This window comes from Mauremys reevesii, linkage group 1 (genome assembly GCF_016161935.1).
Source record: "Mauremys reevesii isolate NIE-2019 linkage group 1, ASM1616193v1, whole genome shotgun sequence".
Classification (NCBI taxonomy): Eukaryota; Metazoa; Chordata; order Testudines; family Geoemydidae; genus Mauremys; species Mauremys reevesii.
Window position 1 is genome coordinate 255,789,329 of NC_052623.1, and position 72,089 is coordinate 255,861,417.

The following is a 72,089-nucleotide window of genomic DNA, read 5'->3' on the forward strand; positions in this document are numbered from 1 at the left end:
ACTGCGTTGGATACACCGGTTTCACAATTTGATTGCCTCTGAGCATAAAGAGTGGGACCTCACTCCACCCTGCCTGTTGATGTGATACATGCAGGCGAGATTGTCTGGTGTGTCTGTGATGGTACGATGTTTGAGTAGAGGGAAGAAATGGCAGGTGTTGTGGACCGCACGTAATTCTAGGGGATTGAGGTGGAGAGTGGATTCGGTTAATGATCATCTGCCATGTATCGTGTGATCATGGAGATGCGCTCCCCAACCGATTAGAGAAGCGTTGGTTGTTAGGATCATGGTCAGTGTTGGTTGGAGGAAAGGAACTCCGATACAGATCTTGTTGGGCTGTGTCCACCAAAGTACTGAATCCTTGACTTTCACTCGCATGGATAAGAGCTTGAAGAGGCTGTGTTTGTGAGGGAGCTATAACTGCACAGAGCCATGCCTGAAGACATTGCATGTGTAGTCTTACATGCCTGACCATGAAAGTGGCTGCTGCCATGCGGCCTAAAAGTTGGAGGCACATTCTAGCAGAGAGCTGGGGGTAGATCCATACATTGGATACCAAATCTACTATAACTGAGAATCTGTGAGGTGGTAGGAAGGCTCTGGCTTGTATAGCATCCAACTGTGAGCCAATGAATTCCAGTTGTACTGGCATTGAAGTAGACTTTTCTATGTTCACAAGGAGACCTAGCTTTGTGAACAGGTCTATTGTTATGTGGACAGCTTGGAAAGCGTCAGTCTTGGATGAGGCCTACTGGAAACAGTTGTCCAAGTATGGAAAAATGATGACTCCTTTTTTCCTAAGGTAGGCAGCGACTACCGCAAGGATCTTGGAGAACACCTGAGGCGCAGTGGATAGTCCGAAAGGCAGTACCTTGTACTGCTAATAGTTGTTGCTCATGACAAATTGGAGAAATCGCCTGTGGGCAGGGTGTATTTTAATATGAAAATATGCTTCCTGTGCTGGGATACTAGCGGAGAGGGTGACCTTCTTGAAGCATTTCAGTTTGACAAACTTGTTTAAATTGCAAACGTCCAGGATGTCACCAGCCACCAGAATTCTTATGGACCAAGAAATAGTGGCAGTAGAAGGCCTGTCCCATGTGCTGGGAAGGGACCAATTCTATAGCTCCCAGTTGCAGATGATTTATTTCTCCTATAGAATGGAAATGTAATAGGGGTCCCTGAAAAGGGATGGGGGGGGTGGCAGGGCAGGATGGATTATCCTTCCTTAATTATCTCTAGAACCCACTTGTCCCAGGTGATTAGTCTCCAAGATGGGAAAAACTGAGCTAGTCAATCACCAAACTGGTGGAATGTTTAAAATGGAGGGAATGACTGGAATAGGGGGAGGCTTCTCGGGGCTTCCACCACACCTTCAAAATTGTTGCTTTGGTGGGGGTGCATAAGAGGTAGCGAGCTGTCTACATTTGGTAGGAGGCCTTTGCCTTCAGCCCTTGTACCCGTGGGGGTTCAACCCTGATGGAGAAGGGACAAGTGTAGGTCTCTGTCTTTCCTCCCTGGGAGGGTTCCCAAACTATGCCCTGTACATGGCTCAAGAGTCCCAGTATGGCCAGTGTAGAGGGAATGGAACATGTGATTGCATCCATGGTGGCTCATGCCAAGATTATGGACCAAATGTGGAGTGTGAGGATGAGGTGGTGTGATTTGCCTGGTAGATGAGGGAGCAATAGAGCCCCTCCTCTTCCTCCTCATTGCTAGGTAAGGAAGGTGCCATCCTTGGTGGAGAAAAGGAGGAGTGGTGAGAGTCCAGAGAGGAGGGGTGAAAGCATGGGGAGGTCATGTCAAAGAAGTGGAGACTCAGGAGTGTCAGATACCAGCCAGTCTTTAGGGTATCTATGGTCTTGTGGAGGGGAAAAAGCATTATCAGTGCCAGGGTATGACTCAGTGTTGAAGGGAGGGTGTATTTCCCTGAAGTGTCTATAGATGGCACCAGAGACTTGCAGATAACGGCCAGTAATGACAGTTTCATCAGTTTTGGAAAAGGCGCCAGTGCTCGCATCTTTATCGGTGCCATAGTTCCTGAAGTAAGCCTGTCTCATTTCCCAGAGCTGGGAAACAGTGCCGATGGTGACTAGTTAGGATCACTAATTTCTTCATGTTGGTACCAGAGGTACTCAGACCCTAGAGCTGTAGTCCACTGGCAGACAATGCAACAGACCAACTCAGGGATAGTGTTCTGGTGGGCTGTGCCTCACAGTGTGAGGAAGGAGCCTGTTTCTTTTCATCCGAGTGAGAAAGAGAAGACTCTCTCTCTTTGAGGGATGTTGGGACTGAGGATTGGCAGATGACCCGCAGAGTGTGAGGGCCTCTCTTAGAAGTTTTAATCTCTGTGTCTTTTCTGGCTTTGGGTTTCAGGCCAAGGCAGTGGGAACACTTTTGTGGGACATATCCCTCTTCCAGGCAGCAAATGCACTGTGGGTGGCCTCTGTTACTGGAAGAGGGCCCTGTCAGAAACACACCTCTTAAACCCAGGAGATCCAGGCATAAATGTGAAGGAAAAAGCTTCCTAAACAGGAATGGTGGGAAATGGAAACCAAACCTATGAAATAACTGAAAGTGAAAAAAAAAAATATATAAAAAAATTATATACATATATACACACATATATAGATGTGTGTTCTTTGTTATCTAACTACACTATACTAACAGGTAAGGCACTATTTAGTAAAGGAATAGGAGAAGTGGGCTCTGCTGCAGATTCTGTCCCAGACCAAAGGCAGTAGAGAAGGAACTGGGGGTGGTCAGACCGCACAGCATTTTTTATATGTCCCACTCACAATGTGGGGCGGGGAGATAGGGGGGAGAGTTCACATGTGCCAACCGATGGGCATTGCTGATGAAGATCTCCTGTCCCCGGTGCAAGGGGCGCTGCCACACCTACAAGTGGAGCACTCAGGGACATTGCTCTAAGAAGAGCTACGGTACTTTTCTTCTTAATAAAATATTTTGTTCTTAAATCCACATGACCACCATGGGGCTTCTTTTTTAACTCAAGTTCTGAGGTAAATTTAGCTATTAAAGTGAGTAATATACCCCTTTATAAGCAATCCACATATGCTGCAGATGAATTATAAGAATTTGCTTGGCACCACTGGAAGGCCACTGAGGCTAAAAGTTAGATGTGGATTATGTACAAAACTAACTCCTCTCTGCCCTCAACTCCATGCCAGACACTTTTTATCCACCCATCTGCATATACCGTACCCAATACTTTGTTCAAGGAAAAAAAGCTGTTGGTGAAGGAAAAGTGATATTAATCTGAAATATTCTACTATTAGTGCAACAGTATTGAGGGAAAGTGTTTTTAGAAGTTAAAAATGCCATTGTACAAATTCTCTCCTTCCTCACATTGTGCCATAAAGGTGGTTCTCAACCAGGGATTCAGGGCACATGTGCGTGTGTGTGAGAGAGAGAGAGAGCGCGAGCAGGTTTCGGGGGGCTGACAAGCAGGGCCAGTGTTAGACTAACTGGGGCCCAGGGCAGAAAGCCAAAGCTGTACCACATGGGGATGAAACCCCCAGGGCTGCAGTTGAAATCTGAGCAATGTAGCTTCGTAGTGCCCCCTGGGGCATGATGCCCCAGGCAATTCCCTACTTGCTATCCCCTAACACTGGCCCTGGCTTTTATATACAGAAAGACAGTTGTGACACAGCTGGGCCATGGAGTTTTTATAGCATGTTGGGGGGGGGGGGGCGCCCTCAAGAAAAAGGTTGAGAAACACTGCCGTATAATGAACACGAGTACTTGTGGCACCTTAGAGACTAACAAATAAATAAATAAATTTGTTAGTCTCTAAGGTGCCACAAGTACGCCTGTTCGTTATACAGATACAGACTAACACAGCTGTTACTCTGAAACCTGCCGTATAATATGGGCCAGTAACTTGGCTGCTGTCCTCCCGAAAGGTGATTGTATTTTGCTGGTGTAGAGTAGAAAAGCACTTTGGGTTGACCAGCACTATACGTTAAAATTAACTTCCACTAACAGTGCCCTTTCAAGATATTAGTTACTAGCATAAAAATACCCTGTGTGTTATCCTCTTTGGATGTACTCTATGTATGTTTATTCAGAAAATGAGGTTCTGTCTTCCTTAGCCAAGTGGAAATAGGCTGACGTGAGTTAAGCTTCTGCAAGTTATCTTATAAACATCATCTGAATGTCAAATGACTGCATACATACCCATACAATTATGAATTGTCACTGGCAGTGGCACCATTTGAACTTCTTTGGAACGCTAACAATGTGTGGTGAATGGGTCCCACGTGCATTTAGCACTTTTTAAGAAGTAGGCTGTGCATACAGAATTAGCAGATAAGTTTATGATTTAAAAATTGAAAACTACAAAAAAAAATCCAAATCTAAGTGAAGCTTCTCATTTTGGAATACTAGTCTGTCCCTTATACTGTAATGAAATACAATATTGTTATAAAAAATATAAGAAATACCACTTTGTACCATAAGTTATTTCTTTTAAAATATGTGCATTTAAAAACTGAATTTGCTTTGGACAAAATTTAAATGAGACCTAGATTTCTCCTACTACAAGGAACAGTATTAACTACTAAAGTTATTTGTGTTATCAGTGCTTTTTTATAAAGATAAAGAAATCAATACTAAATGTGAAGTTATACACAACATCTACAGCTATACCTAAATGAGGTCTTCACTCAAATGTTCCAGACAGTAAAGTTGAGGAAGGAAGGAAGGAAGGAAGGAAGGAAGGAACTGCATTACTCTTGAAGGACAATTGAGGCAGGAAAAGTTTGTTTTTCTCCAAGGTCCTTTTAATCCACTCTAGAAGGCAATCTACAGTAAATGGATTTCAGGGACAGCAAGCCTTTAGCACCATGCATTACTATCTAACAGGGAAAGTACAGGCTCTGGGAGCAAAGGATTAATAAAACAACATTTCTTTCAAAGTGGGCATTGATCTAGTTTGGAAAGTACACTTGCACTTTGTTTCCATATCAGTCTCCCGTTCCATGTATTTATTAATATTCATTTTAATCTCTTAAATTCTGAGTTGTCACAAAACGTGAAGTGGAATCTATTTGCCTTTCAGGCAAATAAGAGTTGAAGCCAGTACAAATGCAAGCATTCTATTAAAGCAGCAAATTTCAATATGACAAATTGTTTATTGACCAGTCAAAGTCTATGGGAGTCTCCATGTTCATTCAGTCCCAAGTTTTTTTTTGGGGGGGGGGGAGGGGGAGGGGGATGGTGATTTGGGGAGAGAAAGAGAAGGGGTAGGAGAAGAGACAGCATTTATGTGCTCTAAATGATACGTAGCTAATATTAAGACTAGTGGTCAGTCAAGAGCAAAACTGGTTTCTCAGGCCATGTCTACACTACCAGCTAAATTGGCACTGCTGTGATCAATGCAGTGGTGTCCATTTAGCAGATCTGGTGAAAACGCTAAGTTGATGGGAGAGCACTCTCCTGTGGATGTCTGCACTCCATATCCTTGAGAGGCGGAAGCTGTGTTGATGGGAGAGAATCTCCCATTGACATAGTGCAGTGTAGACACCGCTGTAAATAGACCTATGTTACATCAACTAGCGTAATTTAGATCGATTTACAGCATTCACGTAAACCAGCCTTCAGATTTGCCCACATTATTATATTAATATAGCTTAAGTTACTCTGCACAGTGCCAGTTAAACTGAACTACTAGAGCTAAACAGCTTTGTAGGTATGAGCAGAGATTAACAGAAAATACAGACAGGAAGAGAGTGTAGGGAAATAAAGTTGCAGATTCTTCTGTAGCACAATTCAAGTTTATTTCATTCATTCATTCTTGCAACAAACTTAAAAATACAGTATCATTTAGCATTCTGATGTCTATGAACCATGATAACGATAAACCCAACTGTGTCAAAATAACTACACTGGTGAAAAGAGGAAGTTAAATATCAAAATGCACAAAGCATTAATTTTCTTCCATCACTGCGTAGAAAGATATGATTGTTTCTTCATTTACAAAATATAATTAAGACAGTTCATTTTGAAATTTTGCATGCAACACTGCAATTGCTCGAACTAGGACACTCCACTCTTACCAGCCTCTTCTACAGACAAACTAATGCATTCAATATTGTATTAAAGGAGGAGGAAGCTCCATTTAAGTCTCAACAATTTATTTTAAATAAGGAAGAGGAGCAGAGGATGTAAAATCCAAGATACATTTTAGTTTTAAAACATTCAAGCCAAATTTGAAAGGGAGAGCAATAAAAACTATGTGGATTTCCAAATGTATGCATTTCCAGTTGGCTTTGACAAGATATTTAAGCCTTTGTGTTTGACTGTTCTACAGTTTCCTGTGCGTAAAAGAATTTACAGTTTGACAATTTCACCCATTGAAGGGCTAGTGAGAGAAACAGGTAGCCAGGCAATTTCTCACATAATGTGATGAAAAGGAAGTGAATGAACAAACCTATTGTCCAAGCACAAAACAGAAAGATTGAAGTATTTAATATTTCTTAAAACCTGGACAAAAATGACAACCCTTTATGTAGTGCAAAAAGCAAACAAGTTTTTCTTCTTTAGTAAAAACATACATTTAAATATCATCCTTTAACTATTCTGGCAAGTGGCTTGGATTCATATTATAATCAAATTAAACACACTCTTGTCTTGTTAGAGTGTTTGCAGGTTTTTTGTTTTTAATGTGAAAGGTCAAGAAAAATTCAAGTGTTTACATAATTGTAGGAAATGAAGGCTAAATAGCCTCCACTGTACCACCAGAAGAAGTAGTACAAAGAAGGTTCAAATGATCCAGTGCTACAATTATGATCACTTAGTAGGAGGCGGAGAGGCTAAGGCAAAGAGAAAAGGACAATAGGAGCGTATCTTATGGCCAGATAGACAATTTGTTGACACTACTCACTACAAACTTGAAATATTTAAAAAAAAGATTTCAAATTGCAGTTTTCTGGACTAGTTTATTTCAATATAATAAATAGAGACTAGTTTATGCCAACATAGAACTAATTACTTCAGTGATATCTTACAGAAAGTCAGAATTTGTATTCAGAGTCCACACTATCATAATGAGATGATAGTCCAGCACTGACTAGAGACAGATTACAGAGTTCTTTATTTAAAGACTTAATAAAAAAAGTTAGTCAAATGTGCTCATTCATTTACCACTTTCTTGGTGATTGATTACAGTTTTAAAAACATATTTAATCTTTCCACTCTTCATTGCCATCCATACCTCCCATAAATCCAAGAAACCCATCAATAAATTTCTCAGTTTCTCATTGGCCAGAATGACACTGTTCCTGATTTTTTTTTATCCTGTGGGGATGCTGCATATAACTCGGTTTGTTCTCATTTTACATTCTAAATACAGGGTTGTTTATAATTGAAGTACATTCAATTTTATGCAACATGGTTAAAATATGAACCCAAAAGGTCTCAGTATATATTTATCCGGATGGCAATCACCAAATACTGTATTGCTCACCCTCCTGATATCACGTCAATTCCAGACATGAGAAATCAAAATAAGATTTGCTTGTTTTGTTTAAACAGACTCTGCATTAAACATGATGCACCTTTTTTGCATGTTACCATAATGCCTGAAAGCTGCATATACTGACATCCCAAAGGTAAATATATTTTTATATAATGTCTGCCTTTTAAAAAAAAAAGGTACTAATTGTTTGAGTGAGCTGGTATGTGTCTAATGCAAATTAAAGATGAAAATCAAAAGCTCAGACTTTCATGGGAGGAATGGGGTGGGAATCCTTTGTTACAATCTTAAATCTGCTTCCATTAGTTATCAGTTCTACTGCTGTAATATTTACTGGTATGTTAACTTCCAGATTAAATTTAAATATATTTGCAGGATCATACATGCTTTAGGAATGTAGCAGGAGCTTCAGAAGCAACCTATTGCTCTCCATGAACTCATGACATTAAAAAAGCGCCTTTTCAGCCAGTTGATGAGGAATCTTGGGAAATTCATCGGGGGAAAAAAAAAAATCTTACCTTTTCTCTGGTGGTAGTTACAGATTTCAGTGAAACTGTATTTAAGTCTTCCTTTTCCTGACAGTAGACTATAGAAAGCTCTTCATATAACTATTTTTTGAAACTATAGCAAAAAACATTTAGCAACTTTGATATTTGTTTCTAATGAGAACATCTAAATAGTTACCAGCAGCACTAAGTTTAAATCATTTAAGGTAGCAGAGAAATTCTTCTTGCGTACCAGAGGGCCTGGAGCTTTCACCATATGTGTCTATATCGTTTACATTGACATGGTAAATGAGGAAATTCCAACTGACAACCCAAAAGGGTAAACTGCAGAGACATTTCTTGTAATATTTTTGGGTCTGATAAGTCAGATTGGTCAGCTCTGGACTAGAACACATTGGGGGAGGTTGGGGGGAGAGAGAGGGAAATCTCAAAGTTCAATCCTCCCAAGGTACCTTGGCAGGTCTTTTGGAATAGAACAAGGTCTTGCCTAAACTGATCTTTCCTGATTTACAAGGAGTCAAAAAAGGTTAGTGTGGCATCTGATTAGTCAAGGTGGAGATAGCTCCTTTAACTAGTATCAGAAGTCTTCAGAATTTCAACATATGCTTTAAAGCAGAAGGATATAGCTCTCAAGAGATAAGCAATCCAACTACCTCAATTACTACATTTTAGATCATGGCAGACACTAAGAGCATTGGACTACTGCCTCTTAGTTAGCGTTTTAGAGTACTTAATACAGTACTTTTGTCTAAACTGATCTTTCAACACAAAACTTAACAGAACTAACCAGGGAGGCATACAACCAAATTTTTAAGTGCATGTTCTTTCTCCCTCCTGCAGAAGTTTGTTTTCGCTAGAAATGGAAAAAAGACTGTGCATGAAACAAATCCTGAAGGGCACTGATTATATAGATTTCCATTCTCTCCAAACAGATTATCTTTTTGATAGAGACCCTTAGTTAGTTTGATTCATTGAGAATTCCCCTCCCCCCAAAGTATTTAGCTGAAGAAGCTGGAAGATAGAGTGACAGACAGGCAGCAGTGTGAGGCCACAGAAAAGACATTAGTTATATCAGTCCATCTGTCACTGAAGAAGAGCTTTGATTGCCTGGTTGTCAGTGGCTTCAAAGGCAGTTAGTCCATCTGGGCCTTTCACAGTCTTATCAGCACCCTGTAAAAACATGAGAAAATTTGTCACTTAATAAAGGAGTTTGCATCTTGGTATCGGCAGTTTCTTGTGAAGGGGTTCTGGCATACTAGTAATTACTCACACTGGAGAACTATTTTGAACAACTCACTAAAAATTGCTCACAAATTTCCTTTACATGCTGTATATTTCTCAGTTAGAAACCACAAGCCACTGAGTTTCATAGCTAAATATAGTCAATCTTTTCATTTTGAAGTACACTGAATTTGAGCTAGTACACAAAAATGGTTGCCACTCCACTTTGAATGATACAGAGTGCTGCAGAAAGGTCACATTACAACTATTTTATGAATTACAGTACATACTATTTACTAACATAGCCCATTAGATATCAGAAATTGGATGAAAAACAGTGTATTTCATTATGCATTCGCTTTTTGTTTGTTCACATACTTGCTATGATGCAAAGTTCAATAAGTCACTATAGTTCCCCAATTTCTATGAATTAGTAATGTTCTCCTATATTCTAAAAAATGATACAAACACCTTCAAAAAGCCTACTAAGATACAATGAAGGGGAATTAATTAAACAAGATAAAAGTGAGTAAGAAATACCGTCCACCATCATATCAAAATTCTCAAGAAGCCTGCTCACCAGTATGTTGCCCTAATTTCGATATATTAGGTCATTAATGATGGCCAAATGAGCTTTACAAGACCCAATGCAGCTTACTATTTAAATAATGTAAAATTAAGTACGTACTGAAATTTGGATGACAGAGGTTTTACTACCCAGCCTTACACAATGTTCTAGGAAATGGAAACAAAGCTAATGAATGGCACTACATGGTTTTGATGTATAAGACCCAAACATATCACAGTACAGAGTTTTCATCTGGTCAGTCCTAAACTACAGGAATATGAATAGGCTGTTCCACACTGCAATTCAGTGTTATTACTCGTCTCACTCCCCCCTCTCTTTTCTTTTCAAGATTGTCCAATTTTCCTTCCCCTATGCCATGTCATGGCAGTAGGTGTTCATTCTATAGTTTGGCAGAGGAGGCAGCGGGGGGGGGGAGGGCGGTGAGGTTAGGACAGTATGGAATACATGTTTGTTTCTAGACTTTTTAAAATGGCATTCTAAAAGAATGAAGCCATAAAAATTGGTAGAATAAAATGGAATAACCAAAAGCAACATGTTTCCAAGAAGGGAAGCAACAACACCTTTTCTTAACATATCAGGTTCAACTACACTTGCAATACTGTGTACATCTAGCCACATTAGGACCAAAAAGAAATTAGAGGAAACTCAAAAGAGAACAAAAATCTCAGATCTGGAAGTAGAGATATCAGAAAAATTAGAAATGGAATGGACCCATCTCCCTTGCCTTGCACCTTGTGTAGTTAATTATACTGTACTCATTTTGCATTTTGTTTAGTCACATTGCATATGAGAGTGGAGACTAAGGACAAATTACGGATAGCTTAGCTAAAATACTAAGATGACATGGTAAGTGAGCAGATTAATGGTGGAAATCCAAAAGGAAATGGAGGTGGAGTGAAAGAACTAATGGTATGAAAAGAAAAGTTATTCAGGAAAGATGTTTCCTAAAAATGAGATATGAGACTGTGAAAAAGACTCCCTTGGGAAGAGGAGGAAGACCCATTGGTAGTGACAAAGTTAGATTGGACAAGGTGCCAGGAAGTATGCTGAGTGAATAGAATTACTCTGGAAATAAAAGGATTTCAGAGACTAACAGACCTTTTCCATCTTTAATTCTATTTATTAGCCCCATCTTTAAAATTAAAGACTATACTTTTTAAAATTTCATACTAAAACTATACTGATGGAAGAAAAATACAGAATTATTGCTTCAGCTGTATCCTAGAGCAGCTATTATGCACTTGGAAACATTTAGTTGTTTCTATTTTTTAACAGACAAAATCCATACATAAAACCTAAAATTCTAAGTTCCACACTTTATTGGTATTGATGAATACAAAGACAAGTCCCAGGGCCTCATTAAGATCCTTTGTCATTAGACCACCTGTGATAATTTGGGAATTTGTACGATTTATTAATGATATGTAAGATTATGAACTCTGCATATATTTCCACCGCTCCCCTCATGTCACTGGTCACTCGAACCCTAACCTGCCACCTGCACACTGGAATTTCCCCTCACCCCCCCACCCAAGCCCTGCCTCCCTACCCTGTGTGGGGCTGGCATCTCCACTTGCCCCCTGCATGTTCCTCCATACCACACTTTTTTTTTTTTTTTTGGACAAAAGTGGGCACTTGTCCCTCTTGCTCTTGTCAGCTAATCAAGCTGGCTGGGACAGGGCTTAAAAAGGGACTGTCCTGGCCAAAACGGGACATATGGTCACCCTGCCCTTAAGTAAACTTGGATAATGGCACTCTTACTTTTGCTCTCAAATTATAGTTGAAAATGTTGCATTATAACACTGGCATTGTTCTGTTGATATGTTATATTTAATTGAAATTTACACAAATTTTATCTCTATACTTCATAGCTCTCACTGAAGTAATTTAGTTATGTGCTAATATTTTTTCCTTGTAACCCTCAATTGAATAGAATCATAAGTACAGTATTAATAGTTTGTTTTTATTTTGTTTTACATTCAGCAGGTTTGTGAAATTCATATAAAATACTCTATTACTTAAGACTAGTAGTGTTTTAAACAGCATTTTCAATTTAGCTCATACATTTCAATCTAAAACTGCAATAGCACACAATTTGCAAGACTGATTTAAATCAATCTCACACCAAGGATATGAATATATCCGAGTGAGAACATAAAATAAGGCCCTTGCTAAAATGAAACCATGTTATAAGTTTCACACAAGCCCACACCTAGATGATTAAGAATAAGGAACATATGGTACTTGGAAGCAAACTCCTGAAGGCCTTCAATATAAATTGTACATGTTTCTTTAAACTACCCCCAATAAATGGTAACCTCTTTCCCCCCCACAAAAAAACCCCAACAAGTCTAATCTCAAGATACGAAGATAACCTCTCACATATTACTTAGTGGTCTACAATGTAGGATTTCTCCTAAAAAGGCACTTATTAGCCCTATTCCCAGTATCATCAACTTGATGCAAAATGCCAAATAGAGAGATGAGTGCTAGATAAATGTCTCTCTTTTGGAAATTCAACACTTATTTCCAGTAGAAGAGGAACTGTTTAAAAGGTTTAGCCTGTGGATAGGGGCCAAGAACTCGAGTTCTAACTCTGATTCTGACACTAAATTGCTATGTGACTTTCAGCAAACTACATTTGGTGGAACCTGAGTCTGAGGTTTAGTACTATGTCTCCAGGACAGGCAGCATAGTTAACATTTGTACATTCTTGCACTTCATTTTTAAAGCAATGTAAACTTTCCCTACCAATTGTAATTTGTGTACTGAAACAGCATGAACAGGCCCCTTCTTCTGAGATGTACACATTCCCTAGTAAGCTGGAGTTTAAAGGCTTTTTTTTTTTTTTTTTAATTTTAAATTACCACCACCACCTGGTCATGAAAGCTTAATGAGAAGTCTGGGTCCTCTCTGACATTTTGCACCAGTTTGATAAATGGTGTTGCATGCCTTCAATGGAAGATAGGGACAATATTTGCTAGTTCTTCAGATCATTTTCCCCTCTAACCTGCATCAATGCTGTTGCCTTGGTGCAACTTGAACCAGCTACTTTTCATTCACACAGTGATCCCTAGTAGACCCTGTGACATCTTAGCTGTGGCAGTGGCTGCGTGAGTGGTGAATGAAGCACAGTTGAGTGTCATGTTGTTGGCAGCTGACTTCGTAGCATCTCATATACGATATGAAACAATGAGGGATGGCATGAATCCTTCTGAGACTCCATAAGTAAGTGCATCTGAAGTTCTCCTGGAAAGGAACTACTGGAGCCACTGCATTGCTATGCCTACATCAGGTAGCTGGATTAGCAACACCTTGCTGTTCACTGTCAGAGGTCCAGTAGTATGAGCATGGAAATTCTGCCTATGTCCATAGCCATAAGGTCATCTTTTAGTGCCATTAGGACAGGCTGTCGTGACTGAGTCAACCCTGATTATGTTCCCAAGATATTGGCAGATGACATGCCATAAGAGCTGACTGTTAATTAGGTAAAGGATTAACCAGAGATATCCTCATTAAAAAAAAAAAAAAAAAAGGTCCAAGTACTGGTGTGTTCAAACAATTGAGAGAATCTGACCAGTGTTTACATACATTCTAAACAAGTTATTAAAATGGTTAGTAAATATAAGCATCATTTAGCAAAATTAGTTTTGCATTTGCTATAGTACACTACTTCAATACTAAAAAAGCAAACATTTACTGTATACAGAATAGATAAGAAACGTATCTAAGGTGTGAGTTATAAAATTGTTTAAATCACATGCAAGATAAAACCAACTGCGAATTACTTATGATACTACAGTCTAACAAAGGACTAGGTTGCCTAAAACAAATGCTCTGGTTTTAGGAATGGTCTCCCCACTTGAAGGAAAGATTCCTGTTGTGCATTTCTGCACAATGCAAAACAGTCATAAGTTTAGGTCAAAATGCCTAAAGAAGCCAAGTTTTCAATTTTCAAAAGCACAAGACTTTTTGAAAATGAGGGCAAGGTGATTCTACTGTTTTCATTTCTTTCCCCATCTGAAGCAAACAGGTTAAAAATTTTAAGCCAGCTTTTCTGCCCTTTGGTCTATTTCACTTTTCCCTCTTTTTGAGGAAGACATTCATTTCTCACCTTCCTACTCTAACATGCTAGCAACATTAATCAAGGAGAGCATCTGTGTGCTTATGCCCCCCAAAGATGTGCACCGCATGCCCCTTAGAGCAACAAAATGCATCTGCTGTGTACCACAGAAGTGTTGGGGTTCCTCAAGACCTTTTCCACTCAGCTCCCCATGAACTCAGTTGGACTCCAGTCTCGCAATTCAAGTTAATTTATTTGGCATACAGCACTGCGACGCTGAGTTGATCAAACTCAAGCAGAGGGGGTGGTTGTAGGGTGTACCAGACACCCAAAATTACAGAGCAAATCTCTTTCTTTATATACACACTTACACATTACACTGAATGTACTATATACATTGTAGTACATGTTATGGGATTGGCTTAGTTACTTGGTAGAAACCAATCCCTAAACAGCATGCTCTGTCCACAACACTGTCCATATATAACTTACTCTTTACCTCATCTTTATGTTCCAAACTTATTTCAATCGTTACCAGATTGTCCCACTGGGTGTTCCCTTCATCTTAGCTAGTTCAGATGTGTCCCTTAGCTCACTTACCCATTTACCTATCATAGTTAGCACAAACATTCTGTTTTCAGCCTGCTGATCTATTTACCTTCCTAATCCTGTCTTCTAAGAAACGAAGCCTCCCCCATACTTACTCACCTTAACCCAGCCTATAAGAAGTTATCTTTAGCTTGCAGCACTCAGAGATCCCAGTGGTCTAGGTGCAACACAATGGGCAGAGTTAATGTCATTTTGAAAGATTCTAGTTTCTAGTGAAAAGTTGTGTCATTACTAGGGAACTCCACTATAAACATTCAGAATGGCAAAAATTTAAGTGTACCCAATGTAGTGAGACATACTGAATGATAAGTTAGAGAGGTGTCAAGCCCAAATGGTAACTAAGGTGAAGTCTGTATACATTCTACTACTTTCCAACACATGGGACAGACATGCTGCAAAAGCTGAGAGCCAAATGGAGTGCTTTTTGAAAACACTCATAACACACTTTTCTGAGATACTGGACTTAGGAAGTTCATGTACAGTAAAGCTAAATTACTACTTCACACCACCTCAATCAGGCCAAGAACACACTTCTAGGGAAGATGAACATGACAAAACTTCAAATATAAACACACATTTTGGAAGTGAGTAAAGTGCTAAGATTCTTTACACTATCCAGGTTCTGTACACAGTCTGGTTTTAGCAATGGAAGTAACTAGTAGATAAGGATTAATTTTACTCCAAAGTTACAATATTCAACAACTAAAGGTATTGCTATAGTTCAGCTCCCCTTTGAGGAAACAGCAGCAGGTGGCATTGAAAGATAATGCTGTTTTTAACATCATAAGCCCTTTAATTATTGTTGTTGTACAACTGGAAAATGTGCCTATTAAATATAAGAATAAAACAAGAGTGACGTCGTTAAAGCAATAGTAAGACCAAATGCATTTGTCTTTTATACTTTACAAAGCAACTGCACTTCTGTACCAAAACTAATTAATTATTTTTATGTAGAACAATAAAACTGGAGCAAAGTAAAGTGTGGTCAACAGACACAAGACTGACAGTGCAGTTTTTAGGACTGGATAGTATCTGAAAGGCTCTGTAGGACTACCTGAACCCTTTGTAGAGTTTAGAATATGAATCTCTACAAATCTGCATGAACTTTGTCACCTGAAAAGTACATGGTCTTAGACAAATCTAGGTTGGAGTTTCTGGATGTACAAATATGAAAATATTTGACATTTTATTTTAAGACTAATTAAATTTGAACTGAACATGATTTGATAACTTAAAATGCCTTGAAATGATATGACAACCTGAAAACACAAGTTATGAAAATTGCAAAATAAATCCCTCAAAGAATACCCTTTTCTAATAAAGAGTACTTTTAGAAAAGTGTCATACTGGTGGGACTAGAGACTGAAATTTTCTGGTGTGGCTATGGAGAGGGCGGCTTCCAGGAGAGATTAATCTGTTTTGTACTGAATGCACAACAGCTGAAGATAATGCCTTTGCTGCCCCCAGCACATGGGAAAGCACTATTGGGTAGAGGAACAAAGGGTATGTCTACATGGCGAAAAAACAACCCATGACAGAAGTCTCAGAACCTGGGTCACCTGACTTGGGCTCGCTGCTAAAATTTGCAGTGTAGATATTTGGGCTCGGACTGGAGCCCAGGCTCTATGAGCTTGTGAGGGCAAAGGATCGCATAGTGCGGGATCCAGCCCAAGCCCAAGATGTCTACACTGCAGTTTTATAACCCGGAAGCCGGAGTCCCCTGAGCCAGAGTCAGCTGACCCAGGGCAGCTATGCTGTGGGTCTTTTAGTGCAGTGTAGTTGTACCCCAAAAGAATACAGTTACCAAGACCGCAGCCATTCTGTTTGCATGTTGGAAGGAAACATTAGGGGCAGTAATGGTAGCACATATGCATGTCTAAGAGGGAATTTTTAAATATGTTCAAGGGCAGTAGACTTTCAGGATTCCCATGATGCCATACCAAATTACACTTGTGGTTTGGATGTTAAAACCTGTGGAGTAGGAATTGGAATACTATCAATTCATTTCATACATTTGAGAGTTTTGTCACAATTAATCTGGGCAAGATTAAAGGGATTTAGCAGTGTGCTTTTATAGCTATCCACATTGACAGTGACACTGACTAAAATGTTTCCTGCACATATAATGTTCTGAGTCAATTTTGCTTAGATTTCAAACAGTTAAATGTTCTTCAAAACTGGAAGGTTAGAATTTTTGGTAAGGAAATCAAACTTTTAAGTTCTGGACGAAACCAAGTCCTGAGTTCTTGTTTCTAACTGTGCAGCACCTAAGTAGTGTAAAAGACAATAAAATAAGTTCTCAGGGAAGAAACATTTAGTTTTGTATGTGGGTATAAAAGTATTACTACAATGGAAAGAACACAAATAAAGGATGCCATTTGCTTCCAACAGTAAAGTAGGTTCTGAATATATTAATTTGTATTCCAGACTGAAAACAAGATGTTATATGTAAACAAGCTGAGTCAGAGTTTTAGGTTAGAAGGACCACCAGATCATCTAACCTGACCTCCTGTCTACCACAAGCCACCAACACCGTCCCAACACCTGCACACTAAACCCAACCGAAATACTAGAATACACTAGAGATTAACCAAAAGGAACTACAAAACAGGGAAGTTTCTGTTAGTTTTCTCCATCGGACCTTCTGTACCAATTACAGATGTTCCATCTCTGCTCAACAGATGGAGATTTGATTCAGAGTCGAGATTTGCTTCCACCGACTTAAGACGGGCAGTGAATGGGACTGCTTCCACCCAGCTCCCTGCCGATAGCCCAGCAGCTGCCCGGGATCTGTCTGGACTCTGGATGCGGAACTCCACACCAGGAGCCTGGCTATGGGGAGCTGAGAGCGGGGTGGGAGGACAATACCAGGGCTCCCCGCAGCAAGCCTCCGTGCACAGCACCACAGATCCCCGCGGGGAACCTCCAGGCAGCAGCCCGGCTGGAAGCATGGAGTGGGATGGGGAGCCTGGGGGCAGCCAGGCTCTAGCTGGAGACACCCGCCCATCCTGGTGACAGCCTGGCTTTCTTGTCAATTTCACAGCTCCAGCACAGAGCCATTAAATTGACAAGAATGACAGCCAGGAGTCAATGTAAGTAACACAGTGTCTACATGGACACTGTCATCCTAACTACACCAACATAAGCCCTACGCCTTTGGTGGAGGTATTATGTCACTGTAGTAGGGCACTTGCAATCGGCAGGAGCAAGGCTGTAGCGTATACACAGACATAATAGCTGCCTTACATCGACCTAACTCTATAGTGCAGGCCAAGCCACAGGAATAGGGACTTTTCCTTCTGAGGAAAAGCACTGCCTCCTCATGCATTAAATTTTAAATGACAAAATAAAGTTCAGGATCCAGTTGAATGAAAGAAGCTGTATCAAAAACCTTAATTGTTATTCTTACCAAGGATTCTTTTATGTCTAAATCGCATGTGAATACCTGGAACCTACAAGACAAAGGGATCTGGGCAATGCTATGTTCTGTGATGCTACAAGAGTGACCTACTGGAGCTATCCACAAGCTGAAAGGCAGACTTGCAAAGCAGTACTCCTTGCCCACTCCCTCTGAGTCAGAGTGCAGAGTGTCATTTATTAACTGTGAAGAAAACTTATTTAGAGCACTAATATCGTTTGGTATTTATTAACTGCTTTGTAAATTAGTAGTCACCTAGAACAATTACAGACCTGCAAATTCTTTAAGAGTTCTATGAAAAGACTTGCAGTAAGTTCCTTAATTTTAAATATATACATTCTTGGGAAAATGATTTTTTTAAAGTAATAATCCAAATGGCAGTTCAAAAAGATTTAACTTGGCAACAACAGAGCATGTTGCCCCATAAGACTCACTGTTGTACTGAGTCCCCAGACAGATTACATGAAATGCATCAGAGGTGATCTGCTGGAACTCAAGGTCTGAGGATACTTCCTCACCTTCTGGTTAAATCATGGAGTAGCACTGAAGAAAATCAACCTCTTAAAATCTCAGAAGAAGCTGTTATAGTCCCTCAGATAAATTATCTTTTCTTCTGGTTAGATTAAGTGGAGTGGGGAAGAAAAAACAGGTGCTGTCTAACAAGCCCTGAAGAATTTACTGTATTTAATCCTCTCATTTCATCCTTAGACTTTTTTGGGGTCAGTACAGTGTTTTCATGACATGTATACTGTGCCTAGCACAATCTCTAATTGTTTTTTAGTAGCTCAGAGGTCTGAAACATTTCAGATTCCTTTAATTTTCCGAGCTGAAGTCACACATTACTTCTACATCAAATTTCTTTCTGAATTCAACAGAAATTAAATGGGTGATTTACAGTACTTCAGTATAACCCCAATTGCATACAACTGAAGAAACAGGTCTTTTTTTTTTTTTTAAACATGTGGGCAAGTTTAGTGCTCAAAAATAAGGGATTTTTGGTGATGGTCTGAACCAAGATTAACTCAAGAAACTGCGTAGGGATTGTCCATACACTTTTGCCAAGGCACTTCAACCTTACAAAGCTGCCATTATTTGAGCCCTAAGACTTTTTGGGAGTAGAAAGATCTTTGAGAAACTGGGATTCAGCCACATACCCACGTAGAAGGAAAAGGCCAAACTAATTTTCAGTTGAGACCCAACTAGGATTTGAAACTAAGCTTTGATAAGTAAACCTATTGGCTATTAATGAACTTTTATGGACTTCAAAACAAGAGGTTTTCTATTAAATATATGTCAAAGTAGTCAGAAACAGCATTAAGGAAACCAAACTTGCTTGCCAGGGAGTTCGTAAGTGTGCATGTCATGACTAGTGTAACTTTATTTATATGCAAATCTAGAGGATTTACCACACACTTCCTGGCAAAGGAGAAGTACAAAAAAAAATTACCCTCTATTGTAGTGATACTCAGACTGAGGCTCATGAGCCTCAAGTGGTGCTTTAATGTGTCTCCTGTATCTCTTTGCAGCTCATAATATTAAAACAATGATTTAATTATTAACCAATCAAGATGCTTTTACTATGTTATTAACTGACTGTAGTTGATAAAATAATAATACCTGGTCATTTTGCTGTGAGAATATATAATTATTCTCACAGCAAGATGACTAAGTATTTTAGTATTACTTTATATTCTATATAAAAATAATCACTAAATAATTTCCCATCATACTGTTAAATATAGTACTACAGTAAATTAAACAATGAATTTACACTACTGTGGCTCTTTTGGGTAACACTGATCACTAATTTTGCTCCTGAACTTTTGAGGTTTGAGTATCACTGCTCTGTTGGAAGGTTATTTTTAAAATTGCATCTCCGGTCATGTCTCAAACTCATTTGAAAATGCAGTCTCACAGTTAATGTTAGTTGCATACTCTGTCACAAAGGTCTTGCTGTGCCACAAAAAAGAGGATTATTTCAGAAGCCCAACTTTCCTTCTAAATGGGTATGACAAAGTGATAATTCATTGCGGAAACCCAAGTATGTTGACCCCCAAATTTTGCACTGCACCGCAGAATGTCAACATTTCACACTCCTACTTTAAAATTTCACATCAGTTATATTACTATCCATTGTTTAGGTACTGGACAGTATAAGACCACAATTGCCTTTTGTTAAAACAGGCAAATACAGTTCTATTTTTCCCTAGATACAACTTTTTCATATCAAAACATTAATTTAGAACATTCTTAGGAGCCTGGCATGAACCAGTGGGACTTGTATCTACTACTCTGATTAGTATTTCCTAGCCAGCTGTGCTTTGCTAACAGTTTTGATGGGAAATAACTAGTATATCAAAGAAATAAAAGAAGTGATTTTGGTAACCCTCCATTTTGGTTTTGTACCAGAGAAATTGGCACTCTCTCTCAAACTCTTACTTTTGTAATGGACAGAAAGGAGTTTGCATACATTTAAATGTCCCCCACCACAAAGTCTAATTTTTGCCACTTAAATCTGTTTTCAAATTGCACAATTAGTTGCAAACCAAGGGCTAGAAACACTAAAGAGTTTGACCCTTAAAGGTTTTAGGGTTAACATAATTCGGAAGGGTTCTCAGCCCTATCAGTAACCTGAAAGAAAATGTACTTTTGTCCCTCAGGTTCAGCTTGGCAACTTCCTGATGGTTTATCAGTGCTTGTGTTTCAAGTGATATCAGACAGGCCTGAACCATCAGAAAAAGACAACTGATCCAAAAACATTTAATGAACCCAATCTGTCAAAATCATGCCTGTAATAGATTGCAGCCAATCACTAAGATTAGTGTGACAGCAATGCCTGAGAACACTCAATCACCTGCAATCTAAAAATTTTCAAAATACACCTCACTTTGTTGAAAGTAATAAATCAAACTGAGAAAATCAATTTCTACTTTTTTGAGGAAAAAAAGTCTAAATAGAAACACAGTAGAGTGTTTCCACTGATACGAGTTCTAAAGGGCTAAGACTATGAGAAACAGACACCTCTAACTTTTACAGAAGCATGTGGCCTAGGGAAACCATGTAGAAAGGGAACAGAAACCATGCACTTCAGACAAAGTGTCTCAGTGTCATAAGCCTTACGTGAGAGTTTTATCAGATTTATACTGAATCACTCTCAAATCTCACACTAAATATCAATAGGTTCTTTTGTATTTTATTTTGCACATTAAAGAAATGTGCATGTCTTGCCTCTTGTATAGATTACATATTAATTATTGATTACATTTGACTTTCATATTACATGAAAATGCTTGTACTTGTATAATATCACCATCTTAAGATATATTGATGTATTAAACCAAAAGTTCAAATACCTTAACCATAAGGCCATGCTTCCATAACACATGAAAAACATTTTTGCTCTTCTTAAAAGCTAAGTCCAAAACTACTGTAGTAAATTTTGTTCTACATTTTCATTCCCCCAGGAACTTCAGTGCAACTACATTAGTAGGTCAAAGCCTGAGAGAGAATGCTCCCTCAGAAGCAATGTCAGTACTGTTAAAGAATTGACCAGACGTTACTCCTGAAGGAATTCTGCACCACTGCATATGTGCGGAATTTATGTCCCCTGCAAATTTGTTTTTCTGCATAAAAATGACTTTCTGACAGAGAAGCCACAAGAGTGGTCATGGGACCCTCCCCAGCAGCATGTTTCAGGGGCTCAGGGCAGCTGGCAGAGAGGTAAGTCAGAGAGTGGGTCAGACCCAGATCTCCCCCCCGGCTGAAGGAAGCTCTGCAAACTCCCCCTCCACCCTGCTTCCTGCGCCCATTGCCCCTCAGCTGCAGTGGGAGGGATCCCAGCACAGGGAGGTGCTCCCCCATTCAGCCAACCCCCGTGCATCCAGATCCTCTCATACCCAGACCCTCTCGCCAAGCCTCACCAACCCGCACTCAGACATCCCCTCCCCAAATGAGCCCCACTCCCCCTGCACCACCCAGAGAAACCACCCGCAGCCAGATCCCCACACCACTGCATCTGGACCCCCCACTAAGCCCCCCACACTCAAACACCCCTGCCGAGCTCTATCCCCCCTACACCCAGACCCCACCTGCAGAGCCCTAACCACCTTCACCTGAACCCCCTCATAGAGCCCCATTACCCACTGCCCCAGACTCCCCCCCCCACCTGCCCCCAACAAGCCCCTGGGCATCTAGGATCCCCCTGCACCCAGATTGCCCCACAGAGAACCCTCTCAACCCACACCTAGATCCCCCAACACTAAGCCCCTCCACACTTGGATCCTGCCTTTCTGAGCCTACCTGCCCACACCTGGTGCATCTGGCATAAAGGGGAGGGCCCTGGGGTGTTTCTGGGGGAGGCCCAGTCCTTGTGCAGTGTCAGCGGTGAGGCTGCACCCAACCCTGAGTCCATGTCCCGGGGGGAACTGAACAATGATCTCCTACCTCTGTGCAGCCAGTGGCCTGTGCTCCCCAATGCCATGCTGGAGCCTCCATATTTATTTGACAAAAGAAATTTGCAAAATTTTTCAGAACTTTAAATATTGTGCACCTAATTTTTATTTTTTTGGCACAGAATGCCCTCAGGAATAAGCAGCAGCAACCATAGCAGCATTAAAAGCGGCATACTTGACTAATTTCAGGCTACATCTTTTTGCTCCCAGAAAGTTCTACTTATACTCCACTTGAAATTCCACTGAGCATTTCAAGTCCATAAAGATATAAGTTCACCAAAATTTCAAGTGTGTCGTTTACTGATGGTTATTCTCCAAGGCCAATCAAATGCTGCAAAATTGCTTTTCCATTCTTACCAGGGCCAACACACAATTCCAGAGATTGCTTAAACTTTATGCATATGAATAGATTCTAATAAGAAACAATGTAGAGTTAAGGATGTATGCACTCAATGCTCTATTCTCTTTGTATCTTTCCTGAATATGGGAATTCAACACTCAATGCTTAAACGTTAGAAACCAAGAAATGCAAAGTTAAGACACCATTTTCCCCACACCAACTGACAACCTGAACTCTGTTTACAAGGTTTCTTGGTGAATTTTACAGATGATCAAAAGGCAATTCCCCACCTGTCCAAGCCCTGGAAGTAACTCCCCTCCTGAAAGTAGGACCTGTCTGAGGAGCCTGTCAGACAAGTAATTCCACTACTGGTAATCTTCAGATATATCGTAGTCAGGGGAATCAGAGAACCCAGATTTGGCACTTCAGCTCCTGTAACAGTTTTAAGTAAACTGGAAGGGGAGTGGAAGCTGAGGACTTCCTGTTAACTGTCTCAGAAACAGCTACTATTGTGACTCAGGCAGCATGCCAAGCCTGGTGAATCACAACTGGTTAGCTAGTTGGAGCTGCTGCAAATGCAGCCAGAAGTGCCTGAAATCAGCTCTGCCTCCCTGCCACCTCTCCCTTCCCAAAACACATCAGGGACCAGGAGTGCTGGTAGAGAAAGAGTTTTCAGTTCTGTTCCTCTTACAGCAGCTCAGGGTGTGGTTCATCAGCTAAGATATTTCCTATAAAAGGAAAATATAAATAATTAAATATGTAATTTAAAGGACAAGACATTTACTTCGCTTGAATTTTAAAAAAAGAAACCAAAAGGCTCTAGTAATTTTGTAGTGTCTAAATGGATAGAACAAGAGTACTAGTGGTACCTTAGAGACTAACAAATTTATTTCAGCATGAGCTTTTGTGAGCTACAGCTCACTTCTTCGGATGCATAGAATGGAACAGACAGACAGGAGATATTTATACATACAGAGAACATGAAAAGGTGGAAGTATGCATACCAACAGGAAGAGTCTAATCAATTGAGATGAGCTATCAGCAGGAGAAAAAAAACTTTTGAAGTGATAATTAAGATGACCCATAGAAGGTGTGAGGAGAACTTAACATAGGGAAAATAGATTCAATTAGTGTAATGACCCAACCATTCCCAGTCTCTGTTTAGGCCTGAGTTAATTGTGTCTAATTTGCATATTAATTCAAGTTCAGCAGTCTCTCTTTGGAGTCTGTTTTTGAAGTTTTTTTGTTGCAAAATTGCCACCTTCAAGTCTGTCACTGAGTGGTTAGAGAGGTTGAAGTGTTCTGCCACTGGTTTTTGAATGTTATGATTCCTGATGTCAGATTTGTGTCCATTTATTCTTTTGCGTAGAGAGACTGTCCGGTTTGGCCAATGTACATGGCAGAGGGGCATTGCTGGCACATGATGGCATATATCACATTGGTAGATGTGCAGGTGAACGAGCCCCTGATGGCGTGGCTGATGTGATTAGGTCCTATGATGGTGTCACTTGAATAGATATGTGGACAGAGCTGGCATCGGGCTTTGTTGCAAGGATAGGTTCCTGGGTTAGTGTTTATGTTGTATGGTGTGCGGTTGCTGGTGAGTATTTGCTTCAGGTTGAGAGGCTGTCTATAAGCGAGGACTGGCCTGTCTCCCAAGATCTATGAGAGTGAAGGATCATCTTTAAGGATACGTTGTAGATCTTTGATGATGCGCTGGAGAGGTTTTAGTTGGGGGCTGTAGGTGATGGCTAGTGGCGTTCTGTTATTTTCTTTGTTGGGCCTGTCCTGTAGTAGGTGGCTTCTGGGTACTCTTCTGGCTCTGTCAATCTGTTCTTTCACTTCAGCAGGTGGGTATTGTAGTTTTAAGAATGCTTGATAGAGATCTTGTAGGTGTTTATCTCTGTCTGAGGGATTGGAGCAAATACAGTTGTATCTTAGATCTTGGCTGTAGACAATGGATCGTGTGGTGTGTCCTGGATGGAAGCTGGAGGCATGTAGGTAAGTATAGCGGTCAGTGGGTTTCCGGTATAGGGTGGTGTTTATGTGACCATCGCTTATTAGCACAGTAGTGTCTAGGAAATGGACCGCTTGTGTGGATTGGTCTAGGCTGAGGTTGATGGTGGGACGGAAATTGTTAAAATCACGGTGGAATTCCTCGAGGGCTTCTTTTCCATGAGTCCAGATGATGAAGATGTCATCAATGTAGTGCAAGTAGAGTAGGGGCGTTAGGGAATGAGAGCTAAGGAAGCGTTGTTCTAAGTCAGCCATAAAGATGTTGGCATAGATATCCATGGATAGAGCCCTTCACAGATATCCGTGGATTTGCAGGGCTCTATGGGATTCTGATAAGGGCAATGGACCTTCTGAGGCCCTTCACATCTCAAATTTGAGGAGGATGATTGCCTTCTAATCTTGCTTAAAATCTCCACCTCCACCAACAGTTGCATCAGGGAGGTTACTGAAGACTCAGGGCTAAGAGAGCTGAGTTCTAGGAACACTACAGAAGGGGCCCCTTGACTGTACCTCCAATATTGCTTACCCATCTGTCCCCTCCCCTCTTTCCTCCAACCACTTCCCCCAGTCACTTCCTCCAACCACTTCCCCCAATGTTGGCGACACTGTAGTTTGATTAACAGTGAAGTATTAAAAACCAATTGGTCCAGAATTTTTTTGTCCTGCAATTTCAAGAGGCTGTCAACATTTTTGCAGTTACAATCTCATCTTGATGGATCACAGCTTGAAAGCTTCTTGCTTCAATGGACCTTAACTACTTCTATACATTTAGTAGCCTACGTGAATAAGTTGTGCCTAAATGCTTTTACTGCTTCCAAATAGAGTAATCTTTAAAACTGTGTTTTTATGCTCTGTGTAAGAGCAAACAGTTTTCCTGCATGAGTTAAATCATTCTCCTCCAGAATTTTTAAAGCTTTCAATTACTGTAGGTCACCTTGACTAAGCTTAACTTTCTTCTTTATAACTGCACTTTCATACTAGCATACATTTTGCACTCACTCTTTTAACAGTTCTTGGTGCACAGAATGTACTCTAACCAAGGTCTTCTCAGAGTCTTATATAAAAAGTAATGTATTGACACAGTAAAAATCTCACGTTTTAAACAAAATCTTTAGTATCCACATACTGCAGCAAGTGGTAGGAAATTAATTGGCCTGGGGGCATTTATGGTTCACATTCTTTAGCACCTTTTCACTTACAAGATACTTCTTAGTTATTATTCACTTGGATTCCTTATTCTGCTTTAATTACCATAATTCAGTTACAGGTATGAAAGTGATCTATATTCTTCTTGCTTCACTAAACTGTTAAGTCCCTTTACTTATATCAACTATCCACTTAGACACATTATTAAATGCAAAAATATTAAAGTTATGCAATGTTAAGGTAGCACAGCTCAGAGCAAAGAAGTCATGAAGTGCGTAAGTGAACATTTTAGAATTTCCACATCTTGAATAAAAATAAACATTTAACAAGGTAGTTAAGTTCTGATCCTTTCCCCTCCAATTTTGTATTTGACATTGAATGTGTGTGGAGAAAGGGGTAGGGCATATCGAGTTCTAGGAATTGAGTCAACTGGGTTTCAAAAAAATCAAGCAACAGAAGAGATCTTTTCAACCTGAACAGGCAACAGTAACTAAAATGTAGCATGCTGAGACAGTGGAGGGTGCAGTTAAAATAGTATCTTTCGTAGCAGCAGGGTTACTAAATTTATGGAGAACTGGTCCAGAAGGCAAATCTGTCACTGTTGTTTACCAGTCCTGCTACAAGTTTACTGGTCTTCCAGCTGACATTTATACTATTCTGGAAGAATCATCACCCATTAGGGTTATCTGGGACAGTATCAATTCTACCCCGAGTCTTCAAAGGTCTTCACGTTTTATCCCTTTTGTAAAGTAGTGGTAAATAGGGGGTCAAAAATCCTATTTTGTGATAAAAATATTCAGTATTAGAAATTACTTGGAAGAAAAAGATAGAAACACTGAGTACTGCTGCTGTTTCCTCCCAGCCTTGATGCATGAAAGCAGGGCTGCCCAGAGGATTCAGGGGGCCTGAGGCAAAGCAATTTCGGGGGCCCCTTCCATTAAAAAAGTTGCAATACTATAGAATACTATATTCTCATGGGGGCCCCTATGGGGCCCAGGGCCTGAGGCAAATTGCCCCACTTCCCCCCTCCCCCCCCCCAGGGCAGCCCTGCATGAAAGTCTGTACTTGAGCAGCTGGGAGATCAATCTTTCAGCTGGGACCTAACTGCCTTCCGCTCACCTAAGGAAAAGGAATCAGTTAATTACATAGGCTTACCAGACAGATTCATTTTTTGTGAAAATGTTCTATGTTCAAGCTGACAGCTGAAAAAGAGGCCCTCCACCTCAAAAGCTAACCTTATTTCTATTTCCCACAGAATAACAGGTTCTGAACGCCACGTGTATAGCTACCTATTGGCCACTTATATCAAATGTTCTGTCAAAGCTATGAAGATAGGGTAGAATGAATTCCCTCCCATTGTGGGGAAAAAAAAACAAAACCACACACTCTAAATCAATGTCTTTACTATATTTGGAATTATGAAACCTCTTTTACTTTCTTTCTGCAACATTACTTCACTATATTTGCAGAGGCAGTTAAATACAACTCCAGCTCAGAATCCTGAACGGTTTGATGGTAGGGACACAGGGGAATCAATATCAAAGGATCTCTTTTGCAGGAGGAAGTATTACACAACCAAAATAAAAGTTGATTTTGTAATGAACGTGACAGTCTTGTTTAGCCACATACAAAAGTATAAAGCTAAGCAGACAGTCCTCTGTGGGCTTTGATGTGAAGTCTTTTAGAAGTGTTTCAAAATAAACTTAAAGCACACAGTGTCAGATCCAGCCATCAAGCTGGAAACTCTGCTTTGCACACGCTAAACCCCATTATGAAGGAGTCTCTCCCATTTCACAACTCCTATATATTCTTGATTCTCTGCCTGATCTATATATAGCCTGTTAAATGGCCTTCCATCCTCCAGTCATTTTTCCAAATATAAATTATTTAGCTTTAAGTTAGTCACATGCGGACTTTACTACATTAAGATTGTTTCACAGTTTAAGTAACTACACCTCAAGATCATGTGCAATTCAGACCATGGAACAGACAAAGCATGGCAATGTCACTTGGATGAGGGTCCTAAGGTATTTAATACATTGAACAGGTCTGTCTTATCACAGAGAAGACCACCTCAGGAATTTTCTGACCAGATCAGTTAAATGATCAGATCAGTTAAATCAGTTAACAGCTGAGTCCCAGTAAATGCAACATTTGAATCCACTGGTATTGGCTAATTGAGGGAAGTGGGAACAGTGGCAACACTAAATTCTGCCTGAGGAACTAGAAAACTGGTGCTACTTTCCCTGAATTACTCAGTTGCCTTGGGCTTGTTTATTAGAATGTAAGCATTTCAAACAGAAACAGCCAGAAAAATCTGAGGCGGATTCTATGTATTGGAAAGCACACTATTTAAGACATTTGGTCATAAAATATTAAGTTCTTTTAAGTCATGAGCTAACACTGGCTGATGAAAACCGGTGTCTGCATTGTGTTTGGCAACTCAGACAACAACGAGGGTCAATGTTTAACTTGGATAAAATGCACCTGAAACTTTTGGCTAATTAAGGAAAATCTCACAGCCCTTCCAGAAGGATAGTAATGCAGGGCTGGAAGGGACCTCAAAAAGTCATCACGATTCCTGCCTCAGCTCAGGCTGGACAAGTAAATCTAGAACATCCCTGAGAGGTTTTTGTCCAACCTGTTCTTAAAAATCCCCATTGATGAGGCTTCCACAACCTACTTTGGAAGTCTATTTCAGAGACCAACTACCCTTTAGTCAGAAAGTTTTCCCAATATCTACTCCCTTGCTGAAGATTAAGCCGAGTACTTCTTGTCCTATCTTTAGAGGACATGGAGATCAACCAATCAGAATCCTCTTTATAACAGCCCTTAACATATTTGAAGACTTATCAGATTCCCCCCTCATTCTCCTTTTCTCAAAAAGGAACATCCCCAGCTTTTAATTCTCTCTCATAGGTCAAGTTTTTGAAATTTTATTATTTTTGTTGCTCTCCTCTGGACTGGACACAATACTCCAGCTGAGGTCTCATCTGTGCCAAGTAGAGTGGGACAATTACCTTCCACGTCTCATATACAACTTTCCTGTCAATACACTTCAGAATAATATGAGCCTTTTTCACAACTGCATCATACTGATGACTCAAATTGCAAATGACTATAAACCACCAGATCCTTTTTTAGCAGTACTGCCCCCTAGCTAGTTAGTCCCCATTTTGCAGTTGGGTATTTGATTTTTCTTTCCTAAGTATAGTACTTTGCACTTGTTTTTAATGAATTTCATCTTGTTGAATTCAAACTAATTCTCCAATTTGTCACAGTTGTTTTGAATTCTAATCCTGTCCTCCGAAGTGCTTGCAACCGCTCCCAGATTTGTGTCTTCTGAAGATTAAGGATACTCTCCACTCCATCATCCAAGTCTAATGAAAATATTGAATAGTAGCAGACGCAGGACTGAACCCTGCAGAACCCCAATAGAGATGCTCTCCCAGTTTGACAGCGAACCATTGATAACTACTCCGTGTACCATCTTTCAACCTGTTGTACAGCCACCTTATAAAAATCGACAAAGAGTCCTGTAGCACCTTATAGACTAACAGAAGTATTGGGTATTCTGACGAAGTGGGTATTCACCCACGAAAGCTTATGCTCCAGTACTTCTGTTACTCTATATGGTGCCACAGGACTCTGTTGCTTTTTACAGATCCAGACTAACACGGCTACCCCTCTGATACCCACTTTATAGTAATTTCATCTAGACTGCGTTTCCCTAAGTTGTATATGAGAAGTGCTATAGTACTTCACCACATCAGAACAGTTTAAAAAGGAAATTAACTTGGCAGAACTACTGTGTTAAAAACCAAAGACATGTAGTCTTAATATTCATGTACTCTTTTAGAATTCATATTGCATGAGCTGTGATCATACTAAATTTTTTCATTTCCAGTAGTTACTTTACCTTTTCTTGGAAATAAAGCAGTTGGTAATCTAAATTAGAAGCAATATATATTCCAAGCAGAATCCTTTAAAACTTGTTTTTAATTAGTTTGTGAATAACCCATTAAGAGTTCTACTGCCTGGGCCAGGAAAGTCCTAACCATAATAGTTTGACCTATATACACACTCATGGAGAATTTACAATGTTAAATTGAAATTTACTTCTGAGGGCATTCTGCACCAAAAAAATTACAAATTCTGCAAGCTTTAATGGTCAATAAATAAATGCACAGGCTCTAGCATGGCAGTGTGGAACAGAGGCCACTGGTTGTACAAAGGTGGGAGATCACTCTGCAGCCTCCCCACCCCACAACACGGACTCAGTGGTGAGACTGCACCCAACCCTGACACAGCACAAGGCCTGGGCTTACCCCAGAAACACCCTGGGGCCCTGTCCCTCTGTGCCAGGTGCACCAGGTGTAGGGCAGGCAGGATTCAAGTGTGCAGGGGCTCAGTGAGAGGGATCCAGGTGTGGGGTGAGAGGATTCTGTGTGGGATAATCTGGGTGCAGGCAGCTCAGTGGAGGGAGGTCTAGGTGTGTGTGGAGGGGGGAATGTGGATGCACAGAGGCTTGGGGGGACAGGGAGTTCCAGGTGTAGGGGCAATGGGACTCTACTGGGGCTTCCAGGTGAAAGCGGCTGGGTATCAGCAGAGGGGATGCTTGGTGGGGTGGTGGTCAGGGTGCAGCTATTTAGGGGTGAGTGGTGTGAGGATCTGGCTGTGGGGGCTCAGGGTGCTGCAGGGGCTGAGGCTTGTCAGGGTGGGGGGTATGAGTGCAGAGAGCTCAGTGGGGGCGGTGGTCTGGGTGCAGGGGTGGGGTTCTGGGTACAGAGGGGCTCTAGATGCAGGGGTTGAGATTCAGTAGGGTGAGTTTGGGTATGGAGGGCTGGGGAGTTCTGGGTTTATGAGGTGATACTTGACAGGGGTGTCTGGGTATGAAGGGGTCTGGATGCATGGGGGTTGGGTGGATGGGGGAGCAGGTCCCTGTATAGTGAGTCCTACCCCCGCAGCAGAGGAGCAATGGAGGCAGGAAGCAGGAGAGGATGCTGAGCTTCCTGAAGCTGGGGGAGGTTTTTGGGGCGGGGGAGTGGGTCTGACATAGCCACTCTTGCAGGGGAAGAGGAAATCCCGTCCTCCTCTGGCTCCAGCTCAGCAGGGACTAGCAGCTGATCCTGGCTCAGGGTAGGAGCCACTGGGTGGGATGTCCCTAGCCTTGCGGTGATTTACCTCTCTGCCGGCTGTCCTGGGTGCCTGAAACGATGTACCTGGACAGCGTGGGAGTGGTGAATAACTGCTCTTGCAGCTTTCCTATGCTTCCCTGTCAGAAAGTCATTTTTCTGCAGGAAAGCAAAGAAATCTGTGGGGGACATGAATTCTGTGCACAAGCAGTGGCACAGATTTCCCCCAAGAGTAGAAATTTTATAGTGAGATGCTGCAGATAAGCATTAAGCAAAATTGTCAACAAGGGTATGTGGTGGGATAAAGATTTAAAATATATATATATATGCCGCTGGGTGCACAGAAGCACAGGAGCTTGGATTCCTGAATGGAAGGTCCATTCAGATTGCCTGTTTGGAACTCTGGGGGTTTTGAATTTGAAGGATTGTCAGTTGGTTCCTGAAGAAGATAGATCACAGAGCGAGTGGGGAGCTGAACTGTGATCAGGAAAGAAAGCACTGCTGGGCTCTTATAAGATTAGGCTTTCCCTAGTGGAGTAAATAGTAGAAGGGTTAGTGAAAGCTATTGTGTTTAATCAAAGTAATTACAAAATTTCAAATCCAAAGACGTTGAAGGTGGAATTAACTGGTGGGGTTTTGAAGAGATCTGCAGGGCCCTCAAAGTAGAGTAAGGAAAAGCAGCTAAGATCCACTGATATTTTACAGGCATGTGCCCTGAGAGAAAGCTAAAGGGTAAAAGGTTGAACAAGTGTTGAACAAGGTATTCACCAGGAAGGGGGAGATCATAATAGCACTGTATTTTGAGATTTCATTCATTAAGTTAGTATCAGGAATACACTTAAATGCATAAATTAAGATTGCTCTAATAGTTTCTGAAAGTGCATCAGTTCTGTAATAAAGTTACAGAAACTGCAGAATGTCAGCAAAAAGACTAAGCCTGACAGTACATCTACACTTACAAGTCATTCAACTGAGAAAGTTGTACTCCATTTTGACAGTGATCTTAAAGGTTCAGTAAAATCATTCTCATTATAACTAAATTCTACTGACTAAAACAGATTTTTTATTTCTATTGCAACCAATACAGACTGTGGGGTTCTGGATAACAATGCCCAAATAAGAATAGGGAGATCAAAAGACATTTCAGAATTAAAAATAGTTAGAAAAGGGAAATTTTTAAACAGGACTTTTCCCCGGTCACCCTTTCAACAAATATACTGGACTCTGAAAAAGCAACCTAGTGTTGCATCTACCAAAATACAGAATGCCAAATGGTAGTCTTACATAAAATGAGCAGACATAAGCACTCCTTTTTTTTTAACCTGCTCCCTTGGCCCACGTGCAGCAAGTCAGCAGCAGCACCACCAAATGGTGGTTTCTGCATAATGAAGTGCCAGGCACTGGCCTGATGACATGAATGACTATCCTGTTCAGTTATTTTGAACGTACTTGGTCCACCTTATTATTGTTAAAGTCAGAGTACTGAACTTCATCAATGGGCAAGTTATAAGAGCTAGTACTGTGTAAACATTTAAGTCTCACCTTTGACAGAAGCAATTTCACACAAGTGACATGACCCTCATAGACTGCTGATAGGAGTGGTGTGATATGATGTTTATCTGGAGCCTGTAAAGACAGGAACCAAGACAATTATTGAAGCACAAGTTCACACTTGTATTTAAAAAGGTTACACTTCAGCCTTTATGGTATGTACATTGGTTTTTACTACACCGCTACCTCGATATAACACAAATTTGGATATAACGCGGTAGAGCAGTGCTCCAGGGGCGTGAGGCTGCGCACTCCGGTGCATCAAAGCAAGTTCAATATAACACGGTTTCACCTATAACGCGGTAAGATTTTTTGGCTCCCAAGGACAGCGTTATATCGAGGTAGAGGTGTATAATGAAAAAGTTAACAAAAAACTAAGCCCATTTTTCAATGCACCCACCACCCTCCTGAACAAAACAAACCAAAAAAAAGCCAGGAATTTCAAAGTTATTGTTTTAAAGAGATTTTCCTGTTGCAGACTGATAAGCTTCTGGGAAGCTTTCTTGGCTCACATCTCCACAACAGCTTGGCTACAAAACACGAAGTTTGTTTTATTTGCCTTGCTGGAAAGTCTGTTTAGTTTAGTTTTTTTTCCTGGGGTGGAAGGGGAATAATTAAAGCTATATTAATGCCATACTATACAGAATAGCTACAGGTTCCGAGCACGATTTAACGAAAAGGAAAGCAGAAGAGAGAACACAAGTGAAAAGGAAGTGTCCACCTCTCCCCAATGCAAGGAAGCAAAGAAGAGAGACTTGTAAGTTAAGTCCTTAACTGGTCAATTACAAAACAACTTTCTAAAGTTTGGGGGTTTTAAAGTGTGCAGAATTATTGAAGTGTACTGTTTACAGGTTTTAGCTGTAGTCCTCACAAACCTCTGGGTGAATAGGAGGGAAAAGTTTGCCTTAGCTGCCACTCTGTCATAACTTAAGTTTAAACAAGAATCTTCTCCCAATATAGCAATGTATAACAACTTCACAATATCTTAAACTCTCAAAAAGGGTGACTGCTGAATCCTGGTTTTCACTGACCAGACAATCTGTATTTTTAATGGAAACTAGGAAACAACTTGATTTCTGCACTGTGTGTAATTTACATGCTACAAAATGAATATGTAAATGTCAGTTTAAGCTTCAAGCCTGTTTTGTTCTTAAAACCTTTCACTCAGTGATCTCTCAATTACATGAAATTGATATATTTCATTTGATACATTTGCCTCAGTCTTTCACAATAAGTCTTCCACAAAAAGCTCTTTACACATCTAACTCAATTACACAAGGCACACAACATAAGTCAAAGTCTTCCTGCAATTTCCTAAACATACATTAATATCAGCTCCTTTTAATAGCAGAAATTCCAGAATCTCAAGCTGCCCACAATCTGCTGCATAGTGAAGAGGTTTCCTCCCACCTTCCAGTGTCCGGTTGACATCTTCACCCTTATTTAAAAAACAAAGTAAAACGTGTTAGATTTCCTTATTTATGCAATATCCTTTACAATAGAAACAGAAGGTCCAACATCTCAGATACACTGAACAATTCACCTGCCTCCAACCCCGCAAACATTAAGTTACCACTCAAGAAAAAACCCAAGAGACTGGGGTCCTTCCACTTTTTCAGATGTGGACAACATTCCAGAGATTAAATTGCCTTGCAGTCTACCTCCCCTCTTGTGATTAAACAACATCTATATGTCAAATACAGCAATTACTTACTTGGGGAGTTAAGTATTGAGTATTTTTAGACATACTTAATCCAATAAACGTTTGTTTTCTGAAGAAAGGTAGTCTCACATTTTATCTCCCCCATCTCCCTTTGCTCCCCTCCCTCTGCACATATTTTCATGCAGCTCGATTCCCTTTTCCTATAAGTCAACTGTGCAGCCTTCTAACCCTACTGCACATGCTGCTTAGCTGCCTCATTTTCTCCTCCTCTGGGCATTCTTCTGTTGGTGGATGGCAGCTACAGTAACAGCCAAGAATGGCTCTTATTTCCACCCCCTTTTCCTTTCATATGGCAGCTGCCATACCAATCACCCCCACTAATCAATAGAGATAGCGAGGCTAACTTGTTCTGCTTGCTTCTAGAAGCTTTTACAGGTCTCTTTACAATGAGGAGCCTGGACTCCTTTAGAAGAGAGCCAGCATGATATGATCAGCACCAATCTAAAATCTAAATGGCAGTTTTTGAAGTCTTTCATTTTCTGTAAACTTAAGGATGTACTGAAAACAGCCAACCAAATCAGGATTAATCAATGCCCCTCCTTTAACAGGGCCAAGGTAAGTATTCACCCGTGAATTCACTAGATAAACTCAAATAAACTAATTATTGCAATATACCAGCTGTATTTCCCTCAGCCGATATACACCATTCAAAATAAAACCAGGTCATTGTCACCTAGCAACAACTGAAAGCTTTAGACTCTGAACACTGACAGGTACCATGTGTTAAGTGAATCAGTGTGCAAATGAATTTAGTACTTGAGGGATGATGCTGGTTTTTACAGCCTTGCTGCAAATGTCCTTCAGGTGTTCACAAAAAGATACTTCAAAAGCAGCAGCAATTCAAGGTTCCATCAAATTTCCCTGCCCGTCTCTACTCCCACCATGCAAATCTCATGGAGTTCACAAAAGCATGCCCCAACTTGCTCCGCTTCCAGCAGAAGGCTGCTGGACCTCATCACCACCACCACACTGGCCTGGGAGTTCCAGAGATCAAGTTAAACAATGCTTTGTCACTAATTTGAAGCTGTATTTAAATTCACAAACTCAAATATTAACTAAAATTTGGTTCTGTACATTAACTCTCATTCATGGGGAGTCCAGCAAACAAAATTCTCACTCTTGGGCAGTTTTGGTTACAGAGTGGCAAACAAAAGAGTTGTCTGAAAAAAACCTATTTTTAGAGAGTTATTTCTGAACCCTGTGCAAATTTGCTTGGAATTTGGTAAAATAAGTTCTACTTCTGTCCCAGTTTGCCCATTTTAAGGCCAACAGAATTTGTAAATTTTAAAAGGCCAAAATTGGGCTTGTAATGGAACCAGTTGCAACCTTACCTATGGACACCTGATGCTGTGCCATAATTATATGTTTCCAGAATACTCCAGCTGTATCTTCAGGCACTCTAAACTAATTATTGAGTATAAAGTGCACTCTTACTTTATCCATAAACAAAGTACAAGACAAGGATATTTTCTCCTCCCTTATCTTTCCCTTGGAAAGCTTAGGCAACTAGCTTCATGGATAATCATTACCCTGGATATGTCAAGGGCTTAGTAAATTCCATAATTAATACAAATCAGCCACACTGCTACCAGTTTTGGCTAGCTCAGCATAAATATTCATGGTCAAAGGTATGCAAATAACTAGGATCCTCCAAAACAGAGAAACTTAAGCTCTCTCCATTCACCTCTATCTCTCTCCCCCATTCCCTTATAAAACAATGTAGTGAATGCCTTTGTATTTTTGGTAGTAACTTTGTATTTGGAGTAACTTTGGAAGAGGCTAATTTGGGATAAGACACTTTTTACTGGAATGAAAACTTCTAACCATGTAGTTAACCAGGAACAAATAATCCGATAACTCCACTTTGTGGGTGAACACTAGATTAGAGCTGATATTACCCACATCAATTTAACTATCAATGGTAGCACAAATTGTACATCGTTCTACCACACCCTCAACTTGTAATAACTTGCTGCATATTGACTTGTCTCTACCTTAATATTTATTGATGATTTATACACAAGTATAACCAACTCAAATGCACTAAACAATTTTGTTGATGCACAAAAAATAGCAATAAAACCACTCACCAATGTCAACACATTACTCACCTTAATCAGATCTGCTCCTTTTATATATTCATACACTTTTCAGAGAAATTGGTAAACCCGCTGGAAAAAGTTCTGAGTAAAATTGTTCTGGTACAAGAATCAGGAGAACTTCATAAGCAACTTGTCAATATAAGGTTATTAAAACCTTGGTAACCTTTTAAAATTATATTAATATTGAACATTTTATAGTTGAAGTCCTCTGTCCTTCATTGTGCCCCTCCCTTCCCTGACAGGACTCCTGAAAGCCTCATTTCAAAACTTAACCACAAATCAATTTCTTTCAACAATCATTCCAATTTTTCAAAATTAACAAGCCTCATTTTAGAGTTCTCCACTCTTTGAGAACAACAGTCAGCAGGTTTCTGGAATGTGGCAATTCATTATCAATATTTCAGATGGTTTATTCATTGACAAAAATGTGGCCAACAGTATGCTTATTAAAACTGTTTAATAATACATCCCTGAGGGGGAAAATAAGTCAGGTTAGGCTGAGATTTCAGCTTTGGACAAAGTTCTGAACTGTACTAGGCAGTTTGGGAATTTATCAATTCCAGCCCCCATTATTTTCATTTGAAAAGCTCCCAGGACAGGCTTGTAGTATCTGCGCTTGAATAATTTTCTGATTAAGTCCAATCATTTAATTTGATTCTTCAGTTCTTTTGCAGCTCAAATTGTAGAAGTGAATTAGATTTTATTGTCTTTGTCCCTACAATTCACTATGACATCAGCCCATTAAGAAGGCACGAGTAAGTTTAGTGATAAATTATAAATTCCAAGTCACACAATTAAGTGATAATTTAAAAGCTCATTATTTTCCTGCTAGCCTACTAAACCACACTAGACTAGTATCTTTCCATTCTGGCTCAGTGCCCTTTAAAAGTCACCAAGATGCAACTAAAAGACTGTTTGTTTATCTGGAAGCTGTGATCTTGAATAAAACTGTAAAGAAATGTTTTTAACACCAACATCCAACCCCTCCTGAAGTAATTAAAGGATATATTTTTTGGATTCTGGGTTGCCTGTTCAAATCCTAAAAAGCAGTGTAACTTCACCTCCACATACCACCTCTTCCATTTCTCACTAATACCATCAGATGCAACAAGATCCCTGGTGACAGGAAGGGCATAATTTAGATTACTGGATAGACTAGTTCCTTCATGCCCGTCACCCCAACCGGGGTATGGGCCGCCAACAACAGATCTCCATAGTCTTCTATCCTTCACTGATTTACACTCAGAGTAAGAACAGGTTGTTTTTTTTCCCTTAATTTAAACGACTTCCCTACAGAAAGGAATTTGAGAGGAAATAAACTGGGTAATAAATTCCAATTTATATGTTTCCCAAAAGTTCCCAATCAAGATTAGAGAATTTATTTTAAATCTTCTCCACAGATCTCTGTTTAATCAGATAGATATTCCCTGAAGTAAAATTTCAAGGAAAGCTTTCAGTGCTAAACACTGCATTTGAATTGTATTTCCAACTCCTTTTCTACTCTCAGCTGGTGACTGTATCAAGAAGGCCAAGGGGCAGTAATATTTGGTAAATATTGGATGAACTTTGGACATTTAATTTTAAAATTGGCACCTAAAAACCTTTGAGATCTCTAATGTAAAAGCTAAGTAAGAAACCCCTAGTATTTCAAACCTTTGATTAGGGTGCACTTGTCCACCAGGAACTATAATAAATAAATTAAAGCTACAGGTGATATCAAAATGTTTTTCCTCTGCCATTTCTCTGAATTCCCAGTTATACATTAGTTGGTTTTATGCAATATATTACGGTATATATACACATCTTATGATTGTTTCTATTAGTACTGCAAAGAACTACAAATCATATATTCCCCCTTGACTGAGCATGAGAAACAAAGACATTTATTGATGACAAATTTAGACTTGGAGTGGAGTAGCAGCAAATGTGGAATTTTGTATGTTGAAAATGTGGTGCAGCCAGTCTGCAGTGTACAGCGGGTGCAGGAATGGTGAAGCGTGGGTGAGAGAGTAGAGGGTACATCTGGCGTCTTAGCTTTGTTTTATTGTAGGATATTACTAGGCTCCCCGCCCCATACCAAGGGGGCGGTCACACATGCCAGCTACAAAAGAATAAATCAATTTTGCCTAAAAATGGGATCTGTCACCTACACAGCATTCACAAATGTGAATAAAAAACTCATGTCCTGTGGTGGAACTTGGCACCTCTTATCCATTCTCTTGGAAGTGGGTGTCAGAATAGGGAGTTTGCTAAAGAATTTTCATGGACTAAGTGGCCTCTTTAATAGGCAGAGCCACTCTAGTATGTCCCGCAGAATGCAAAATATCCACTAATGTGCATGGATTATCCTGGACCAGTTCAATCTGAATACGTATGGAGATGGCTACCTTTTCATAAATTCCTGGTACATTTTGTAACATCCAGTACTGAGGAGGATGGTTCCAAGACAGTGGCCTCATCTGGTGTAGAGTAAGTGTTGAGAGGAGGTACTGAGCTGGGGAAGGCTAGCTCAGTAGTTTGAGCATTGGCCTGCCAAACCCAGGGTTGTGAGTTCAATCCTTGAGGGGGCCACTTAGGGATCTGGGGCAAAAATCAGTACTTGGTCCTGCTAGTGAAGGCAGGGGGCTGGACTCGATGACCTTTTGAGGTCCCTTCCAGCTCTAGGAGATATACCTATCTCCAATTATTATATTATTATAGTGTCCATCTGCTCTGTTTTCTGCTGAACATCTGTAACAGGAGGGTCAAATTCTGGAGGGATAAGATGCCTCCATTACTGGTGTCAGTACAAAGAACAGTACTCTGATGGGGATTTAGAGAAGACTGATGTCTAGGAAAAGATGACCTTGAGTCATGGGAACAAATCCACACTCCTAAGCACCATTGCCAACCCGACCTAAACTTGCAGTTTAAGTGCAGCTAAGTCAATGGAATAATATTTCCATCAACCTAGCTACCATTACTCAGGAACACAGACTTACCACAGTTACACAAAAAACCCTTCTATCACAGTAGTGTGTATCTACACCAGTGGCCACCAAATTGTGATGCATGCCCCCCATAAACCTTCAGTGGATGTGCAGTGGGGCCTGGGCCAGCCCGCATGGGGGATGGAGAAGGAGCATTATGCTTCCAGCCCTACTCCGCTCCCAGACCACTTCTGCCCCCAGCCTTGCTCCTCCTCCAACCCCATTCAGCCCCCAGTCCTGCTCTGCCTCCAGGCCTGGGCCAGCACCCTTGGGGCGGGGGCAGGGGACATGGGGAAGAAGCACCATGCTTCCAGCCCCACTCCCACATCAGCTCCTCCCCCAACCCCGTTAAGGCCCTGGTCCCGCTCTTCCTCAGTAGCGGAGCTGGGGACAGCCTTGACTGTGCAGTAATAGAGGGGGGCATGGACAGATTTGGTTAATAGTATGGGGGAGTGGTACAACTGGAAAAGTTCGCGTACCACTGATCTACACTATCATACAACATCAGCATAGCTATGATGCTATAGTTGTACTGCTGTAGCACCTGTAGTTGTAGATATGGCTTAAGTCTGCATTTTAAAAATATCTATTGTTTGTGTGGCTGCTGGGTGGTTCCACAAGCTACAACAGAATGAAAACTGGCTAGTCAGTTTTCACTGATCTCTGATTCTTGTGTCTTGTGGGTGGGGTGGAGCAAGGCAAGGAAGGAAGCAATGATACTGACAAGATCAACTCAGTTTCAAGTTGGAATAGAAAGAACGAACTACAAGTAATACAGGAGGTTGGTCCCCTCCGCATACTTCCTCTTCTACCCAAGTGCTCCTTCCCTCCTCCACCTATGGCTTGAGAAATACTTTTACTCCTAAGTGCATTCTGTGCCAATTCTTCAAGCTTTATTTATCAATAAATAAATGCGGAGGCTCCAGCATGGCAGTGGGGAGCTCAGGCCATTGGCTGCATGGAGGTGGAAGATCACTCTAGACATGGACTCAGCAGTGAGGCTGCACCCAACCCTGACACAGCAAAGGGGGAGCGGGTAGTTGTGTGGGGGGGGTCTGGATGCAGAGGCTTGTTGTGGGCAGGTTCCAGGTGCAGAGACTTCCAGGTTCAAGTGGTTGGGGGTGTCTGGGTTCTTGGAGAGTGGGGCTTGGTGAGGTGAGGGCCTAGGTGCAGCTAGTTGAGCGTCAGCGGCTTGGGGGGTTCAGGGTGGTGGGTGGTCTGGGTGTGGGTCCGGAGGCAGGGGGTTTGGGTGCAGGGGGGTTCCAGATGCAGGGGTTGAGGTTCAATGGGATGGGGTTCGGGTATGGAGAGCTATGGGGGTTCTGGGTGTACTGGGTGAGGCTTGGTAGAGGTGTCTGGGTATGGGAAGTCTGGATGCACCAGGGCTGGGCAGATAGTGGAGCAGCTACCCATACAGTGATCCCCTACTCCTGCAGTAAGGAGCAACTGGGGCAAGAAGGGGAGGATGCTGAGCTTCCTGCAGCTGGGGGAAGGTTTCTGGGGGTGAGTCTGACACAGCCCCAGCCACTCCTTGGCAGGGGAAGAAGTTGTCCAGTGTTCTCCCACCTCTAGCCAGGACTCGCAGCTGATCCTGGTGCAGGATAGGAGCAACTGGCTGGGGTGTCCCCAGCCCCACGGTGATTTCTCTCTCCGCTGGCTGCTCCAGGTGCTTGAAACGATGTACCTGCACTACTAAGGAGGGGTGTGACACTGCTCTTGCAGCTTCCCCTTTCTTCCCTGTCAAAAAGTCATTTTTCTGCAGGAAGCAAAGAAATCTGCAGGGGACATGAATTCTGCACATGCACAGTGGTGCAGAATTCTCCCAGAAGTAATAGTTTATATAGACTCTCTAATTTCTATTCCTTCCTCCTACAGAAGTGAAAGAAGTAGCAGCCTCTACCACAAGAGACAGAGTTCCGGAGGGCAGGCTCAAGAGATTAGCTGAGCAGGCAGACAAGGAGTGAGAGGAGACTGTTCAGATATGCAGAGCCAAGAAATGTATTTCTGGCAGTGAGAAGGTGAATACAGACAAGTGTTTACTGGGGTAGATTCAGAGCCTGTTTTCTCCAATTAGTTTCACTAGGCAGTGCATTTGAGGTGACTGAGGACAGGGCTGGTAGCCAGGAACACCTAGAGTACATCCACACAGGAAGATTGTTTGCAAATAGGTATGCAACCACAACCCAGATCTTCACATAGTGTAGCAACAGTATAAGTGCTAGTACTCAGGTCTAAGGCATTTTTATTATGTGAGAAGCAGGTAAGACCCACATCTACCCTCGCACTTATGCCTTGGCTGAAAAACAGGCATGGTATTTTCTTGATTAATACAAGGCCTTGAATTCCCAAGAAAATTGACAAGTTAAAAATACTTGCCCTATCTCTGTGAATCTTGCCTGCCTTCCAAGAGCATTGCCTAATAAATAAAAATTCAACTTTAAATTAAAAAAAAAGAAAAGAGCATTGTAAAGGCTTTGAAAGTGCTATACAAGCACTAAGCACTATTACACCTCTGTTAGCTTATGACAACAAAAGGTAAGGTATAGTATAGAGGTCTACTTTGGTGGCTGTAATGTCAATGACAAAAATAACCAATTTGCCCAAATCTAATCACATGCAACCTGAAGTCCTTTGTCTCAATCTAAAGAACATAATTCCAGAAACAAACTGCTAAACAAACTGAACCACTGACCCATCTGTGTTTTGGCTGTTGTATCAGCATTTTTAGACAAAAAACCCTGCAGAGCATTTGAGTATTTCTATAGAACAAGGATGAACTCTACATTTTCTAGTGAGAGCTTCTAGAAGCTTGTCCCTCTCTGACTTCAGAAAACTAAGTAGAAATTTTACACACATATAATCCAAAAATGAAAATAACGCCCATACACTTTAAGCACTGGTATTGAGTTCAAAGGGTAGGAACTCACCTGGTTAGAATATTTAGCGACATATTTCCAAGGGAATAAATCTTAAATATACACCTAATAATTGACTGAGTGGTACTAATTCACAACATTTTACTGATAAAGAGCCACAATGAACATAGGCTCAAAGTTCACAGTATTGGCTGGAATAGCAACATAAATCTGTTATGAGTGTCTGATTAGCCGATAACAAGATTGTTCAAAGTAAAGTGTGAAATTAAGTTTCCTTTGTGGCAAAATTCTTAGCCTCTCACCAGCACTGAATACACTACATTTGCAAGCCAGAACAGTAAGGCCTGATATACAGTTAAAATTTAGGTTGATGTATCTATGGAATGCCGGGGTGTGAAAAATCCACCCCTGAGCGCCATAGCTATACTGGCCTAAGCCCTGGCATAGGTATAGCTAGGTCAATGGAAGAATGTTTCCATCAACCTAGCTATCGTCACTCAGAGGAAAGGTGTTACTGCTGCAACAAAAAAACCTTTCAATTGCTGTAGGCTACATCTAAACTATGAGGTTATGTCAGTATAGCTACAGTACAATGCACCACCTTTAGATCACCAGGTGGTACTAAGATTTGATAAGTGTGGGATATCAAATTAGTAGAGGATAATTTGTTTTTTGCATGTTACTATGCAAGTGACTGGCACCCATCTTGAACTACAGTGAAAACACCTCAGTTTGCAAGAGATTATGTGTGTGACCAATACATGGGTAAGGGTTTAAATTGTTTGCAACACTACAGACATCATGCATTTTCCCTCCTTACCCACAATTTTGAGTCCCCACTCAAGTTCATTCCTACATATAATATTTTTCCCTGCAATGCAGTTATAGATTGAAATACTAACTTGGTCAATTTTACATTTTTCACTCCAGCTAGGAAACAATATGCAACAAGAAAATGTGATTTGGAGGAAAAATGAGATCTGACAAAGGTAAAAACATCCTTGTACCTCTCCTGCATATGGTGCTTCCTCTGTGGCACAGCAGGAACAGGGTGAGACTGATTGGGTTAGCGTAGATTTCATTCCGGCATTTCTAGGGAAGTGTTGTGTACAGCAACAGAAAAAGAAGCAAGCCAAAAGAGGTGGCCTAGTGATAACAGTTAAGCTCAAGCATGGTCCCTCATTCCCTGAGCCATATTGAAGAGAAGCATCAATAGACTGAGGACTGAAACACTGGCAGAAATAAATAAGAGGGAGAGAAAGGCACAAAATTCAAGGGGTAAAGGAGAAAGAGAAAAAAGGAATAACTTAATACTGTTGGGAAAAACTATTCAAGAAGTCTAATGACCAATTAAATAGTTTGTTGAATTGGGAGCTGAAGTCTCAAAACAGCCCACCCCCAGCAATTGTACAGTGGGGGAGAAAAATGACAGTCAATTACCCCATTTCTTCCTTTGATTCCCTGTTCCATGTGACAGAAGATCACCTGGAACTTAAATGTCTGGGTAAGACATGGGAATCCATGGACCAGTGGCCTAGCTTCTCTCAAGCTACTTAAAGACATATCTTAAACTCAAGGATTCCCATTTAATCCTTTGCCCAATAAACCTTGTATCAGACTTTCTTCTGAGTTAGAGAGGAGATTAGTTCTACTGAACTCTCAAAGTATCACCCTTTGGGTGAAACAGGAAGAGCAACAGAAAGCGGAATAGAAACAAGCTAAAATAATTCTGAGTATCGGAAGTAGAGCAACAAATGAGATTCTAGTACAGTTAGTAGAGGTGGCGACATGTAAACTTTCTGTAAGCCATGTATTTTTTTCTGAATCTAACAGTATCATGACTGAACATTGAGGGATGGGGAAGAAAATCTTCACACCTGACATAACATCAACTGAGCATACTGCAGTTCCCAACCTCTCTGACAACCCTGAACTGCCCATCTGGTAATTCTATATTCTAGTGATGTGGCTGTCCAAAGTTAGCAAAGAATTTGACCAAAAACCAAGCACTGTTGCCGCTTTGAACTGTTTATCCCTCCGGGGACATACTAAGTGGAAAATGATATTTCAGTCCACCTGGGTGCCAGATGACAACTTAGTAAAATCCTGCAAGCCCAGAGGGCAACAGACATATTTGAGGCAGGAAACAGTTGAGGTCTGAGCAAGCTAGCTCCAATAGCAGTGTTATTGATCTGCTCTAAGCCTACTGGTATGGAAAAGTAGCCTTCTTGTCTATAGAAAGGTAACCCCCCCGTCATTTTCACAAAATGTTTGGGAAACTACATCAGATAGTGGTGTGGCAAACAAATGTCTGGTTATAATGAGAATTAGGAAATGCATGCCTTTTAATTGTCCAAAGACATATCACTATGGCCCCAGACAAAGCTAAGGATTTCACTTTCCAGTATTGTCGATGATATCTTTGGACTTTGTTTCTTCTTAAAAAAAACTATTAAGTGTCTATTTAAGAGTAACGTCAGATTTCTTGAAAAGAAATTTTGTACTGTATGGGAAACATGTAAATATAAATTACTACATCAACAGCAAATTTCTCAACATGATTTAGTAAATTAACAAATCTGAGCAATTTGAAAAAATACAGTATTTTAATATTCTGGAATATAATCCCTTATAAAAGCTTCTCAGCTCTTCACTTCTCCATTCTCTGGGAATTTACTCCTAGAGTGATAGTATGTTCAATTTATGACTTTTCCTTGCTATCCAAAATGTACCTGAGTCAAGACTTACTCACCCTTTAAAATATTCCACTGCTACCTCAAATCCAAACACCAGGTAAAAGAGTTAGAGAACAGCGTGATCCAAAAGTAAATTATACTGTTTTTTAGTTCTTATGCATATTATTATCCTCTACATTTGTCAAGAGATTATTTTGGGATTTTTTGTTTTTGTTTTTAAATCTCATGTCGTTATTCCCTGGTGTTACCAATAACAAAGGGATTATTCACAGTATTGAATTATCACTATTCCTCAGCGAGATTAACAAGCACAGATGTGGAATTAAATTTCAGTGTGACTACATGCATGGAATCATATGAAGACAGAATGAAATGAAAATGCTATTCACAAAAACAAAATTCCTGGGTCTACACAGTCAATGTTGAACCTCATTCCAGTTTAGGAACCAAACAAGGTGGGACGTACAGACAGTAATATCCAAACAATACTAGTTTTTAATCCCGAGTAGACATTTGATGTAAACAATTAGAGAATTCAGTTTTACAGCAATGACTCAAGCGTGTTTAAGTAGTTTAGAAAGTTTCTTATCACATCTTAATATTAATAGATAGAAAATCCACAAGAAGCTACTTGAGCTTCATCAGAGTTCGGTACTGAAAACAGGTGCCCAGGTGTGAATATCAGAAAGGGTTTGACTATGGACTTTACTACCATTCACAAAAACTGAAAGAGTACAAGTTTCAGTTAGGAACTCATATGGGAAACTTTTTTTTAAAAAGGTCATTTCCTTCTTTAATATATTTGTTGTATGTATGATATCAATTTTCCAATAAAATCTTGCAATCAAGTTTGTTTACTGTTAATAAGAACTTCCTATCTTCATCACATGACTATAAGTGAAATGGTTAATGGTTTATTACAACTCCCATTCAAGGCTCTAAAAGATTACATCCTCTAGCCAAGGAGGGGTGAATGTTTTACAGGAAGGGCTAGCTATATAGTAAAGCAATACGCTTCCAAATATCCCAATTTTGGTCAGGTATGAAGGATCCTACAAGGCTTTCAAGGTAGAAGCACATAAGCAGGAACCACGAACAAGGTGAATTTAAAAAAAAAAAAATAATAAAAATTGTTTAAATGAAACTACATTTTTCTTTTTAAAAATAAACCTACTCCAAATTATGACACTCTATTAAGACCTAATCTATTGAAGTAATATAAATAAAATAAAAATAAAAAGCAGTACATGCTTGCTGCCAAAGTTTTAAAGAAAGTCAAATCACCGAATTGGTATAAATCACTGGCTAAGCACCTAGAACAAGAGTTTGTTGAAAACTATACCATCTTTTGACTGCAATCGTTTCTTCTTCAGGAGCAAAGAAAACATTCCTCATTTCAGTTTATTCAGTTCAATGACTAGTGTGACGCTGCACTCCATAACATTTTATGGAAATACGATTATGAGTGTAAATGTGATGCAATTTGATTATGCCTCATGCAAAAGGTCTCTTGTAAGGTATCATTACAAAGCTTATAATCTACTGAGCGTGATCGTCCTATTTGTATGTACGTATCATTCTTGTATCTGAAGCTAGAAATATAAAGTATAACTCTGAGGTTCTATTGTAATTATGCAAAGTGTGAGCCATTGATGATGGTTTAGAATCTTGATGGCTCCTACTGACTAGGACAATTGGTTGTAAATGGCTCTGTTTACTTGCAAGCCTCCCTGTGTTCCTGTAAGCCAGCCCAGGAAGAATGGTGGAATCAGTCTTAAATCTGGTGCTTTTCCTTCTAAATCTAGGGGTGGGGTTCCAGAGAGAGAAGATTCCTGCCTTGTGCCAAACCTATAAAAGGGAGTGAAAGAGAACAAAGAGGGGTCCCAGTCATGAGAAAGCCCCTGCTTTTCACCCAAGATGGCTGCTGGAACCAACAAGGACTGTACTGGGGAAAGGATGGGCCCAGATTAGGAAGGAGTCTAATCTGTGAAAAAAGCTTATTGGAACATCTCTCAGAGTGAGATTTCTTAGTATTTGGTCTCTTAATGTACTAGGCTTCAATTTACGTGTTTTGTTTGATTTTGCTTGGTAACTTACTTTGTTCTGTCTGTTATTACTTAAAACCACTTAAATCCTACTTTTTATACTTAATAAAATCACTTTTGTTTATTAATTAACCCAGAGTAAGTGATTAATACCTGAGGGAGCAAACAGCTGTGCATCTCTCTCTATCAGTGTTATAGAGGGTGGACAATTTATGAGTTTACCCTGTATAAGCTTTATACAAAGTAAAACGGATTTATTTGGGGTTTGGATCCCATTGGGAACTGGGTGCTGGAGGCAGGTAACCTGCTGAGCAGTGTTTGGTTAAAGTCTGCAGCTTTGGGTGCATGGACCAGGCCTGGGTCTGTGCTGCAGCAGGCTAGCGTGTCTGGCTCAACAAGGCAGGGTTCTGGAGTCCCAACCTGGCAGGGAAAATGGGCTCAGAGGTAATTCCAGCACATCAAGTGACAGTCCCAAGGGGGTCTCTGTGACCGAACCCATCACAACTAGTTTATTCAAGGTTAAGGAACTGACTGGAAGGTTAAGGAACTGAAAAAGAAGGAAAGCTTATTTTTCTCCTCAATCCAAATATAAACAAACACTTAGTATGAAGTGAGATATACTAGTTCTAAAATCTTGAAAGAAATGATAACCAGAAACAAATCAGTTCAATTCACTAACTAGAGATAATACATCCTTTGTTTAATAAACCAGTTTTAAATGGAAAACATGTTTTGATAAACTTACTTATGTATCCAGCACATTTAACGTAACCTTTAACTGTTTCAAAATGCTCATTTTGTGCATTTAATTAAATGTCAATTTAAAATCCAAATACAGCTGAACTGTACTAGTAAGAAACTAATGTAGCATACAAGAAATGAATCATCTATCATTTTCTCAATGAATGTAAAATTTAAAAAAATTCCAAACAACTATCTTAAACTATACAATGGCTCAAATAAATGTAAAGATACTGTGTATACTCCTGGTTACCAAGTAGTATCAGCTTTTGTGTATAGATTGGTTGGCAACCCTTAAAACATTCACAACTATTCAGAATCAACCTCTCTTTAGGGAAAAAAAGGTACAAATGCAAAACAAGATTAAAATAAATTTAAATTTAGGTTTCCTGCTTGCTGATTTACATCATGATTAAGATTAGTGATTAAAGTCACTTTGATTTAAATCAATCCACTCTGATTCCCAGTAACTGCAGCCAGACCTAAAGAGCAGCTCTGTGTGGCTCAGAAGCTTGTCTCTCTCAGCAAAAGAAGCTGGTCCAATAAAAGATATTACCTCACCATTTTCTCTCTCTGAGTAACTGCATTGTGCAAGTATGGCCACAAAGGGCACCACCTCTGGATGAACTTCCCCCACCTTCAGCTTTAGACACACAGGATAAGTCTGCACCACAATTAAAAAAAAAAAAAAATTGCAGCACAGAGTCTCAGAGCCCAGATCAACTCACTTGGGCTTGCAGGGCTCGGGCTGTGGAGGTATAAAACTGTAGCACAGATATTTGGGCTTGAGTTGGGTCCAAAAGCCTATACTGATATTTTTAGCCCTACAGCCTCAGCCAGCTGATCAGGGCCAGCCACATGTATTTTACTGCATTTTAGACGTAACCCAAAGGGCCCAGCAGCTATGAAAGATAACCAGGATATAACTTGGGAATATTAGAAGTACTTTCTATAAATGGGGATTCCTGTTAATAGTCTGATTAACACTGAAATACAATCTTTAACTCATTTCAAACATAAAAGGCCTCCAATAAAAGCCCTGTGTGGATATAATGTTTGTATCTGCATCCGATCTGCAATCCACAAAAATAGTCTACGGATGTGTATATCTATGGATTTGCAGGGCTCTAAAAGAACTGAAGGAACATATTACACTGACGTTTCCATTGGTATCCAGTAGATGACAAAGAAACAGAACTGAAATCAGAACACTGCCCCAACCAGAGGAGTCCAATAGAAAATAAGAAGATTGCCCTCCTCCAATGGACCCTGAAGCAGAGTATATAAACTTGAGATCACTGCGTGGACCCCATAGTTGATGAACCCCCCAAAGCTGCAGCAAAACTAGAAATGTTACTGGACACCTGGAACAGCGGTGAGGGCCAAATCTCTCCCCTGCAAGAGTTACCAGGACTGAGAAGTAGTGGTGAGATTTAATTTTAGAGATTCTCTTTCATTTACTTATTTTAAACAACACAAGTTTTTGATGAGTATACATCCTGTCCAATGAGACTCCAATGAATCATATTTTGACTGTTTTTGTAACTAATGTTATATCCATTAATTCCCTTTTATAAGCCTAAGTAAATTGTTGCAAGAATCACAAAGCACAGCTTTAAGCAGTTATTCTTAATACTTAAAATTTCTCCCATTCACACCAAACAATTCAAACAGGGACTACATTCCTAAGAGTGCCTTAAAATAGCATTACTGCTCGGAGAAGTACTGGAAGGGTGATAAATGTATTAAAGGTACTAAAGAACTGATAAGCAATCAGACATTTTGGTGATTTGTTACATCGTGTAACTACTGTACTTCAACCCTAGTCTAGGACTACTGCTCACAAGACTATTATATATTCAGTACATGCCTAGAACATTTGGTGTACCTAAACTTCAGCTATAAACTGCTGAGTCTATAATTAAGTGCATCTGGGTGAATTAATAAACGGTTGATTGGGTGTTTGGTGCTCTTAACCAATTTGAGAAATACTGTTCAAGACCTGATCTAAAAGGAACCTAGCACCATTATGATCAGTATGCTAATACTTCCTCAGTCTGCAAAGAGGGGTCTACCCTAATTAAATTAGATTCAAATATTGACCAACACTTATCAAACTGGCAGATTCAACTTCTTAGATTTCAGCTTTAAAAATATTTAGCTATAAATTAAATAAATTCATAAAATTGATGACCATTCATGCTTACTTCAAGCACTTGAATGTAGGAAGTGCTAGAATTTAGGTTGCCCATGCAACCTTAAATTTGCCCCCTTATGCACATGCCTTATGACAGTCTTTACAGGATCAATACCCCTACTCCCCACTCCCACCCCGGAACCTAAATCTTCCTACAAGATGCCTCTTCCCATGCAAGGACTGTAACCTGATTGACCTCAAATTGCTGATTTTTCTTAATTATTAAAAGTTACAAGTGAAATAAACTTCAATAGCGTGTTAGTCCTCTCTTTGAGTTTCTTTCAGAATCTGAGCTATGAGAGGTGCTAAGCACATGTTACTAAAATGCTCAAGACTCATGTTCTTCATGGCTGGTGAAGGCCATCAGGATATTATTTAGACATCCTTGATTAAGGACATCCTTGACTATGATGAAAGCCAGCTACCTGGTTTAAGAATCACATACGTGGATACTGCACAAGAAAGTCACTTGATGCTGACAATCTGGCCAATCACCACCTTGTATCTAGACTTCCACTCTTAGTTAATGGTACTGAAAAGGATGTGTCAAAACTATTCTCAATCACCACCAACCTTGTCAGTTTGAGAACAGAAATGGGGCATAGACAATGAATTGGATACATCTTATGACGACAGATGAAGATCAGGTGTCCATGTTGATACTGTATCAAAGAAAACTAGTTGATCAAATGTATTGATTCATCTGCAGTTCTAGCAGGACTGTACAAGGCTACCCTTTAGTAGCTCTGTTCTTTTTTGCCAAGCACTCAAAAGGTAGTGACATGTAAGTGCTTCTCTCCAACGATTCTCATGTGGGGTTCTGGAGGGTTCCATGTTGTCTACTCTGTGCATGAAGCCATTGGGAGTGTTAGCAAGGAGACCTGGAATGTGGCACGGTCATAAATATCTCCATCACATTCAAAGCAGTCAATTACCTTTGTTCTCTGCTTAGTTGAGGGCTAGCTGACCAATACCGGATCCAGAAAAGATCAAGGTGAGATTGATTGGTTTAGAAGTATTAGAAAATTAGAGAAGGTCTTCTCTTTTCATTGTGGATATCCACTCCTTGTTGTAAGTGCTGCAGTTCTGGGGTCCAGATAGAGTACCAGCTGCAACTAGACAAGTGGCAGCAAAGGCCAATACTAACCTTTGTATTACCAGAAAGTTGAAACATTTTATTTTGGATATGGATCGTGCTATTTTATGCCTTTTGGTGCTGTGTGCTCTACATGAGTTCGAACAGATCTTAAGTCCTTCCTGAAACTGAAGTTGGTGCAGAATTCAGCTAAATTGTTGCTATGTGCATATTATATTGCTATGATATACATCAGTCACCTATCGGTTTCTGGTTGGTATTTAAGATATTGGCTTTGGCCTATAATAAAGACCTCAGCTATAGAGAGAAGAGGCACTTGACCCGTAGTCCTTTTGCTATGGTGGGTGGGGGGGGGAGGGGTAGAATGTCTCCAGCAGGGCATTATCTTTGAGGGCCTTTCAACTATGGAACTTGCTTTGACCTGAATTAAGTCAAACCTGTTGACCTTAGGACATGCTTGGAAGCCTATCTGGGCACTATTGTGGCAACTGGGCCTACAAATTTACCCTAATTGTGGGTTTTAACTGTAAAAAATGAGTACATTCATAAAATGTCACAATAACCTATAACAGCTAACGTGGATGAGACCAGGTACAAGAAAACCAGACAGACAAACTGAAAAAAGGCAACACTGATATATTCCAAGGACTGTTGAAATTATGCATGTTAAAAACAAATGCTATGGAGCCAGAATTTAATAAAATAAAACTGATGTCAGATAATAGGCCCAATAGGTGGACAAAAATAATGAGGAGATGGTCTATTCCAATCATCATATCCTTTTGGGGTCCTTAAAAGAAAGATTTTGTGGATCAAATACAAAAGAATAAAAAGAACAGCAGAGGGGAAGGACAGACAGACTACTGGAACAAGCTTCGCTATCATGGCCAACACCACCACCATTTCCAGAGACCTCGGGCCTTCATCAACCTGATCCTGAGAAATATCCTGACCAGACCAGGCCAGAGAGAGGGAGCCAGATAACATCACCATCCTGATCACCTCCAGCTAAATCATAACCACCAACTGGGATGAAAAGATTGCAACAGCTCCAGCTCCAACTAATTTATTTTCTTTTCCCAAAAAGGACAGTTACCATCATTTAAGAGACTGTCAACAAGGTTTCCCCTTCCCCCTTTTAAAAAACTCTCTCCAGCTAAAAGAAAGGGAACAAGGGATGTTATTAAAATGAAAGCATTATTTAATACTTGACATTTCAAAGGCTTTACCTATTTTTCCTTCTTTTCTAAAATCTTTTTATTAAAGATACAATGATGTGTATGCCATGGTACTGAGCAGGCTATGGTTAAACTGGGTTTGGTATACAATGTTTATTGTTGGATAGTGACAGGGTTGTGTTAATATCTTTAGCTTATATATTCTATCTAAATTAATATATCTCCACCTGGGCTTTGGAGGTATTTACATTTTTGTCAGGGCTTTTCTGGTTAGTATTAACTTTTCTGTAGTCCATTCCTATACTCATTTGCAGGACTTTGCTTGATGCTCCCTTACTGCTGCATTCATGTCCTACTCTGAGTTTGCCAACCACAACCAAACAGATTTAAGAAAAAAGTGAATGATTTGACTGACAATGTTTGAGTGCCTTTGTTTTTCTCATATTATAACCAAGTTTACATGTGCTTCTCCACATCATACCAGTTGTTGCTGGACCTGTCATTATGCACTATGATCAATGCTGTGTACTACGGAAAATTGTTTTACATTGGCCCAGTACAATTAAATTTTAATATTAAAAGCCACAAAACACCACATTAGAATCCAGCATGATTACACAATAGCAAAAAGGTTTCTCAATCCCCATCCCCTTAGAAAACTGGGATGGTACAGACGTAACTGAGTGTACTACTGAACACAAGAAAAACTTGGCTTATGTTACAGACCACAAAGTGTTGAAACTTGGGGCCGAATGTAAGAAGTATGTGGCGTTAAGAAAGCAGACAAGACAGTATCTTGTATAATATTTAGTTCTGTTTGTCCTGGGAATGAACAGGGAGATACATCGAGCAGAAACTCAAAAGAATTGAAAATATAATTTAAAATTAAGCAATTATTTTAATTCACATTTTTTGTCCTTTATCCTTGACTTTTATAAATTTAAAAAATCCTGCCATCCCTTTCCACCTACTTCCCACCCCCCTCTCCCCCATCCCTTCTTTCTGCTACTCTTTTTCTATTAAATTTACTTTCAAACCATGCCCTTTTCTTCAGTCTTTCCAAATTGTTTTTGGAGAAGCTGTCTGCCAAGATTCCTTCTCTCTCAAGAAGCCCCTTATGAGACTTTAACTTCCTCCCTCTGTTCAACTGCTGACACTGCTCCCTCTGGAACCTGTCAACAATATTCTTTCAGTCAACTAAAGGGAAGTTAAGGAGAGCAATATAAGGCTTTGTCTATGCTGCATTTTCACCATTAAAACTTGTGTCGCTCAGGGATGTGAAAAAGACACCCCCTTGAACAACAAAAGTTTTAAGGACGAAAAGTGTCAGTGTGGACAGCACTTCATTGGTAGGAGCTGCTCTCCTGTTGATGAAGCTACTGCCCCTTGTTCGGGGTGGTTTTATTTTGTCGCCAGGAAAGCTCTCTCCCAGAGATAAAGAGCGGCTACACACTTACATTGTAAGGTGCACAGTGTAGCCATAGCCTAAAGTAATGCAGAATAGAGAACTCTCACACCTGCCAACTTTGGCTGTTTTCCCCAGGGTAGACATGCCCTACCATTGCCCCTCTTGAAAAAAAAGAAATCTAACTTGGTTTAAACCAAGTGGATCAACACATATGACAAGGTTCTGGTGGCTGGTACTGTTCTTCTAACTGGTTTAGAAGTTTAAATATACCAGTTAGAGTAGATCCAGCCACCAGTGCCTTAGAATTTTATTGTTTTTTGTTAATTTGCATCACATTGAGACAACCTTAGCAATCAAGATCCAAGTTCTCTCCCATTCTAAGACTTAATAGTTTATGCTCCAAACAATTGTAATAAATGGGTGGAAGCAGTGTTCCACACAAGTCAGTGAACTTGTTTTAGTTTTGTCTTGTGTCCTCACTAGCACTGTCTTAATTCAATCCAAGGCCCTCTTTGTACCCATGCCCATCACAGGGGAGGAAGCATAGCTACTAGTTGCACTCCACAGTAGCCTGAGCCACTGAGCCTCCTTTGTTCACTAACCAAGAATCCCCCACCAGCCATGCCCACCAGTTGAATGCCACCTAGAAATGTTGCCCATTTCCAACCTTCCCATTTCACTACGCTCAGTCAGTGAGCCAATTCTAGTTTGCTGGCTGAGCGTTCCAGTTTCACAAACTACCTGCTGATCTCTCCTACAGCTGGTAAACTAGATGGTTTGCCAAATGAGGATACAAATTGTAGCACTTTTACGGGGGAAATAACATGGGTGATGTTCTAGGCCAGCCTGGAGAGGATGTCAATCTCAGCCATCAAAGTACAGAAGCTTTGATAAGTATAGTGCAAAAGATTATTATAAAATGTTTGCACCAGTACTTCCATTCATCTGTCCAGTGATTAAGCCTGGAATAACAAACAGACTCAACAACTTTATCTAAATCCTTTACTAAACCAACAGGAGTACTTCTGTGTGGACACAAGGCATATTTCAAAAGAGAGGGGGAAGTAAGAGTTACCTAGCCCTGCAAAATTCTTCAGTATATTCAAGACTGCATATTGCTCTGCCACAAAGCTAACCCCCACCCTTCACTTCTTTTGAATAGTCATATTTAATTCCCTACGTGTGCCTTCCACTTCCCCATTCTGTTTGGGTTCCCTTCTGCCCAGGCAGAATCACTTCTACCCTACTGCACATAGGACCATCCCCAACAGAATAGTAGTGATCTTATTCCATGGGGCCTTCCTACAATGGAATTTTAAGAATTTGAGTGGGTAAAGCAGGGGTCGGCAACCTTTCAGAACTGGTGTGCCGAGTCTTCATTTATTCACTCTAATTTAAGGTTTCACGTGCCGGTAATACATTTTAACATTTTTAGAAGGTCTCTCTCTATAAGTCTATAAACTATTGTTGTATGTAAAGTAAACAAGTTTTTTAAAAAAATGTTTAAGAAGCTTCATTTAAAATTAAATTAAAATGCAGATCTTATCACTTTAGTGCAGTGGTTCTTAACCTGGGGTGCACGCATCCCCTGGGGCAGGGCCGGTGCAAGGATATTTTGTGCCCTAGGCGAAACTTCCACCTTGTGCCACCGCCCCCCCCCGCCCCGCACATCGGTTCATTGAGGGGCAAATCCCAACGAGCCTTTACAGACCCCAGGGGCCAGCCATGCCTAAGGGCTGCTCCCCAAACCAGGTTCCCCCCTCCCCACCTCCTGAACTACACTGGAGGGTGCACAGCCCCACCGCGAGCCCTCCCCTCCCCACCTCACCCAGATAGCCCCCGCCCCGAGTCCACTCACTGGCTTTTCCGAGCTTGGGCCGCTGCAGCAACGGCAGGGAGGAGCCACCTGCTGGAGGCACCGGAGAGCCAGAGCATCCCGCTTGCGGCAGCATTGAGCCCCAGCCGTGGAGGAGCCAGTGCGGTGCAAGGGGGCAGCAGCCCTGCAAAGGCAGCAGCGCCACTAGCGCGGAGCAGCTGCACTCCCCTGCCCTGGCTGCAGCCCGGCGCCCCCTCCAGGGGCTCCTGTAGGTTGCAGTGGATGTATGCGGGCGCCAGCCCCCATGCGCTCCCTGGCTCCCCCCTCGCCTAGGGTTACCGTATTTCAACAATCAAAAAAAGAGGGGAAAGCCCTACCCTAGCCCCGCCCCCATCCACTCCCTCCCACTTCCCACCCCGATTGCCCCGGTCAGAACCCCCAACCCCCTGCTGCTCCTTGTCCCCTCCTGAGATCCCCCCACCCTAACTGCCCCCCCCAGGACCCTACCCCCTACCTGTTCCTTGGCTGCCCCAACCCTTATCCACATCCCCGCCCCCAGACAGACCCCCGGCGACTCCCACGCCTCATCCAACCACTCCCCACCCCCTGACAGGACCCCCAGAACTCCCAACCCATCCAACCCTCCCCCTGCTCCCTGAGACTCCCCTTATCATGCCCATGCCGGTCAGATGCTGACTCCATGTGGAGTGCTGAGGCAGCCGGGGGGAGGGAGGGGAGAGGGGGGGGAAGCTGCGGGAGGGGCAGCGGCGGCAGCTCACACTTCCGGGAGCTGCAGAACCCGAGTGCGGTGAGGGGGGAGCCGGGAGCGTGCCTGCCGCCAGTCTGGGGTCCCAGCTGCTGGCCCCACTCAGCCTCCTGTTGGCCTGGGGTTCTGTTCACTCAGCTGCACGCTGAGCGGGGCCGGTGGCCAGGACCCCAGCTGGCAGCCATGTGCCAGGCAAAATCGGCTCGCATGCCAAAGGTGGCACGCGTGCCATAGGTTGCGGACCCCTGGGGTAAAGCAAGAGGGGGAGATCACACAGAATTCTTACCGTCCCACCTAATCTCCAGCAAAGGCATATCTGAAGCCAATAGACACTATTCATTTTCAAAAAGAAAAGGAAAATGATTAGCCATAGACAGCCGAGGAACAAAGGTTCAACAAATTAAAAGTTTGCTGTTTCTTGTTATCCAATGGCCTATACAATAAAGCACAAGAACTCCATCTCTAGTAAAAATGAGTCAGTCAGAATAGAAGAGTCAAAATAAAAGACTGCAACTGCTGAACATAACAATGTTAAGCATAAAGGAAACATTAAGGAAGGCTTGAAAAATTTACTTGCCAATGGGAAGCTTTCACTGGTGCAAATGGGGGCCTAAGCCCACAATTTCTGCAGAATTTAAGTTTTCATTTTAAATAATGAAAATTTCTGATCTTTATTTAGACCAATAACCTTCCAAATATTAACTGTACATAAGCCAATGCAGTGTTGTCTCTACAAGTATGCAGGCAGGTGCTCTCGTGCTGCTACACTTCAGCTAAACAACAGCAATGACAATATTGGCCTATGGATCCTTCCCACTTCTAAGCAGAAAATGAAAGTGTGTAGTTTAAGATATATTGAACATCTAATAGCCAGCCCAGCGGCTGATGTGAAAGAGAACAGCACATCCAGGGTATAGAATCTTTAAAACCTACAGGGCCATGAGTGGAGAGGAGCCTGAGCTGCTTAACAAGGTTTTGCTTCTGTACCTCACTGGTGAAGCCCACCCTGACCCTTGTCTTTCATGATTATTTGTAGTTTTCTGTCAGGGCATGAAAACATTTACCAATCAGTTATTAACATGGTAGAAGACTGAACTCTTTACATGAAAAGAAAGGACATGACTGCAACATTGAAGGTAACGTGCATAGATAAGATTAGAACAACAAACTGGAACAAAGGATGGTTTTGTTTAGGGCAACTGGAAGTATTTCAGAAGTGCTGATGGGAGTCACTAGGATTGAGATTAAGGGGAGAAAATGGAGCAGTACTCAGTATTCTGAGTGCACCGCCAGTAAAAAGCACTCTCCCATGCAGAGTGGGAATCTCTGCTACAGCAATATGAAGTTTACCTGATTCTGAGGGCTACACTATGCTAATAGTGGGAAAGCAATGGGCCGCAGCAGATAGAAGTTCGATAAGCAGGGGGAAAGAGAACCAAAGAGGCAGAATGTGTGTCGGGGGAGAGAGGAGAAGAAAATATAATACCTCACAACAATCTAGTGGACACACCTAATAGGTAGGGGAGAAAGAAGGAATCATTACATCTATTAAGTCTTTCTATCACTAGCTAGTATGCTCTATCAGAAGCACTCAACACAGAAAATAAAGGTGGCTTCAAACTGAGGTGAAATACACCATTTTCAGAAAAAAATAAAAATAAAATAAAACAGATCTCCTCCATGTTAGTTACTTTCCATTTCAAGATTGCTCCTAATGTTGGAGATGGCTAAAGTATCTTGTAGCATCAGTTTATATCTGACATTCTTCACAGGTGTTCAAATAGTGGTCCATGGAGAGCTCTCTATTCACACAGTGCTGGCTCCTTTCAACAGCTTTTGCAGGTATCCTGGATGTTCAGTGGAAAGAAGAACCTGGAGGCCTACAAAAGCTACTAGAAACAAAGAAATCAAACTGACCTAGTGTCTGACTACATCTAGTAGAGAGAAGATAAATCAGCAAAAGATAATTACTTTTTCAAATAAATTAAAAACTGATTGCCTGTAATACAATAAAGAAACATGTAATATGAGGGAAGTATTCAGTGTAAGCAATTGTCAGGATGAAAGATGGCCTGCAAGACACAGTAAGATGCAGGTCCATGCTATGAGTTTGAGAAACTCTGCTAGAATCCTCTCTACCAAGATGGAAGAGAGCATATCCACCTCCCACGGCATCCTGAAGATTTGTCAAGGCAGAATTCCCCCCACCCCAATGGGCGCAATTCCCAATCCTCGATGGTAGCTGCAACAGAGTGAGGGGAGAGTTCATCCCCTGGGGTGCTCAGAGCAGAAAGACCTTACAGTAACTGCACAGATGTTTATTACCCTGTCGTAATAATCTTGTGCCCTGCTCCTGGATCTAAGAGACATGCCCAGCAGATCAGAATTGCCCCCGCTGGACTGTTGGGGCCCCAGTACCCAGAAAGGGAGCGGGACCAGCCCCAGGCTGTAGAGACAGTGCTGGTAAGTCAGGAGAGCCCAGCACCGAGCTAGCCCTCAGCTCCCTGTGCAGGAGCCCCCAGGCACTGGCACCTCCCCACCCGCGCGTGTGCCCCAATGCTCCCTCCCTCCTCCCGGCCTCTGGGCGCGGCTGCAAACAACTCCCAGCCCGGCTCCATCCACACCCCCGCCGCCCACCGCGCGATCACCCCGGCAAGCGCCCGGCCCGGCCCCTGGCAACATGGGGCCAGAGGAGGCCAATTCTCTCTCTCGCGCGCGCGCACCGCTCTACCCAAGCGCGCAGCCGGGGCGCTGCCCCCCATCACGGCCCCGCCCGGCTCTTACCTTGGCCACATAGTCCTTCACCTCATCCAGGTCTCCATTTTTGAGGGCCCACATAAACTCCTTGTCCGACATAGCGGCCGCCTGACAGAGACACGGGAAGGCGGGAGCGGCGAGGGCCCAGCACCCACACGGAGAGGGGCGGGGGGAGGGAGCCTGCTCGGGCCGGCTCTCGCTGTCCTGAGGGAGGGGACACGGGCGAGCGGCAGTTAGGGCGGTTACACTACAACGTTCGGGGCCTGCAGCGCTCGCTTTACGCCGGGAGCAGAGAAGGGGGAGGGGAATCCGCCTAACCGAAGGGAAAAGCGGTTTTACACGCAGCGTTTCCGCTTCCGGTTTTCATTCGGTCAGCTCGAGCCCGGCCCCCTCCACTCCGGCAGAGAAAGGCCACTAAACTACGCATGCGCCTCCGGGCAACTCTGGCTTGTCTGACTGAGCATGCGCCTCCGGAGCCTGATTGAAGGGGCGGCTGCCGCAGTGCTGTGCCTGGAACTGGGGCTCTTAAACTCCGCGGGCTTCCCGCGCACGGTCTTGCTGCCTTGTAACTCTAACACGCACTGCGGCACCTCTGCCTCAGTGGTTTCCCCAGGCAGGGGTGTCAGGGCTGATGAGTGGTGAGACTGTGAGTGCACAGGTGGGCTGTATGGCACCATAGTAAAAACAAAAATGTTTCATGACCATTTTATTAGATTTAACTCATGTTTTAAAATCACAAATTAAAGTTGGCTACTCAACCCTTCTATGAAGCCCTACGTCTACACCTTTCTTGTTATAATTTTGCTAACTCTGTTAATGAACTTCTTGAATGCAATGTGTTCATCTTTGGTGGCTTCTTGTGTGTCCGGTACTTCCATGCTTTTCAAGCGATATGCTCATTAGTTCATTCACATGATCAGGCAGAAGGCGACTTCTTTCAGAACACAAAATTCTATTCAGTGATGAAAAAAAACGCTCAACTGTAGCTATTGTGACTGGGAGTAGCAAGAGATGAATTCCTACTTCTTTCATCCCAGGAAACAGAACACAAAGATCGGGTTGAGCCACTAGTGATGATAAAAAAAAAGTTGAAGTCAAATCTTTCATTCATCGTATGATATTTCATTCTGTGTTCAAATTCTCTATTCTGTCCTGCGCACATGGCAGCTCCATTGCTAGTAGTGCCTCACTCCACTCAACTGTTGGTATTTTATAAGACAGGCATCTGTAAAAGCTACGTAGAGGTTGAGTAGAATCTAGAAGTCGCTGTTGTAGATTTTTAAGAATCAAGTCTGTGTACTTTTTCAGTTGTCTTAACAAACACTTATTGTCCTCTTCACTTAAGGATTCAATATAAATGCCTTAATTAGTCAACTTCTGGACTGAAGTCTTTGCTTCTTCCAGTAATTTTTCAATGGATAGCTCTCCGATTGATCCAAATGTAGCTTCTGTTGCTGGACAAACATCTACTACTGTTGTAGCAGATGCCTGAATGGCATTGTTTAATGACCCAAGTGGTTTCAACAGTAGACTTACGAGAGAGAGAATGGCAATAGTCTTCTCTGAACTTAGTAGCAAAAGTAATCCACCAGCCTCACTACTTAGATCCATCCCATCTTGATAGATACTTTCCAAGCCAGTAATAATGGCTGGAGTAATTTTAAGACAACAGCCAAGGATCGCTTATGAGAAAGCCAGCGGGTTTTCCCAGGTTGGACTAATTTGAACTTCAGTCCCAGTGTATCTTCTATATTTTCCAAGATATTCAGTCTTTTTGGACTCTTTCTGAAAAACAAGTATAATGAAGACATTAAATTTATAGCTTTTTAAATGTCTTTTGAAGAATCAGCAGCTCGTACTAGCACTAGTTGGAGTAGATGGCCTCTGTAATGTGTATAGGAGAGATTACGGTTACACTTTTCTCTGAGCAACGCTTGTACTCCACCATGTCTTCCAGAGACATTTGCAGCTCCATCAGATGCACAAGCAGCCATCTGTTTGGGGTCCAATTGACAAGCATTTAACTCTTCTACGATGTGGGTTGTCACAGATGCAGCCCGTGTCTTCTATAACTTGAACATCGAGAATGCATCTACTGACCTATCACTGACATCAAGATAATGTACACAATGACTTAATACTTGATGCCCATTTGCATCGGTGCATTCATCAGCCATGTATGCAAATTTTTTGAATGTGGTGAGAGAGTTCTTCACTTTTTCAACTGTTGAGGCTTTCACTGTTGCACCACATGCTTCTAGCCAGTCAGTTGAGTTTCTTGCAGAAAGATAGTGAGCATTTGCTGATCTTGTTCTGAACCAGTGTTCAACCTGAGGATGAACAAGTGACAATGCACTTAACATTGGCCTCTCAGTTTGTAGTGTGTGGTATCTCTTGCTTAAATAGAAAGTAGGATGCCACAGCCATGTTTGTTCGCATGAACTGTGTTGTGTCTCCAGTATTCTTAACAGCCTCATGAAGTACTTCTAAAATTGGCTTTGAAAGTGGGCTTATAAGGCTTTTTGCATGTTGATGCACTCCAGAGGCCTGGTGTTTTGCAGCCTTTTCACACAGTTTATCATCATTGGCTTTACTGGTAGGTTTGACAAACCAAGCTCCTCCACTTTTACCAATTATAGAATTGGGAAGCTTCCCTTCTTCGTAAGCTTCCTTTTTTGCAAGAGGTGCACCAGTAGCCATCTTTGTAACTTCAATAAATGGGAACACTGACCGACAAACATCAGGAACTCCCTTTAGATTTTGGAGATGCTGTTTCTTCTGTAGGTAGCTATATTTATGCTTTGGGCTGGTTGGATGTAGATATACCACTTGAACCTTCAGATGACATGTTGATATATTCTTGGTTCTTGATGTGTTCTTCACCTTGGTTAGTTTTTGAGGCCTTTGAGTGGAAAAATTGTTGTATTGTTTTTTGTCTTTTCATTTTCACCTTGACCTGCTACATATAAAAGAGATATGAATAAAGTAAATGTTTTGTTAGTATAATGCAAATTTAACATAAGGATAATGCAAGTTACACCAAAACACATAACAGGTCTAGATTTCTAAAAAAATACTTTTTAAAAAAAATGTATTTAATTTAAATTGACTTTTGAAAAGTAAGCCATCATGGGATAAGAGGGAAGTCCTCTCATGGAACAGTAAATGGTTAAAAGATGGGAAAGAAAAGATAGGAATAAATTATCCGTTTTCAGAATGGAGAGAGACAAATAGTGGCATCCCTGAGGGGTCGGTACTGGGACCATTACTGTTCAACATATTCATAAATTATCTGGAAAAATGGGTAAACAATGAAGTGGCAAAATTTGCAGATGATACAAAACTATTCAAGATAGTTAAGTCCCAGGCAGACTGCGAAGAGTTACAAAGGGATCTCACAAAACTGGGTGACTGGGCAACAAAATGGCAGATGAAATTCAATGTTGATAAATGCAAAGTAATGCACATTGGAAAACAATCTCAACTATACATACAAAATGATGGAGTCTGAATTAGCTGTTAACACTCAAGAAAGAGATCTTGGAGTTATTGTGGATAGTTCTCTGAAAACATCCACTCAATGTGGGGGGGAAGGGATAGCTCAGTGGTTTGAGCATTGGCCTGCTAAACCCAGGGTTGTGAGCTCAATCCTTGAGGGGGCCACTTAGGGATCTGGGGCAAAAATCAGTCCTGCTAGTGAAGGCAGGGGGCTGGACTCAATGACCTTTCAAGGTCCCTTCCAGTTCTAGGAGATTGGTATATCTCCAATTATTACCTTACCTCTTAAAAAAAATGTGAAGTAGCAGTCAAAAAAGCCAACAGAATGTTGGGAATCATTAAGAAAGTGATAGATAATAAGACAGAAAATATCATATTGCCTCTATATAAATCCATGGTACATGCACACCTTGAATACTGTGTGCAGATCTGATTACCCCATCCCAAAAAAGATATATTGGAATTGGAAAAGGTATAGAGATGGGCAACTAAAATGATTAGGGGTATGAAACAGGAGGAGAGATTAAAATGACTTGGAATTTTCAGCTTAGAAAAGAGACGACTAAGGGGGGATATGACAGAGGTCTATAAAATCTTGACTAGTGTGAAGAAAGTGAATAAGGAAATGTTATTTAATCCTTCACATAACACAAGAACTAGCAGTCACCCAATAAAATTAATAGGCAGCAGGTTTTAAAAAAACAAAAGGAAGTACTTCTTCACACAACATAAAGTCAACCTGTGAAACTCTGCCAGGGCCTGCTGTGAAGACCAAAACTATAACAGGATTAAAAAAAAGAACTAGACAAATTCTTGGAGAATAGATCCACCAGTGGCTATTAGCCAGGATGGGGAGGGATTCAACACCATGCTCTGAGTGTTGTCCCTAGCCGGTTTGCCACAAGCTGGAAATGGGCAACAGGGGATGGATCACTTGATGATTACCTGTTCTGTTAATTCCCTCTGAAGCACCTGACTTTGACCACTGTCCGAAGACAGGATACTGGGCTATATGGACCATTGGTCTGACCCAGTATGACCATTCTTATATAAAAATTAATTCTAATAATAAAAATGTTTAGTACAGAAACTCCCCAACATAATGACCTCTCAAGATAGCAATGATGTGAGATAACAACCTTGGAAAATAATGCATTTTAACAATCTTGGCCTACTAGGAAACATATTTATATAAGTTTCTATTCCCAGTCACAAATCTAGCATTCTGGAGCAAAGTCATTAAAATATAGTCCAACAAACAAATGTTAATTTAATGTGCCCCTCACTTTTCCCTCCACCGCACCTCACTCACCGGTGTTGTCCTTGGTCAGTGGAGACTCAGAGTTCAGAGATGCTTTCACGTGAGTGCACCTCCGGGGGGGCGGGGGGGAGGAGAGGAGGCACCTTGCTCGTTCCTCCAGCTGCTCACTGTTCGCTCTGGCCACTGCTGTTTGTTGTGCTACCGTTCACTCCGCCAATGGCCCTGCGCAGTCACCTTCTGCTGCCACCTGCCACTGTGACCTCTGCGAGTTGGTCTCTTGAGGTTCTACCCAGCTCTCAGTGATTTCAGCTGAGCTCTCAATGGGGGAACGTTGCTGCTAGTGCAGTCTGGGCTGTATCTTCCACAGAACACTGTCCCACAGCAGGACTAAGCACTTAGACCTGATTATCAGTGATTTCAGCTGCAGTGATCACTTAATAGAACAAAAGACTATCTATGGAGCCTAATCAGCTCTGTCTTTAAACAGTGGAGAGGGACAGGTCCCCACCCTCTCTTTTGATGCCCTCAATCAGCACAGGCTAAGTACAGTTCTACTGCCCTTTACTCATACAATAAGAACAACAACATTTCATCACCCTCCCCGTATTCAAGGGATTTGTAACCCAACCCCAGCCAAAATCTATCACTTGGGCAACACAGCTCTGTTTGCTGGATACCTAAGTAGATTAGGTGTGAATGTAAATACAATCTGGTCCTGAAGCCTTTCCCACCAGACCCAGCTCATCACTAGCTGTCATGGAGAGCTCATTTAGGGCTGGTCTACACTGGGGGGGGGTCGATCTAAGATACACAACTTCAGCTACTCTATTTGCATAGCTGAAGTCAAAGTATTTTAGTTCGACTTACCTGGCCATCCTCACGGCGGCAAGTCGACCGCCATGGCTCCCCCATCGACTCTGCTTACTCCTCCTGCCGAGGTGGAGTATGGGTGTCAATTTGGGGATCGATTTATCGCATCTAGACGAGATGTGATAAATCGATCCCTGATAGATAGATTACTACCCACTGATCCGGTGGGTAGCGTAGACGTGGCCTTAGACTTTGCTTACAAATCATCATTTGAAATTATTAGGTTGGCCAGCATCACCAAAATGAATGCACTGATATTGTCATAAAAAACAACAGCTGTATAAGGAAGCTAGTCTATGTTCATATTTTTCAAATCTATTATACTTTTTCAGACACACGTATTTTATCATATACTGTATATGCTTTTAAAGTGTGTATTAATGTTTCAATTTCAATTCAAATTTCCAAACAGTCACTAAATTGGCATGTAACTAGTTCACAAAACTGCGGGGGGGGGGGGGGCGGAATTGTAGGGAAATCACTGCTCTGTCTTCATTTGCTGACGGAGGTTGTTCCCTGAGCAAAATGAGGAGGACTTAAAATCAGGGGCAGAGATGGATGCAGATGCGGGTACAGACTGGTAAAATAGGGGAAGGTTCAGAAATGGGAACAAGAGCTTTTGCCCCTCTTTGCAGAGGATGGCTTCATGCTACAAGGGGAAAGGGTTTTGCACCCCCTTTCCTGATTTTTTTTTAAATAAAGAAGGGATGAAAAGTATGCTACTCTCTTTTGTTGTTGCTAGAACACCCAGACTTATATGCCCGATTTCCCTAAAGAGACTCTGGACAACTAAAGTTTATAAAATCCAAGAAGTAGCAAATGAAACCCAATTCTCTCTTTTCTATGCTGCCCCTGGTATCTGGAACAGACTCAAAAAACCTACTCAACCCAGCCACTGTCCTAAACCTCATCCAAGAGACTCCTAGATACTTGGTACAAAGCCTACAAAAGTGAACCATTTAAAATGTAAACTAAAAAAAACTTTGCTAAAATTGTGCACAGAGTGACACCAACATCATATTTACATCCTTGTCCAGTTCCCCTCTAATTTCTTTCATCCCTCAATTGTTGCTTCCAGTCTAAAATTTAGGGCAGGATCCTGCAAGTGAACCCACATGGTATAAGGTTCTGCCCATGACAAAGTACGGGAGTCAGCCCAGATCTGCAGAGTCTGACTCCTAGATTTTAAACTCTCTATAGACTGGGATTATGTCTACCTGTTATAGAAACCACCTTCTACACCACTGAACACAATATAAGTGATTGTGTTTTAGAAATGATGGGACAAGTTGTCGCTTTGTAAATTTAACTGATTATTGAAACCAAGTAGTTTATATGTACGGTATGAGATGGTGTCTGTGTATGTACTTCAGGCAGATAAGAATTGGGGAGCACTGATTAGAGGGACTGTAGCAGGTTGACTATGTGGAAGATGCATGGGAAATGCTCGTATATCCCCCATGAGATTGGAGGAGGCAGCAGAAAGGTGCTGAGGCTCGGCATAAGATTGGTAAGTGGGTGTGCCAGAAGTTAATGCTGCTTTGCCACCAGCCCCATTACTTCTGATGTTATTAAATTAATCCTTGTGCTGTGTCCCACTTACACCCTTTTTTGAGGGCTTCAGTGGTTACTTAAGTGGTGCAAAGGCCTCTGCACACGCGTGAATTTCACTTCTGTTGAATATAAATATCTAGCTTAAATAACTTTTTTATTTATATTCTCATGAGCTGGGTGGAGCATTGTTATGAGGTGAGTGAAAATTCTCACCTAAGACAAAAGGAGTTTGTGAACCTGCCCAGGAGCGTTGGCTGAGTATTATTTTGGATAGAAGGAGGTATGTGGGGTGGGAAGGAAGACAGAACAGAACAACTGAGAAAGAGAGAGACAACCTAAAGGAGCAGGTAAAAGCACATGGGTGACCCTGAAAGAAACCTGGGGAGAGGTTTTTGGTTCAGGGTGCAGAATGAAAAGGGTGTTTTTGTTGCTCTAAGCAACTGAAACTGTTTCCTGCTATTTGATTCCTTCTGTGTTCAGAGACAGGACTTTGTACATTCTTTGTAAATAAATCTACATCAAAGAAAATACCAGATTCCATCAATTTCTACTTCCAACCAGACACCCCAAGGGCCCTGAAACGTTGACTAGCTGATCAGGTCAAAAAAGAGCAATAATATGGTTCAACAAATAAATAAATCATAAAGGTAGGAAGGAATAAAATAAGCACAATAAATTATTCACATTTTCTAGAATCAAAGAGTATCCAACTGTTTTAATTATCCAATTAAAAAAAACAAAACAAGCAGGAGATACAGTACCTATTTGTACCCCTCCATGCTTTATTTTAAAAGTCCTGTTTGTTCAAGGGAGAACTACTCTGTTTGGTCAAGGAAGAAACGTACCATATACTACCTCGAGCCATAGCACCATAAAATTAATTACAGACAATATTTATAATAGAGGTAATAAGCATACATAAATACAAAATACAATCTCATGTAAAATTCTTTTCTCAAGAGAGAGAAATCAAACCATCTCAGGAAATAATACACTGAACTCTTAACACCACTCTAAATTCAGTATGGTTATTAAAATGTTACCGGAGTTCTAGGAGTGACTGTTGTGAAAACTGGGGAACATAATTATTTTCTTCTGGTAGTTTGCTACGTTTCGAATGGATTTGATACACTTTGTCCCCCATTAAAATCACTGGAGAGGAAACTCTGAAGTATTCGCTGTATGCTGTGCATCGAGCAATTGTTTCATCTCATAATGGTCAGAACAAAGATTTTTTTTCTCCCACCAATTTGAACCCATAATTTAGCAGCATAGAAAATGGAAATAGCTCCTGTCTCCATAAATTCTTTCTTCAGCTACATGAATCTTTGATGACATGATTGAATAGAGTTTGTTGCTGTTGGAAATAAATTTATTCTTATCCTTTGGAAATTCACTCCCCACATCTAAATCACTTTAGAAATAAACTCATAGGGTCCAATTTTGCTTGGCCCTAATGTAATATGCATAGAGAGAGGAAGGAGGGGGGTATAAAATGTTCTTCTCTCCCCCCTTTTCTGAGGACAGAATTGCATTTCAAAGGTCAAGAACTGTTCACTCTATTCCCACAAGGGTGTTTGGCACAACAAAAGGGACCAGGATGAGATGAGGCCATGGCTCCACCCTCTCTTCACTGGCCCGTGAATCCGTAAGTAAGGGGCTGCACCCTATAAAGAAATATAAGAGTAGTTGTGCTCTCCTCCTGCAGCAGAGAAGGATGGTATTCTGCTTCCTTGAAATAGAAATGAATATGTCCTTGTGCTTCCCTGGGCTGGTGCAGCTTCTCACTGCCTGTAATCCTGGGCAATGCCTAATGCCCCATAACTTATCACTTAAGGGTATGTCTTCACTACTCAGCAGATCAGTGGGTAGTGATCGATCTATCAGGGATCGATTTATCGCATCTTGTGTAGATGCAATAAATCATCAATTTCTGTACTCCACCGCAGTGAGAGGCGGAAGTGGAGTCGACAGGGGAGTGGTGGCAATCAACCCTGCGCTGTAAGGATGTGAGGTAAGTCGACCTAAGATACGTTGACTTCAGCTACACTATTCTCGTAGCTGAAGTTGCATATCTTAGGTCGATCCTCCCCTGCTCCCCCAGTGTAGACCAGGCCTTAGTGAGCAGTTACTAAATAAGAGCCTGATTCTGCAAATTGAGTGTATCAATACTCACATAATTAGTCTCAGTAAGATCAATGAGACTACTCACGTGAGTAAGGGTTTGCAGGATCAAACTATAAATCAGTATGGTGGACTTACGCATCATCTCATGAAACAAATATTCTTGCAGCCTTGCATTCTCTTCTGTATCAATATCATTTGTAGATGCCAATATGCTCTATATACTGCTTTGTCAATCTCAGGTTTACAAAAGCACAGGTTCAAATCATCCCCTTCATCTCTGTGGGTAGAAAGGGCTAAAACCACTTAGGCCTTCACCCAAGGAGTCTGGAAGAGGAAGTCCTGCTTCTGTGACATAATTTTCCATTTCTTCAACACCTCATGGAAGCCCCTCCAAGGAGTTGGGGATCTGCACATGGAAGGTTTGGGGAATCAAGGTTCCAAATTAAAATTAATAATGACAGAGCAGTATTAACTTTTGTGTCTCACCTCCCTGTGCTGTGGAAACCACAATGTAATGAGGGAAGTTTCAGGCACAGCAGCCAGTATAAGCATTCCTGGATGAAGTCTTTGAAGGAGATAGGGTTTCCCAGGAACCAATGTGGCACAGAGTCTCTGTGTGAATGGCTCTTTCTTCCAGTGGATTCCTTGAGACGTGCATTTTTGGGGAAGGTTGCACCAAGGAAACTCCTGTACTACAAATTCCAGTAAAAGAATACATATAGAGAATTACATATTCTTCAAGAGTTTATCTATTTTGGAAAAACAAAGAGATGAATTTACCCTGGAACGAACTAAACAAGCATGTTGACAATGTTGTCTTCATTGGGAATTTACCCGGGTTTCAGTGATCAATGGCCAGGCACTGGTGTAATTGCATCAGTGCAAACCACATGTGTAGACAAAGTTGTGATTTGCACCAATGAAGCTTACCCCTTCTCAAAACCAAGATGAGCTCAACAAGTGCAAATTGTGCACTAAGGGTTTGCACCGGTGCATCTACATTGGTAATTATTTACCGACTGGTAGAATCAGGACAAATGCCTAAGGTAGATAAAACCTAAGTGTTTAAAATCTGAGGCTTAGTCCACTGAGCTACCTCTCTGAAATGGAAAAGGAAAGTAAGTACAATACATTCTCCAGTATAATTTCTCTAAATTGTCTATAACACTGTTGTTATTAAGTTAAACATCAGGTAGCCTCAGGCTTGCATGAGAGAGATGGAGGTCTGTATCCAAAAGTGTGTGATTGTTCAGTGTAGCTGAAAGTAACAATCAGAACTTAGCTTATAGTTTTACTGATAATGAATGAGTTGGAATAGAATGCAGCTCTCTTTTTCACAACTCTGTTGGCTTTGCCATTCTGACTATGGTCAAATCCCTTGCCAGTAAGCAAATAAGACTTGGACACATAGGGAATGTAACAAGATGATATTTTCACAATAAGCCTTTTCACCATCACCACACTTAAAGCAATATATGGATCAACATCTAACTGCTAACCTAAGACACGATCCAGATGTGGTTTTTTTAAAAAACTAAAATACACTTTATAGTGCGGACATTGCCCAGTAGGAATTCTAAATGCTAAAATATTATGGCTGAAATTCTGCCCTTCTAGAAAAAAATGCTGAAGAGAAAAATGTTGACACATCCTGGTGCACTTTAGTCAGAGGAAGCATAAATGGTGGTGAAAGTTGCACTTTGAAAAGTAGGTGCAAGTTGGTGTAACTTACATGATAAGAGAGTGGAAGGGTGGGTTTTAGCAGAAAAAAAAATTGAACGGAGGGTGTAAAGAAGTGCAAGATAAGCCAGTATCAAGCTTGCTTTCTCCAACATCATCTAATATACTGCTTCTGGTTGTGTTTCCTGCCAGATGCCCCCCACTTCCATGCACTCAATGTGTGACAGGCTGATTAACTTATGTGTTACACACAACATTTATGTCACCCCTGAATTTGACCCTATATGAGCAGAGAAATTTATATTGTTTTCTGCCTTTTGAGTTTTCTGAAACTATAGTTAGAGATCTAGTTGTGAGCATTTCTGGCAAATACAGTCACCTGGCCTATGCTTTTACAAGTTTGAATGTCTACTGTGTATTTTGATTGTCCCAGTAAGCACAGACTTCTGAGTAATATATGAGGAACATTTTTTGGCAAAACTACAGGGGCCTAAGATCCTCTGCCCACTCCCATGCCCCCTCTCAGCCCCCCAGAAAAGAATGACTAGGCAACAGATATATTTATTACAGTACATTCAAAGAGCTATAGACATACAATGTTAAAGGTGAGAATTCAAATTCACAAATGTTAAGAAATTTCTATGTTAAAACGCCCATCACAACTATACCTCAGTCTTGGTCCCTGATTCTGCATCCAAAGCTGATAGCAGGGATTCTTACACCTCTGAATTCAATGGGATGCTGCGCATGTTCAGGGGATCTGTACTAGCAGAATCTCATGCAGAATTAGGTCCCAATCCTGCTTCGCATTTAAGCATATGAATAACTTTGCTTACTTGAACAGTCTACCTATGTGAGCAATGTTATGTATATACTTAGGTGTTTTGACAGGATTGGATCTTTGACTGTAAGTCCCTCAAGGCAGGGACCATATCTTCCTTTGTGTTTTTGACACTGAAGATCACACTGTTGGCATTTAACAATCAATACATAATAACAAGCAGTCACAATGACACAGTGAGACAGTGTTCTCCAACCTTACCTTTCCATGCCTTAGTTTCCCCATTAGCAATCTGAGGATGATATTATTTCCCCACTGTTGTAAAATGCTTTGAGAGTCTCAGATGAAAGGTGCTATGTAAATGAAAAGTAATATTAATGCAGGGATGACATGGGAGATCCTGGCAGTCATATGCCAAGATACTTGAGATCTAGGTGTGGGGAATCAATTATTATTACTACTACTGATCTTTGGAGAAAAAGTTTTATAGAAATGTGTCAGAACATGTTTGCAAAAGGAGCATTAGCTTCCAAAATAGAAAGTATTCTGCTGTTGAAGAACATGCATGTCTAAGGACCAATATATATGAAGATATACAAGTCAAGAAAGTTCTTAGCCAAACCCATAGATGTCTTTTTGCTGTTGATAGAGTATTTAGAAAATTTCTTCTATTCTAACAGATTTTCATCCAGTGCTTTCACAACTATTGTCCCCGAGTCTACATAATTTTTTATTACAAACCTTTCTGTTTATATTTTTCTCTTTGTAGTATGAATGTGGACAGGAGTTGGAATCTAAATTGTTGCTATAACATTAATTTCTCACAGCATAAAGTTTCTATCCTAATATATTGTAAGTACAAGTGTCACTTTAAGTAGCAGGTGTTAGTTTTTAATCAGCAACTTTTGCTGGCTTCAAATGCTATCCTATTTATTTTTGTCTTCCTTGATATGTTTTCCTCTTTTCTTTATTTTTTTCACTCTCCTAGGCTGCTTATTATTAAATGCATTGGCTGTACTTCCTGTTAGCTGAGGCAGAGCTGTTACATCTATATATATACACGGCATAGGCTGGGTTTGCCTTTCACACTCTTGAAGAAGGGAATAGCTTTTCTGAGTAGGTGTACATCTGTGCTCATGACGTGGGCTGTGGAGATTACACAGGCAATGCTTTACATTTGGTGATGCTCTCCAGTCATAGTCCTTTCTGGGGCTGTTTCACATTCTAGCCAAATATGGTCATGCTGTAGCCCAGTGGTTCTCAGTTTTTTTTTTTCATGGACCACTTGAAAATTGCTGGAGGTCTCGGTGGACCACTTAATGATCTTTCCAAATGTTGTTTGTACCGTTAGCTAACTATTGTAAAGCGCTTTGGCTAAAAGCGCTATATAAAAACAACTTAATAA

General features: G+C 41.1%; 1 protein-coding gene and 1 long non-coding RNA gene across 2 annotated transcripts; one reads left to right on the forward strand and one right to left on the reverse strand.

Annotated features, from left to right (window-relative positions):
* Nucleotides 1–5,784: 5,784 nt before the first annotated feature.
* On the reverse strand, nt 5,785–59,348 carry MTPN (myotrophin). Its single transcript, XM_039501042.1, has 4 exons — nt 58,941–59,348; nt 33,868–33,981; nt 32,535–32,618; nt 5,785–9,174 (listed from the first exon to the last, which is right to left on the reverse strand). The coding sequence occupies exons 1-4, from the start codon at nt 59,010–59,012 to the stop codon at nt 9,088–9,090; spliced, it is 357 nt and encodes a 118-aa protein (XP_039356976.1). The 5' UTR covers nt 59,013–59,348; the 3' UTR covers nt 5,785–9,087.
* On the forward strand, nt 31,422–45,590 carry LOC120383223. Its single transcript, XR_005588379.1, has 5 exons — nt 31,422–31,543; nt 33,188–33,300; nt 41,213–41,355; nt 43,144–43,202; nt 44,047–45,590. It is a non-coding gene; the product is annotated as an uncharacterized LOC120383223 (long non-coding RNA).
* Nucleotides 59,349–72,089: the final 12,741 nt, after the last annotated feature.

Coding starts and splice junctions, on each gene's coding strand:
- MTPN (XM_039501042.1), bottom strand. CDS start 59,012: ATGTCGGACAAGGAGTTTATGTGGGCCCTCAAAAATGGAGACCTGGAT. Junction 32,619..33,867: donor TAAAAGGAGCTGATATTAAT/GTATGTTTAGGA, acceptor CTGTCTTTACAG/GCTCCAGATAAACATCATAT. Junction 9,175..32,534: donor TGAAATTGCTTCTGTCAAAG/GTGAGACTTAAA, acceptor ATGTTTTTACAG/GGTGCTGATAAGACTGTGAA.